At 35.1% G+C, this 72,089-nt stretch overlaps 5 protein-coding genes across 9 annotated transcripts in view; 3 read left to right on the top strand and 2 right to left on the bottom strand.

Moving 5' to 3' along the window:
- LOC109002101 (linoleate 13S-lipoxygenase 2-1, chloroplastic-like) overlaps positions 1–8,420 on the bottom strand; it is a 9,775-nt gene extending 1,355 nt beyond the window's left edge. Inside the window, exons 1-7 of the mRNA XM_018979703.2 lie at positions 7,985–8,420; positions 5,292–5,560; positions 2,810–3,047; positions 1,330–1,668; positions 1,151–1,236; positions 583–693; positions 140–441 (exon numbers count right to left, since the gene is read on the bottom strand). Of these exons, the coding sequence (XP_018835248.2) occupies positions 140–441; positions 583–693; positions 1,151–1,236; positions 1,330–1,668; positions 2,810–3,047; positions 5,292–5,560; positions 7,985–8,354 (1,715 nt within the window). The 5' untranslated portion in view covers positions 8,355–8,420. The remainder of the gene's footprint in view (positions 1–139; positions 442–582; positions 694–1,150; positions 1,237–1,329; positions 1,669–2,809; positions 3,048–5,291; positions 5,561–7,984) is intronic.
- Positions 8,421–25,698: 17,278 nt separating this feature from the next.
- LOC109002100 (uncharacterized protein YMR315W) lies at positions 25,699–31,860 on the top strand. The gene is made up of 12 exons (XM_018979702.2): positions 25,699–25,993; positions 26,810–26,950; positions 27,991–28,039; positions 28,252–28,269; positions 29,186–29,301; positions 29,375–29,488; positions 30,077–30,127; positions 30,369–30,457; positions 30,582–30,642; positions 30,720–30,797; positions 30,985–31,095; positions 31,500–31,860. The coding sequence occupies exons 1-12, from the start codon at positions 25,868–25,870 to the stop codon at positions 31,626–31,628; spliced, it is 1,083 nt and encodes a 360-aa protein (XP_018835247.2). The 5' UTR covers positions 25,699–25,867; the 3' UTR covers positions 31,629–31,860.
- An 8,601-nt stretch (positions 31,861–40,461) lies between these two features.
- LOC109002099 (FT-interacting protein 3-like) lies at positions 40,462–44,221 on the top strand. Of its 4 annotated transcripts, none has more exons than XM_018979700.2 (2): positions 40,462–40,642; positions 41,396–44,221. In XM_018979700.2, the coding sequence occupies exon 2, from the start codon at positions 41,481–41,483 to the stop codon at positions 43,806–43,808; it is 2,328 nt and encodes a 775-aa protein (XP_018835245.1). In that variant the 5' UTR covers positions 40,462–40,642; positions 41,396–41,480; the 3' UTR covers positions 43,809–44,221. The 4 variants fall into 4 exon arrangements, with proteins under 4 accessions (XP_018835245.1, XP_018835246.1, XP_035541337.1 ...); XM_018979701.2 differs by having other exon boundaries at positions 40,550–40,642; positions 41,383–44,221; XM_035685444.1 differs by having other exon boundaries at positions 40,550–40,642; positions 41,218–44,221.
- A 15,894-nt stretch (positions 44,222–60,115) lies between these two features.
- LOC109002097 lies at positions 60,116–63,195 on the top strand. Its single transcript, XM_018979697.2, has one exon. The coding sequence runs from the start codon at positions 60,414–60,416 to the stop codon at positions 62,994–62,996; it is 2,583 nt and encodes an 860-aa protein (XP_018835242.2). The 5' UTR covers positions 60,116–60,413; the 3' UTR covers positions 62,997–63,195.
- Positions 63,196–63,349: 154 nt separating this feature from the next.
- Positions 63,350–67,633, bottom strand: LOC109002098 (ETHYLENE INSENSITIVE 3-like 3 protein). 2 transcript variants are annotated; one of them, XR_001997966.2, is made up of 4 exons: positions 67,301–67,633; positions 64,766–66,834; positions 64,566–64,672; positions 63,350–64,117 (listed from the first exon to the last, which is right to left on the bottom strand). XR_001997966.2 is itself a non-coding variant. In XM_018979698.2 (3 exons), the coding sequence occupies exon 2, from the start codon at positions 66,583–66,585 to the stop codon at positions 64,801–64,803; it is 1,785 nt and encodes a 594-aa protein (XP_018835243.1). In that variant the 5' UTR covers positions 66,586–66,834; positions 67,301–67,633; the 3' UTR covers positions 64,254–64,672; positions 64,766–64,800. The 2 variants fall into 2 exon arrangements, 1 of the variants encoding a protein (XP_018835243.1); XM_018979698.2 differs by lacking the exon at positions 63,350–64,117 and having other exon boundaries at positions 64,254–64,672.
- Between the last annotated feature and the right edge of the window lie 4,456 nt (positions 67,634–72,089).

The following is a 72,089-nucleotide window of genomic DNA, read 5'->3' as shown; positions in this document are numbered from 1 at the left end:
ATAGCACTGTTTGTTGAGCAAAAATCACTCCAAAATATAAATTTTTATCAGCTTGATCCAAATTAACTGATCTTTTAGTGCTTGGATAGAATAAGCATGGCATATTTCTATACAAGCTTGGGTTAGGTGGAACATATACCAATGACTAACAAGTTGGTGATAACCGGAGTCATGGGCTAGGACATGAGCTTTGGCAAGCCTCCACATCCAGACACCTGTAGCATCCCAACAGGGTGCGAAAACTTCTCTCCATTGTGGCTTTCCATCCATCGGTGGCCGAGTTAGCTCAATGGCCAACGGCCTTAACGTGCCCTCGGGGGTAAGAAAGAAGAGCGTTCGTGATCCATACAAAGTTGTACCTTTAAGTTCTCTTACTTTGCTCACATAGGGTAAAAATAGATCATGGTAGTCTAGAATGTACAACTTCTTCTGATTTATGGCCTGCATGATTAATGTATATAATTACAACTAACACGATATATATATTTGAATGATAGATAATTATAAGAATTTAAGGGGTCATGATTTTGATGACCAAATATCATGTGCAAGTTATGTCTATGTTCTGGTACTGTTAATTACCTCCTTGACAGAACAAAAGCCTTTGATTTCTTGTTCAATCAATTCTGTAGTGATTGCTGATTCTTGAGGGCCATAGATCTTTGGGTCAAGCTTACTCTTCAAGGGCCATTCCTAAATCATGATTTTCATACAAGTTTAGTATACAGAAATAACTACACAGTACTTGTATATATCTTAATTGGGACTAAGAGAACTCCACACGAAGAGAATTCCATATCACATGTTTAATCATAATTAATTGTATTAAACGATAGACGTAATAGATGATATATCATCCTGTTAAACTATTTTCTTTATTTACTTTCAAATATAATGCTAAAATGTACACATTGTAAATGTGTGTATATGTTTATATCTATTATATAGAAAATATATAATATTATACTACATTATTATTGTAAATAATGTCATGATACCACAGTGTGAGATAAAAGTAGGACGAGCATTCTATAAAATCTAGCATAACTCGTATATATTAAATTAAAAGCTTTGATTTTTTTTAGAAAGAGTTATCTTAATTCTGACTTATTCATCAAGATCTTTCATTGTAAATGACTGCAATTCATACCGTGACCAACCGTATGCTATACGGGTTGAGACCTGCAAGAGTCTGCCTGGCAAATTCCTCATCCCTAAACCAAAAGAACTTGTCTCCTGCATGTGCCAAAGAAAAACAATTTGAAGAAAGATTGCATAGGATGATCAAAGGATCAAATTAACATAAGTTTTATGAGTCTGTTTTCTTACTATCCATTGTTTCTGGGGTCTCAAACCGCAACAAACCATCTTGGGTGTCACTAATAGCCTTGACAAGCCTGGGCAGGATGCTGGTTAGACTGCTTACCAATCCTTTGTTTTGTGCTTTATTTGGAGGAGGCAAGTTTACCCCTTCGTTGAAAAGCGAATCTATGGCCGTGAAGTAAGGGAACCCTAAATCACTGTCAATGATTGCGGTCTCTAGGGATGGTACCAATGCATGCAAAACAGAGTATACTGCCTTTGCGGAGAATGTTAGCTGCTTTACTTCTGAGAAGCACTCATCCCTTGGAACGTAGACGAAGCTACTTGTTTTCTCCGATAATGGATCTGGCAAAAATTAAGCAATTGTTCATAGGATAAAAAAAAAAAGAACGAAGTTTCATACTAAAAAAAATGAATGAATGAAGAGCTATAGTTGCTGTGATTATATTTATTACTCAGAAATTTTTATTTTTTATTTTAAATTTATCATCTTAAATATTGAGGCGACAAATTTATATTTAACTTTCTATATATTATTGTTCTGTTAGTTATATTTTACTTTATATACCTTGTAGTAAACTTAGGATAACGGAAAGTCTTGGAGACATGTCATGCTCGAGATGAATAAAAAGCTTATAACATTGTCATGCATGATATTTTATTTATTTCTTTATCATTCTATTTTCTTAATAACCAGCAAATTAATTAAAATGGAAAACCCTAGAGACATTTCATTTATACATTTGTTAAAACATATTGAACTATGAGTCCCTAATTAATTTACGTCAATCCCATCCACCTTTATTTTTCTTCCCTATTATATCTTGAATTAATTTGAATGATCGTGATCAGTCAAAACAACGAGCTATGTAGAGGACCTTGTATGCAACATAATTAATACAAGGAGAAACAGTGAGAATTCAGAATCATATATACTTCATGTCTCAACACCAACACTAGAAATGGAAAATAGATGAACAAGATTAGCAAAAGTTTCATTCTTGGTCATCAAGAAAATCCAAACATATATATAGTATAATTATGAAACTATATAATTAAAATCCAAAACTTTTATTTTTATATTTTTATATGGCCTTAATTTCTCATGTTCTATTTCAGAAACTATATAATTAAAAAATAAATAAACCCCTTAATTAATTACGCATAAATCATTACGTACGTACAAATTAATAGAAAACTACCAAAAAATATATAAAAATAATTAATCATATAAGTCTAGGTAGATCCAGAAATCATCTGTCAACTTATCCAACATATATAATTAATTAAATTACGGCCAAAAACTGCAATCCTTGCATGCATATATTATATGTATGTACGTACCAAAATTCTATGAAATTCATACATATCTATCTCACTTTTATTTTATTACGAGATGTCATTCATGTTCATCAACTTTTAATTTTTTTTCAAATAAATAATAAATTATCCCAGATTTATAAAAATAACGAACATGCATATATACCTTTCTCACTGCGAGGGCGTCCAGTTCTGCAACGCCTAGGATATGGATATTGCTTTCCCCCGAGTACCGGTCTTTTAAGATCATCACTACTATCAGGATTTCCAATATCGTTGTAAACATCATAATCGTAAACTCTCTCATAGCTCTTTCGTTCTCCTGTCCCATTTCCTCTCAAAATGACAAGCTCTTCTTCTCTTAGCCTCCTCAGCCCGTCTGGTGTCTCTGATGGCAAGTATGACTGCAGATCCAAATCAACACATATACATTAATATCGTCACGATCTTGAAGGAAAGAAGTTCTTATAAAAAAAAAGGCTCTAAAGAGACAATATTATATATTATTTATAAATTAAAATCGTAATAATGGTTAATTTTGAAAGCTCTCTGCATTGAAAACTATGATCGTCATGGTTTTTTTTATTAAGATATAATAAGGTTTAGGAATGTAAAATTTAAATGAGAAAAAGTTGAATTCCTGTAATGTTGATATTGTGTTTTTTTTTTAACATATATTTTTTAGGGTAGTGATAGGCTTACTACCTATTTACTACCCATCTACTACTTGTAGTGTTTTTATTTTTTTATCATTTTATTTTAAATATTTTTTTAACATCCTTAATCATTAAGAAAAAATTAAAAAAATATATAAATTTACTAATTATTACTTCCTTAACTATTAAGTAAAATAAAAAATTATAAAAAAAAATCAAATATAAAAAAAATAATAAATGAATAGTAAGAAGGTAGTTACCCTATCATTTTCCTCGTATTATTGTCCGGATTCCGTACAATTCTTTTTACTTTTTACCGAGGGTATCATCTGGTGCTACTATGCCGCTTAACCCGCTCCCTAGACCAAAATGACATTTTTATTTTTTTATTATTTTAAAAAAAAATTAAAAATATAAAAATGTATCAATATATTAATAATTATTTTTTCATTATTAAATAAAAATAAATTAAAAGAATAAAAATACATAAAATATCAAAATAAAAATAACATTTTTCATCGTCAACATCGAAAAATGTGACAGATCCTGGTTTTTCTGGAAATCGTCGCAAGCATACATTATAGCTTTACTAAAGTGTATTTATTTTTTTATTGTTTTATTTTAAATATTTTTTAACATTCTTAGGGTGTGTTTGGCAAGTGAGAGTATTTTGGCAAGTGAGAGTACCTCAAATATTCTCACTATTATTCTTTACTTTATTATTATTTTTTACTTACTTTTATACTATTCATTACTTTTTATTTACTTTTTACTACTATTTAATATTTTATTATTACTTTTTCATTACTTTTTCACTACTATTCACAAACATTCTCAACACTTCTTAATACTTCTCACTATTCAAATGTACCCTTAATTATTAAAAAAATTAAAAATATATATAATTTTATTAATAATTATTTCTTTAACTATTAAATAAAATAAAAAAATTAAATAAATAAAATAATAAAAAGTAATAATACGAGAAATTTTATTTACAGTCCTGAAGTGGGAACTGTATATGCAGGCACATGCTTAAATAAGAGAAAACATTATTTTAAAAGGAATAATTTTATAATTTTATAAAATTTTAAAATTAAAATAACGGCATGCACATACAATTCTCAAATAGAGACCGTACCTAACATTGCTCGATAACACCATCCATTTTTTAAAGTTATAATGAAAACATTGAAAAGATGAGGCTTGACTTTTAAACAGAAAATTAATTGCTACTTGTCAATTTTCAAATGCTTGTCGTACGGATCAGCAGAGCAAGCCAGCTTTTCTTTACACTTGTTGTCCCCACAATGACTAGTTAATTAGTTTGATAAAACAATTTAAGAAGAACTTTAATATTGTGTTTAGAAAATTTTTGGATGAAATGGATCTTATGCATATATATATTTATATATATGAATATTCTTTTTTTATACTATCTAATATAATAATTAATCTCAATTATATTGAATAAGTAATAATTTTACATAATATCATAACAGAAATTTTAGTTCAAACTGTGATTTTATATTATATCTCATTTAGTTAAATATTTTTTATATTAAGTTTACTCATTAAGAGAGTTTAACTCACACTTGAGGAGAATGTTAATTAAGACTATATTATAAATAATTAAATTTACATCTTTATATTAATTTAAATTTTTAATTAGATAAATAGTGATTTCACACATGCAACCATATAATTAAAGAAATTCCTACCATCATGAATTGAAAATACTACATATTACATTTCATTTTATTTTGTGTGCATATATATGAGTATTCATTTTATTTTATTTATTTATTTGTTGGTTAAAGTACTGTTGTTCTTTTGCCTGTTGTGTGTGTATATATATATATATATATATTTGTTGGAAGTATATATATTATATGTTTTGTATATATATATATATGTTCATGTTTAACTAATTTAATGTAGTAGTTAATTAATAAGGAGCTAGAGATCATGCTGAGGGAGCTGGCTGATCACCTTGTCTGCGAAGAAGACTCTCTTATGAGGATAGTCATGCTTTGAGTGAACCCATGAATTACAGGTCAAATTGACGGGGCCATTTGGGAAGCCATTAAGGATAATATCCTTGAGATACATCTCCTTGCGGTGCTCATTCTCCACAAAAATGGCCCCAACCTCTCCGAAATCTGCCGGAACTTCGAAAGCTGACTCATATTTCACCTCCCCATCAGCTTTGCTCGTCCGGTGTGCGTACCCTTTGATTGTCTCCTTCTCTAATCCCGTCTCTTCAAAATTAACAAATATATTAATACTACAATTAACAGTAATATATATTAATATTCCATAATATTAGTTTTTTAAACGAAATTCAACCATTAATATTATATACTGCAGTATATTAAAAAACAAATTATATACTGCATGCACATGACCCCATCACATGTATACATACATACATACATTAGATTCAAGTTGCACGGACCTGCATATATAGTCGATTTCAACTTGCACGGCATAACTTTTCTCCCTTTCAGTTTGTGGGGCCTCATGTGAATGGACCAGCTAGACTCTAGAGATGCTTTCTCATTAATGAGGTTTGAAGCCTAGCTAGCTGGCCTAATCTATCTATACACATTTAGTAATTGCACAAGCCTAGTTTCAATCACTGTCAACTTTGCCTTTCATATCTGAGCATTGCTATTCATAAACTCATACACCACACACTAAAATTTTTTTATTTTTTTAAAATTTTTTTAAAATCTTTTTAGGTTTTATTATTCTTAAAATAATTGAATTATTCTACTCATAATCCATATACCACACATTTAGTAAGAGAAAAAAATTATAAAAAGATTAGTGTGTGGTGTATGAGACTTAGGAATAGAATTTTTCTTCATATCTCTATTTCTCTCTATAGCTGCTAGCTAACTAGCTAGCTTGATATACCTACTTTATATTACATAATTTGAAAATTTACGAGCTTGATCAATGCGATATATATATATATATAAATGATATTTACGATTGTGAATGTGTAAGTATCGTATAATCATTTTAAAAATAAATAAATAAATATAAGATTCATATAAAAATAAATTAATTTTTTATAAATAAATTTTATTTTTTTTAAAAACGATTATATGATATTTATATATTTTATAATTATATATAATATTATTCATATATATATATATATGTATATATAGCTCGCCCTTATGATATCTATTGACTTACATAGAAATAGGCATACAGCAGTACATGACTTCCACACAATATTTAATGATCAGTATATATACAGTAGGATTCTGTCCCCTGAGAGGAAATCATATCAAGAATTGTACAATCAGACCCATATCATGTTGGCCTGAGATAATAACTAAATCAAGATATATAATATTATACCAAGATAATATATTCAAATAAAAATTAAAATATAATAAAGTTTGAAGGAAGGCTAGCTATATCTTTCTTATTTTGATTGGAATACAGAAGTATAGAATGTCTTCATATCGTCTCGTTTGAATTTAAAATTCATATTAATTCATCTTATTTCATCATTTTAATTTTTTTAAATTTTTACATAAAATATAATAAATAATTCAAATTTTATAAATCTTAAAATAAATTTTTTAAATTTTTACATAAAATATAATAAATAATTTAATTTTTATTCTATTATTCACAAATTATTTCAATTCGAATTCAAATCACTTCTAATTAAAATGATGAGGCAAAAACTGTTCCTCAGCTAGCAAAATATTCACAACAATGGCAGGTTTGGGACCTCAAATCAAATACAAAATTCTCATCTTATCTCATCTCATCATTACACCTTTTTTAAATCCTCATACAAAATATAATAAACAATTTAACTTTTTAAAATCTCAATACACTTTTTTCAAATCTCAAAACAATAATTATATTAAAACTTAATATTTTAAACTTCAAAACAAAATACAAAATTCTCATCTCACCCCCCAAACCTACCCAGACAACAAACCGAAAGATCAAGTTCTACTCATTTCCTTGCTTTCAAAAATCTTTTTTTTCATAAATCTTTTGGCATTTGCGGTGAATATAACTCGCAGAAAATATATTTTTGCCCGAAGTGATTATCTCCAACGACAATTAAAACTCACAAATAGACCATGGCAACAAAATGCGTTGCCGAAAATATTATTTTGTGAAAAATATTTAATTTGCCACAATTCACAACTAAATGCTATCATATTTTTCATGAGCTCAATAGCTTTTTTCCACCGACTTTTTTGCCTAAAAACATAGGTATTTCCGACCATTTGGACTTGTCGTGAGGAAATATATTTTCTGTGGCGAGTTATATTAATTCTACGAGGCCCCCATAAATAAAATTGGTTGGAAATGAGTTTCTCGCCCGGGAGTGTGGGTTTTTGCCACCAAAATCATTCGTGGAAAAATGAGGTATTAATATTATGCATGCGTAGAACTTGCAAAAATATGAGTTGAAAATTTATGGATAATGGATGCTTGAGAATAAATTATTGGGATGGAACCAAAGCTCCATTTCAAGCAGGAAAATCATGTATAAATTGAATAACGAACCAACTACAAATTAGAAAATAATAATAATTTTATACACAGTCGTTCTTCAAATTAACGTTTAATAATATATAAAAATTAAAGTGTTGGGGTCATGTAATTAATATCTTGAATTAATCATGAGCACTTACTAGGATCGAGCTGGGCGCTAACAAGCTCCAAAAGGAGTGTTTTACCAAGCAAGTCTGTTATATCATCTCGGTCTATAACAAGGCTGGAGAGTAAGCCACCAACAGTAAGTTTCACAGTTACAATGGCTTTAACAGAGGTTGCTTTCTCGGTAGAGGCCGTCGCTACGGCTTTAATATTATTGCCAGGCACGGAGGCGATTCGAACATTTTTGTTTTTCTTGTGGAATGAGGACATCGAAAATAATATTGGAAGGGAAGCAATACTATTGCCATTTCCATGGAGGAATGGCTTGTGCAAAAGGAAGCTCGGGGTTTGGGTGGAGGAGGAGGAGGAGAACTGCGACTGGAAACTTGGCTGTGGTTTCAACATGATTGTCTGCGCAACTTTGTGGCCTGTGGGAGAGATATTTGGCTTGTGGTTACTGTGAAGCAAGCTGTTTATCAATGCTTCGTATATATAAGAGTTGGGGGCATTTAATTATTGCTGCAATAATGTTTAATTTTTACAAAAAGTCGTTTCCACGTGAAAAGTACGGGAAAATGAGCTGGAATTATATGTTTCTTCCTACGAGATTCTGTAGTACTTGTATTATTGTAGTTAGAAAAAGAGTAATTACATATATCTAATAAGCCAAGGCAGCGAGAAAATTCGGATCACATTGTCAAATTAAAGAACATGGAGGAAAATAAACATTGAAAAAACGAGGATAGCAAGATGGTTTAGGGCGTTGCTCGTGCATTTAATGGTAAGAATGGAGTTGGGGCGGCATGGACCTCTTAATTAATCACATTAAAAGGAATGGTATACATCAGTTATTATCCACTCTCATACTCTACACTTATAATTTTTTTTATAAGGTATAGAAGTATTTTTGATAAGGTGTGAGGTGGTTAATAGTAACTGATGAGAAAAAATTTTCTTACATTGATTCTAACTTTTATACATGTCATGGAAAACGATATATATATATATATATATATATATATATATACATACATACTTTCTTCCCTTTAATTAGAGATTCTTAATTTCTTTGGATAACAATATTATTTTTTGTGATGAGTAATAAATTAAGCTGGGCATTGACATATGAACAAAAATGATATTATCAACTTCAAATTAGCCGTGGTTGAGACTTGAGAGAAATATGGCCATGATATTCTTACCTAATAATAATTGCTAGCTCTTGCTAATTTTTTTTTTTAAGAGAAACAGTTATCATTCATCTGGAAAATTTACATTCATGATCGGATACATTATGAGATGTTCTCATATTAAACATGATATCATAAAAATAAATAATGCATTTGGAGCTCCACCAATATACTATTTCTTTTTTAGGCTGGTCTGGTCTTCACTATTGATGTTACTTTCTACAAACAAACGTATAAGAGACAACATTTTCTACCTAAACAGAGACTCAACCTCACCCTTCATAGAAAGAGATGACTCAACCTCTACAAACAAACGTTCAAGAGAAAAACTTTTTTATTATTATTTTAATTAACAATAAAGAAACCAAAAAGGAAAGCAGTAAGATAGATGCAAAAATGACAGATTACAATTTGGACCAACTCCGATAAACTTTAGAATTTGTGACGGTCTGTGAAGACAACACACTTGTCTCTTTTCAGGCACAAAGGTAGATCTGAAAAGTCTGATGGTGGCAAGTCTAGTGATCTAATGCATGCTTCAAGAAAAACTGCTGGAAGGGATAGCGCGTGAGGACCACACGCATATATGGGCGGCACGTGAGAACCACGCACGTTGATTTTCACAAAACCACAACTTTCCTCCAAACGATTTTCGACCTATGAATCTACTTGTGTCGTGCGTGTCTCTCAAGAGTTGTCGAAAATCTGTAAATTTATATTTTTCAATCTTGAAGAAAGTAAAGTAAAATTAAATAAAAAAAATCTTGATAGATAATTTTTTACTTATAAATCTGTCTTGGGGGTCGTTGTATTCCCCGCGCGGTAGTAGAAGGAGAAATTCCTAGCCTTGGTACGGGGGAAGAAAATCCAAAAGACATTTTCAAGGTATCGGCCTTATCCAAAGAATATATATGTATGGAGACAAAATGAGGCTATCTTTTTTTTTCGTGGGGCGGGGAGCGGTTCTACGGACAAGATGGGTTTAGGCGATTGCGTGAGTGAAGTTAAGTTTAATTGGTAATTAATTATGTTAGAATATTACCATGATGCATGGTGATTTCACAAATTAGATGGACGTAGGCAGCCATGCATGCATGCTCGATTGACCAATTCAACTTTCGCAGCATGAAAAACATTTTTCCGACAGATTTTTGTTGGAGGAAAGAAAAGATTAATATGGTTAATTGTGATAAAATCTGAAAAACATGATGATCTTTTACTGAAAACGTTTTGTGTTATGAAAAGAATGAATTAAAAACATGATATTCGTACCTAATAATAATTGCTAGCTCTCGCTAATTTTTTTTTAAGGAAAATAATTATCATTCATTCATCTGAGAAACTTATATTAATCATGATCGGATACATTATGTGATGTCCTCAAATCAAATATGACATCATAAAAATAAATAATGCATTTGGAACTTCACCAGTATACTATTTCCTTTTGTAACTGGTCTGATCTTCATTATTGATGTTACTCTCTACAACAAACTTTCGAGAGAAGAACTCTTTTTTTATTTTAATTAACAATAAAGAAACCAAAAAAGAAAATAGTAAGATAGATACGAAAAATTACGGATTACAGTTTGGACCAACTCCGATAGACTTTAGAATCTGTAATGACCTGTAAAAACAACACATTTGTCTCTTTTCAAGCACAAAGGTAGATTTGAAAGGTCTAGTGGTGGCAAGTCTAATGATCTGATACTTGCTTCAAGAAAAACTACTAGAATGGGTAGCGCGTGAGGACCACACGCCTATGTGGGTGAAGCGTGAGATCTACGCGCATTGATTTTCATAAAATCATGACTTTCTTCCAAACAATTTTCGACCTATGAATCTACTTGTGTCGTGTGTCTCTCGAGAATTGTAAAAAATCTATAAATCTGTCTTTTTCAATTTTGAAAAAAGTAAAGTAAAACTAAGTAAAAGAAATCTTAATAAACAATGTGGGTGAACGGAGGAATGAGCGTTTTCCCATCCGGCAAAAATCTTGATTTTTTGAGAGAAGGGGGGCGGTTTGGTTACTCAACAAATACCAGCTCTTGAATGCTAATTTCGTTGTTTTCCCCACGCGGTAGTCAGAAGGAGAAATTTCTAACCTTGGTTAGGGGGAAGAAAATTCAAAAGACATTTTCAAAGTATCGGCTTATTCAAAGAATCCTTATCCAAAGAATATATGTATATGGAGACAAAATGAGGCTATCTTTTTTTTTCGTGGGGCGGGGAGCGGTTCTACGGACAAGATGGGTTTAGGCGATTGCGTGAGTGAAGTTAAGTTTAATAGGTAATTAATTATGTTAGAATATTACCATGCATGGTGATTTCACAAATTAGATGGACTTAGGCAGCCATGCATGCATGCATGCTCGATTGACCAATTCAACTTTCGTAGCATGAAAAACATTTTTCCGACAGATTTTTGTTGGAGGAAAGAAAAGATTAATATGGTTAATTGTGATAAAATATGAAAAACATTATGATATTTTACTGAAAACGTTTTGTGTTGTGAAAAGAATGAATGATTGCGGGTGAAAAATATGAAAAACATGATCTTATCATCTTCAAGTCAGTCGTGTGGTGTGGATCAATTGATTCAATATATATATATATAGTGCCAAACGTATTTTAATTAAGATGGGGACCATATGCGCGTCATGTTACCCTTGAGTTCGATCTCTCAACAGACTTGGACTTAACGCACGTTGTAGTACTGTTGATCAATAGGATGAAGGGAAAACTTATAATATGTAAACAATGTATGTCCCCACGCTGACGAATCCCATGAATTATTAATTATGACAAAATTATTAATTAATAACTATAAACAATATTGCTGATCATGAATTACTACGTATATGACATGTATCAATTGTGAAATAATCACTTATTCTACAAATTTGGACCAATAAAAAGAGATAGATTTAATTAGTTGTATTATATATATTCTGGCTCGTTTGTTTTCGCAAATGAGATGAGATGAGTTGAGATTAAAATTAAAAAATTAAATAAAGTATTGTTAGAATATATTTTTTAATATTATTTTTATTTTGAGATTTGAAAAAATTAAATTATTTATTTTATTTTATATTAAAAATTAAAAAATTTATAATGATAAAATGAAATGAGATAAATATTTTTTAAAAACAAGTTTAGTTCCATTGATATTGTGCATAACAAAGGTAGGAGCTGTAGCACTAGCGGAAGAGGCCATAGTGGTGGATTGATGAGGGCGTGAGCCAATCACTAGGAAAAAAGTACTGATTGGATGCCAGTTGCAGTGTTTCATTGAGTTTATATAAGGGTTACATGAATCTGATAAGTACAACAAAGGATAGAGTAGTTAGATCCCGAGATGTGCTTCGTTACAAACTATGATTTGAATGACAAGTTGAATGCAAGATGTGGATAAGAACAAAGAATAAACATGATAGGTTATATTCAAGCTAAGTTTCAGTCCCTAGATCATCGGGTAAGTGATTATCTATATTGATTAGAAATTTTGTCTGGACTCTTAAGTGTGGTTAACACCAATTGTCTACTTAATTCTTACTTAAGCTTGTCAGTAATTTTACATATAATCGTAAAGTGCGTAAATATCATGTAATCGTTTTGAAAAAGAATAGGATTTAAAATTAAAATTTTAATTTTTTTATATATATTCTATATTTTATTCATTTTTTCAAAGCAATTATAAAATAGTTGTATAATTTATAATTATAAATATCTTTTCTCTTACCTGAGATTGATGATCTTTCTCTCTTTTTTTAATTGGTGTAAAACACTTTTAACCAAATGCACTTGGGGGAAATTTAATTATCTTTAAGCATTAAATAATCTCTAAATAATTAAGATTAATATTATATACAATTTTAGGATTAGAAAATTTTATGCATTAATCTTTTTAAAAAAGAATGAAATTCACTATTAAAAAATTAAAATTTTTATATAGATCTCATATTTATTTATTTTTTTTAAAAGATTACATTTACTCATTCTAAAACTATAAATATCATGTATCCACCCGCACCCGTGAATGACAAAGACATAACATAGTATTTAGTTTAAAAAAGATGAAACTTAACGTCATTAAAAAAGAAAAGTATTCTTACATCAATCATGATCATCAACCGCTTCAAAAACTTAATGATCTACTATATCACATGTGAGACTGCATGTTTATAAAGAGAATACATTAGTATATAAATTGATGTAGTTTCGTTAGATGTAATTAATAAATAAAACTAATTTTATAATTTGAGAAATCATATCAAACATTATAATTTGCCAAATCGTACGTTGAATAGTCTTGGACGACGACGCATTGATTTGGTTAGCCGTCCCTAATTTGTTCTTTTATCTTCTTTTATCTTGTTTACACGTGGCGTGGTTTCTCCCACAGATAACACATCATGCATGCTTCGTTCTTGTACGTCTCGATCGGTTTGTCATCTGATTTGACATCTGACAAAGATGAATGTTAAAAGGAAAAAGAGAAAAGATACTCTTCCCACTCATAACTCATAGCTCCTACAGTTGTTTATTTTTAATTAATGATTAATTAAATTTTTTTAATCAAATATATCATTATTTTTTGATTTTTTAGAAAAAAACAATATTATATATATTCGTAAAATATGTAAATATTATATAATTTTTTTTAAAAAAAATATGATTAAGTATTAAAAAATCAAATTTTTTTATTAACTCATATTTATTTATTTTTTAAAAAAAATTATATGATATTTATGTACTCAATAATTATAAATATAATTTTAAAAAAAAACATTCATCAACTATTAACTGATTATAAAAAGCAAACTACTAAAGTGACAACCACGTCGATCCATCAACATGTTAAACATGGCCATATACATATACGTACATACATATATATATATATATATATATTCACAAAGGTGCGTTTGGAACTTAAACCACTCTCAACTCATCTCACCTCATCATTACAATTTTTTCAAATTTTAACACAAAATATAATAAATAATTTAACTTTTTAAAATTCTAAAATAATAATAATATTAAAAAATAATATTTTAACAATATTTTATCATCTCAATTCAACTCAATTTAACTCACTTCAATATCCAAAGACAACCTTAAGTAGGGTGGGTCAGGACCCCGCGTGACTCTTCTAACAATTTCAGCATTCTGCGATTCAAACAAAAGATGAAGTATTTTGTAATCTTGTGATTGATTTTTTTTTTTTTCCAAGAAAGGACTAGCAGTACTTCAAGTTCATGATGATGACGCGCTACCTTGCAGACCCCGGCCAGGCCGGATGTTGGATCTAGTTTGTTTCCTTATAATTATTACTCGCGAGCCACTATCGATAAAAGTAGTTTTAGTAGCTATGCAAACGTGACATGACAGTCTCGCTAATACATATGAGGTGGAGATAATTCAGCATTAGTGTTTTGCTACTATTTATCTCATAGATAGTTTTTTTATTTTTTTCATGAGGTGAAAGGTGTTTTAACGGTGTAAAATAATTTTTTTTTTCCCTCATAAAGTGAAAGGTGTTTTAACAGTGTAAAGTAATATTTTTTTTTTTTTTATAAAGTGAAAGGTGTTTTAATAGTGTAAAATACTAAATAGTTTTTTTTTTCCTTCATAAAGTGAAAGGTGTTTTAATAGTGTAAAGTAATAAATAATTTTTTTTTTTTTATAAAGTGAAAAGTGTTTTAATAGTATGAAGTAATAAATAGTGATTGATAAAAAAAATATTCTTCAACATTAATATCTTGTTACAATAATTTGGATGCTTTCGCTCGCAATACTAATTTAGACGGTTACATGCGAGTTTCGTATCTTTCCATTTTTAGTAATCTGAAATAAGAAAGATTGGTGGAGCTCGGAGTAGTGGAGAACGCCTCCAATGTCTAAGTTACAATAGAATATAAAGAGTATTTCAACTTTTCAGATAGTTTAAAAGTTACCTTAGCCGTATCTTTGTACTTTTATTTATATGAGTGGGCGTGTGATGTACGTCGAGGCTTGCCTTGTGGTTTAACCTTCTCTGATCTTAGATGGACTGTGGATTGTTAGAGCTTAAAATCATTCGTTATGCAGGAGAGGATTAATCTCTTGGGCAAGTATCATGGGTAGATATCATGATGGATGTTAGTTGTCCACTATATAATTTTCGTGGTTAATGACAGCTGGATTCATATTCTGTACTGGTGCATTTTGGCGATTACCCCTTTGATTTGTATTGCGCAGGCCTTTGATCTTTAGTTCGTGGGCCTTTACATCCTTATTGCTTTTCGCCGCTGAGCTTTCTCTCAAACCCTAAGCCCTTGTTGTTTGGTTATTCTTCTTCTAGTCATTCTTCATCGCCAATGCCTCCTTCTAATATTTCTCATTTTAGCCCCCGTGGTTCACGATCTTCACACCCTCAAGCGCCTCCAAACAAGACTGGGGGTGCCAGTTCGTATTGCACAAATGCTTTTGAAGGTCACCGTTGGTTTTCCATCACTTCACATGCAGACCTTGATTTTGTAAGGAACTCATATCTGACTCCGTCGTGTTAGAGGCACCTAGGCCCTGTCGTGGGCCTGTTGATTTGGAAGGGTTCACTGGATAGGTGACACTTTTCATGAGCATGTTTCTAATGGGGTTACGGCTCCCCTTTTGTCATTTGTTTGGGACATTTTGGATTATTTGGGTTTAGCCCCATCTCAACTCCACCCCAATGCGTGGAGTGTTCTTGTCATGCTACGTTGTGTGGCATTGGGTCTTGGAGCCTACTGGCGAGTAATACCTTGATCTTATAGCTCGAGAGTTTCTTTATACCCATGGTGTCCATAGTCTTGACAGGAATGTGTGCAATTTCTATTCGTAGACTAAGTGTAGGGTGGCCCGCGTAGAGACCCGCTATTCTCATGTCAAAGATTGGCACAAGAAGTTTTTCTTCGTGTCGAGCACAAGCTAGGAGTACCCTGCAGGAGAATCCAGTCACTAGGAAGTTTCCGTTTCGGCAGTGTGGGGCGTGGTTCCCGAAGACCACGAGTTCAATGTGGTACTTTCTACTCAAGAGAATGCCCGCCTTCAACAAATTTACTCTTAGGTTGGACAAAACTCTAAGACGGTTTATACCCACATTCTCCTTACTCGGGAGAACATTGATCAATTCTTGGTCATGCCCTGCCATTCTCACGTTGTATGATGTAACTTTTTTAGAGTTCTGTCCAAGCCTCGTGAGCAAAAAAAAGCTCATTCAATTCCACCGTAGTAGAAATAAAAGAAGCCTCACCTAAAAAGTGATTCAGTCCACGACGAGGATGAAACCTCCAGTGAATCAAGCGCTGAGGATGCTTTCATACCCTTGGGAGTTGCTATCCAGGGGGCATGCTTCATCAATTCCTAGCGAGATTGGATCGGTACATGAGGCCAAGCAACAACAGCACGTTCTATTGCTTTTAAGAGACGACAACCAGTGATGGGCACCAACATGGACCTAATCTCATTCCCGCGGGTTCATACCAACCAGTTTGATTGACCTCCTTTTATTCATGACTGTTTGGAGGAGGTTATGAGGCAGGCCAAAACTGTTTTGGCCATAATTTTGGAGGCTGAGTCTTCTAAATCAAGCGATCAAGAGCAGGTTAGTCAGCCCCTACCAACTCCAAATGGCTTAGTTGAGGCCCTCGATAGAAAGGAGATATCGACATAGTGTTACACTCTGCGTTTCTGGAGTCCGTGCCCGAGGGTTCAGTGGGTCCCCTTCCAGAGATAACCTTTGAGGCTATTGGGAACGTGGTTGAGACACATGAAGCTGGCAAGGAAGTGCTTCCTTGAGATGACCATGACTCTTCCACGCCATCTATCACTTCCACAACTTCTGGCGAGGAGACTCCTAACCTCCCATTCAATCCTCAGTGGTTTTCCCATGACGATCCCTTGAGCATGGAGCTCTATGGCAGTCGGGTTTCTATTCATTCCTCTCTTTTCAGTATTTCTCCTCTTGGTGGGGAAGTCCCTTTATCTGCCAATCCTACCCCGCCTTTTAGTGTTTCCCCTCTTAGTGGGAAAATTCCTTCGCCCACTTATAAAAAAAGAGCTTCAGACCAGGCTCTTCCTCTAGGCAACGATGAACCATTTGGAGAAAGGGAATCAACACTCCTGAGCAGCACCGACTTCGTGCCTCTATCGCCTGTGGCCTCACTACCCACCATTCCGAGTAGGAAGGCAATTCCAGACCTTTGTTTGCTAGTGGGGAGCTTAACTTTTTGGGGTTATCCAGTCCCTCTAGGTCTCATTCTTCGAGGCCTACCTCGTGAGCCAACAACCTTGTGGGAGGAGTCGGTTCAGGATACCGCATGCTGGCTAAGGGGATTTTTGTCTTCAGTAAGTTTCCTTACTTTAGTTGTTGTCTTAGCCATTTTTCTTTTCATAACACAAACTGGTTTTCTGCCCTAGAGGGTCGATCAACTCGTTGGCTGGATTGTTGATCGCCAACTTTATCTTTAGGATGAGGTTTTCTCTTTGCATGTCTATGCCGAAAAGGCCCACCTGATTATTTCCGAAGCGAATGCAGAAAGAGATGAGATGATGAATGTATGTTCTCATTGGGAATCTTACTCCCACATGTTAGAAGAGGACGTCACCAATCTTCTGGACGACATGGTTGGTCTACGCCAAGATCTGCAAAAGTTCGAGGAAGTGGTGTCGAGGTGCCACTTCGAGGCCATGTTTTTGGAGGAAGAACCTGGCATTAGGTGGGATAGGCTTCAACGCCTAGAGAAAGAGTTGGAGGAAACCAATTGAACCTGATATTAGTACAGCAGTTCAGCCAGAGAACTTTAGTCTGGACCTTTTTTTTACTATTGATTGCATTCATGGTGAGGTGGCTCGACTGGAGATTTGGTACGTGGCGGCCAACAAGGACCTCAGAATGATAACTAGCAGTTCCTTAAGCTAAGTTGTGTCATTGAGATTCATAGGAAGAAATCTATTGATTTCGAGTAAAAAACCGCCGTGTTGGAGGCTAAGTTGAGGGCTTCCAGAGAGGAGGTTGTTCGCCTTTCTCCTCAGCTTGCGGTGGCTAGGGATGTCTATGACCGAGTTTGAGGGTTAAACTATAAATATAGTATGCAAAGGTTGAGGAGCCACTTGTTAAAGAATCCTCATACGAATTTGAGGTCTTTGAAAGTGGACTCCATTCATCCTGGTCGGGCTGCCTTCCATTTTATTGACTCCATAGGCTAAGATATGATGCCCGAAGCTTTTCCTGCTTCAGCTCCGAACCTCTTATTTTTTATATTTTCCTTGTACTTGAACCATTTTTTGGACAATCATATTTCTTTTATGATAATGATTTTAAGAGCCCACGTGTACAGAACTTCTCACACTGCAATCAGGTTCTTGGAATCCTTTTCTTTTTTTTCACTATGGCAAGAAAGAAAAACCAGAACATATGCGTCTACAATTAACTTCTTTAACAGACACAATTAATTAGTCTATTATATTTACAAACATTTTCAGCTACTACTTTAATTTTTATGTATATTTGGGTTGATGCATGATCTACTTTGCTGTTTTATGTTCAACAAGCATTTGGTTGGCATGCTACAAGGAGCATATATCCCAAGGACTTCTTGAAATCTGCCCTAGCTGTCGTTTGCCATGCACATGCTTGTGTTGCTTTGGATCAGCAATGAAGCATTTCATTTTATAGATATCTTTTATTTTTGCTTGCAGTTTTTGGCCTTCTGTTGGTGATTTGGCTAAGCTGGAGTTGCCTGATCGACCACTTGTGTCTCATTAGAGATCTATTTGGTGACATTCCATTCGGCCAGATTTTCTCTGCTTTTGGGAAACTCATCAAAGCATTTGTCAAAATAATTGAATATAGAATATTCCTCGATCCTCGAGGCATGATAAAAAGAGTTTTTCTTATCGAAAGCAGATTCTTCCACCAATAGCTGGACGAATTAAATCCTATCCGTTTACCTATTAATTTCATCATGATATTGGCATGCAGTATATATATAGGAAAATACTATTCTCACGGAAGATTTCTATCGAAATCTTTTACCGAAAATTTTTTTAATTTTTTTTAAAATTTTTTTTTTTACTTAATGATTAAGTAAATGTTTTTAAATGAATATATGATTTTTTTTTATTTTTAAAAAATATCTAAATACTTTAAAAAAATGGTGAAAGAAAAAGTTAAAAAAATAAAAAAAAGAGTTTGAACTGTTCGGTAGAAAATTTCGGTGGACGTAGCAACGTCCATATATATATATATGGAAAATGCTACATGCCCCGCTGGGGGCTCCCGCTGGGAGCTCCCGCCGCTGGGCATGTAACATTTATTTTAGTTTTTTTAATATAAATATTATTAATAATTTTAAATATTTTAAAAAATAAAATAAAAATTATAATATTATTAAAAAATATTTTTTTAATCAAGAAATAGAATAAAAAATAATATTTATTTTACTTCGTGATTAAGGAAGTATTTTTTAATAATTTTTTTTTACTTTCTAATTAAGAAAATGTTTTTTAATGATATTTTAAATTTATTTTATTTTTTAAAAGTGTAAAAAAAATTTATATAAAAAATAAATTAAAAAAATACACATAAAAGAGTACATATTAAGCCCAACAGGAACCCCAACGAAGCTGTAGCATGTCCATTTTAAATATTTAAAAAAATCATAATATTATTAAAAATACTTTCTTAATCATAAAGTAAAATAAAAAATTATAAAAAAGTATTTTTTATTTTACTTCGTAATTAATAAAATATATATTTTTTTACTTTCTGATTAAAAAACTATTTTCTTAATAATATTTTAAATTTATTATTTTTTTAAAATATTAAAAAATATTAAAAAATCTATATAAAAAATTATTTAAATAAAAAATATATAAAATAATCTACCGCCCCCAGCGGGAGCGTAGCATCACCCATATATATATATATAATATATATGTATGCAGTGGTCCAACATACGACAGAAACGTGAAGAAAACGTTGAGGTCATGTTGTTACTCTTCAAATGGCAATATTATCTATATGAGGACCATCGATAAGAGTCATGACTGGTCACATCATAATAAATACATGATATATCGAATTTAAATAAAATTTTGGGCCATATAGGAAAAAATTGAAGATAGACCTTTCGATGTATATGCAAATTTTAGAAAATTTTGGAGAGTACATAAGGGTTCTAATTTTTTTATTTTTTTGGGGACCAATTTCTATATACATAAAATTTTGATAAAAACATAGGAGAAAAATTTGAATTATAACAGTTCTTGGGGGGGAATTTCTATATACATAAAATTTCGATAAAAACATACTTTGCCTAATATCACATATATACTTTGTCTATTGCCTATTCTATTCAAAATATATTCATACATTGGATTATCTATCTACTTTCTATATAATAATAAAATATCATTACTTTAATATTTTTTTATTTAATTTATTTTTGTCATATTTTACAGTTCTATCAATTATATGTTAATTAGTAATCATATTATAATTAAATTATTGTTTAAATACAAATATTTTTAATGGTCATTTAACGCTAATAACCGTAGATATTTGATTAAACTCACCTAAAATTCTATATAAATGTCTTAATTACCAATTAAATATCTACATTTTCCATCCAACTTTCTTCTTTTCAAATTTTTTTTATATCCAATAATTATATCTACAATTCTTGAAATTAGCAATCTTCTTCTTCAAATATATCCATGAATGAGCTAGAAATTATATATATATATATATATATATATATATATATATTCATTTTGATTATATTTCTGCAAATCCCTTTCAAAGTTTCATAAAGTATATACTTTTCTTCTTTTACAGGATTTCATAAAGTTGCTTGGACTTTGGATAAGTGATCTGTAGTAACAGCAATGAATTACAGGCGACCTACATATATAAATATACTATAAATAAATTAGTAAATTCTCCTTACACCACGTACACGTACGGGATTGCCCCTACCTACTCGCCTTTACTTATTATATTTATTAATGTTTCCTTAGCTTTTGGAATCCAATGAATAGGGACGTACGGGCGGGCGGCCATTCACACCGAAAAGTGTACTACTGTCCATCATCCACATTAATACTATTCCGCAAAAGTGAAAATTTTAATTTAAAGATTTTTACATGATCACATTATCTAAGTAGTATAATTTAATTTAAAAATAAAATTATTAACTAACTATATTATCTACTTTCTCGTCTCATTTTTCTTTTTCTTTTGCTATTTTCATGTAATATATAATTCTGAGATAATAAATTAAATATTGAATATTTTTTTTAATCCTACCTAATACATTTGGCCGTATCAAGTAATAAATTTAAGAAGAGAAAATTTTGGGACCGATGAGTTTAGAAGAATTTCTTATACCAGTTAAAAATTATGGAGTCGTGTCCACCCGAATCTCTCTCCCTCCCCCTCCCCCTTCGTATGCATGCAATCCTCATTTCTGAAAAGATACACAAGAAGAAAACGGATGATAAAAGTAAACAAACTAACGCCTTGTTCAATTTCTTGCTTGCACCATGGGACGATAAGTAATTCACAAATAAGGCATGGAATTATGAAAATTATTTCACAAATACAATCGAACCATTTGCTGTCCGGTTGCTCTATTGTTGGCTGGAGTATTTGTCTTTAGCCCACGAAGTTCTTAAGAACTGATATATATTCTGCAGAAGTGGAAAATGGAACTTGGTCTTCTAGTTTTCTGCATACATCCTGAAGCTTTCCATGTATAAGGCAACAGATACCAATTGTTTTGCATGGAAAACTTTCCATGTACTCTTCAATGCTCCTTACGGAAGATTATTACGGAAGATTCTACCTCATTACCCAATTTTCATCACTAAAAAATCATTAATTTCAGAGGCTATATATGCGAGTGTTGAAGTTCAGATAAGTTTAGAGAAGATGCAGAGAAGAAAACAAAGACTAGAAAATACCTAAGCTTTTTGGAGGCTAGCGTGAGTCGTGGTAGGCGCTGTCCCTTTTGTTTTGTTTGTTGTCGTTGTGGCCGTAGGGGTGTAAACTCAAACCGAAAAATCGGTCCGATCTGGAACCAATTTTTAAAATGTAAAAACCGGCTGGTCCAGTTTGGTTTCGGGATTTTTTGAACCGGACCGGACCGGTTGATTAAAAAAATAAAAAATAATATTTTTATATATAAGTTTTATATATAATATATAATTATAAATTTTTATATGAAATTTTTATATATAATTATATATATTCATATATGAAATAATTTCTTATTATAATTTATAAATTATTACATAAAATGTTAATATTAAATCACTAAAAGTTTATAACTAATACTAATATATAACTTATAACTATACCAATAGTCTAATATTAATACTATTATATAGTCTAATATATTAATAAAAGTATAAAACAATTTTTTTAAAATTAGTTTTTTTTATAAACAAATTTTTAATGATAAATTGTGAAACTTACATTTAAAAAAAATCGAAAAACCGGACCGGAAACCTGTAAAACCGGAAGTACTGGTTTAAGAAGGTAATCAATGCGTAATCAATTTTGAAAAATACAAAATCAATACATACCGATTTAGTTCTAGATTTTATCCAAAATCAGACCGGATCGATTACACCCCTAATTATGGGAGCAAGATCGGGCGGGAGAGAGATGAAGAGAAAGAGGATTTTTTTTAGAAAAGAAGCTTGTGTGAAGATGAATTGAGGCAAGGATGGGAGAGAGATTTTGAGTCGACGCGGCTCCATAATTTTTTTTTCCAAAAGTACCTACGTGGCATACTATCATTAATTGGTGTAAAAATCTCTTTTAAATCCATTCCACCCCAATTTTTTATCATTCAAGAAACCCCACAAAACTACTTCACCCCTTTGGTCAGCTGTCGACCCTTTTCCTAGTCCTTTTAATTCGCATCTCAATCAATATATAGCTCTAGTAGCCGCCATAGCCATTCGAGTTTATACTTTTGACTATTCTTTTTAGAGAGAAGACATTCATTCCATTAAAAGTGAATATTAGATTTATTTTATAACTAAAAGAATTATGTAATTTGATATATATATATATATACACATTAGATTTATTGTCATCATCATTATTTTAATTAGTGTTGACATATATCGTGTGCAGAAACGCTCAACAATTCTTATCAAAGATAAAAGAAGGCGTCTTATTGCAAACTTTAGTTCCCTTGGGTATATCAAATTCAAATGAGTGGCATTATCAATAAATATATTGATAAAATATCTGTATATATATATATAAAAAAAAAAAAAAAAGAAGAAGAAGAGGAGAGAAAATGAAGATGAATTTTTATGATAAAAATAAAAAAAAAACAAGATTCAAGGGATCATTAAAAAATGCATGTTTCTCAATGCGAAGGCAATCTAAATTTTATGGTTGCAAGTAATGAAAAGTATGGAGGAATAAAATATTGTATTTTTTTTTTTTTAAGAAGAGTACATTATTTAATTCTATTGATTGATCTTATTTGTAGCAGAAAAATAATATGATACTAATTGAAACTTCTTTTAAGTACAAACAATCTCTAGAGACCATTGGATTAGATAATTTTTACTGTAAATTATTTGTACAGTTGCGATTAACTTTTTACTGTAGACATGTACACTATCAGGATTAGTCAAGATTTTGTTCTTGAACACGGTGCCAATATATATATATATATATGTATATGTGTATTTATGTTATTCCAAAACCATTAGATTGGTTCAGTCTTAAAAAATTCCGAAGTGAGGTCATAGCTTTTCCTCTTAGTTTATATTTACTGCCACCCAAGATCCATGCATGAAGCTCACAGCTCGAGTTTGGTCCATTTCTCAAAACGAGCTCAAGAGGTAATTAAGCACAAAATTTGATTGATTTGCTCCTCAGCAGTTCTTATTTATAGCCTCCTTTTTCATTAAAAACTCAAGAGGGTTGTTCTAAAAAAAACCATATTATATGAAGCATTAAGAAATCATGTATCCAATTGCTCTTTTAATTTCTTTGTTTTTCCCTGTTTGGGTTCAAACTAAATCCATTTCTTATTAAAACGGTCAATATTTAAGATGGTAATAATTGATTCCCATATAGTGGGAAGGTTAAACAGAGACGATGCAGTAATAAGAATTTTCAGAGTGTAGCCACCAAAACTATTGGTACAACAGTATTCTTACTCTTCATTTTAAATTTTATCTTCTCCAATCTTTATGATGATATGATGATGATGTGTTACATTTTAAATGTCTTTTATCAATCATTTGGATGACCCCAACTTAAATTATGTTGCATTGCTAAATGTGACATAATAATAAGATAAAGAAGAATATTACTAATTATAGGTTGTGTAAGTGCCGCACACTTATTTTTAAAAAATTTATCATTAAAAATTAATTTTCAAATAAATTTCATATTTACTCAATTTTTTTTTTAAAAAAAAAAATTCGCAATGCTCGCTAAGAGTGCTACTATCATTTTACTGCATTTATTGTCAACGAAAATAATTATGTGCCGTTTAGATAGTGAGTTGAGATAAAAGTTAAAAGTTAAATAAAATATTATTATAATATTATTTTTTAATACAAAAAGCTCGCTAAGAGTGCTACTATCATTTTACTGCATTTATTGTCAACGAAAATAATTATGTGCCGTTTGGATAGTGAGTTGAGATAAAAGTTAAAAGTTAAATAAAATATTATTAGAATATTATTTTTTAATACAAAAATTATATATGCAGTCACTTTTGTGTACTATTTGTACAATCTGCTACTGTGATTAGTTGCATCACTTTTTTTAATAGAAAATAATTGTTTTGACCAATCACATTAATGAAGTGTACAAAGAGTATGCAAAAATGACTATATGTAATAGAACTCATTTTAATATTATTATTATTTTAGGATTTATAAAAATTAAATTATTTATTATATTTTATATAAGAATTTAAAAAAATTATAATGATGAGATAAAACACTTCTTATAAATCGGCCTTTGTCAAATTAACTTTTCAATGAATCCTTCTTCATAGTAAAATTAAATAGTTAGATAATAATGAAGTGGAAGAATGCTAAGTATAACTCTCAAATGTGCAAATCTTGTCTAAAGATTTTGTAAATGTGAGCTCATTAGCCTCGTTTGTTTTCACAACTATTCTCATTTCATTCTATCTTATATTATCTAATTATTATAGTTTTTTTAAATTCTTAATAAAAAATTTAATTTTTTTAAATCTTAAAATAATAATAATATTAAAAAAATATATTCTAATAATATTTTAGTTAATTCTTAACTTTTATCTCAACTCATCTCATTTATAAAAATAAACGAAAAAAAAAATGAAAATTTCACACATTTTTTTATACCGAAAATTATATTTTTATAAAAAATTTACGGGAGGTTTATGCATTTAAGATTTGTATATCTTTCTGGTGAAGCAATAGATATCTCTTCTATTTCACAAAAATAAATTAAAATTAAAATAAAATAACATTGCTAGCCTAGCTCCGCGAAGTACATCTACCACATCAGCCTCCATCCTCTAGTTATGCACACTGCGCATGGCACATATAACACAATTGCCATTTCCCAAACCTCAAGCTTTAACATTTATTTATTGTAGTACTTCAGGCAATTGAGGTTGAGGAACTGCAAGGAGGTTGAAGAACCCAATTACAAGAACCGCAGAAATGGAAAAGGGGGCAGCCCAGATAGCTATAATTGGAGCTGGGATCTTCGTGAGGACTCAGTACATTCCCAGACTCTCCGAGATCTCTCACCTCTTCAATCTCAAAGCCATTTGGAGCCGTTCTGAGGTGCTTTGCAATTTTCTGTTTCTTTGTCATTATGCTTTCTTTTATTTTATATATATATATATATATATATATATATATATGCTCCAGTTTAATTACATTCTGTAGTAAAAAGATCTATCTGATAAGGAAATCGTTTAGTGAATCGACACACAAGGTCTTATTGGGATCTGAATGTTCAAATTAAGATTTGTTCTTTGTGTTTCCTTGTCGTAGGACGCATTTATGAGTAGCTGGAAGTCTGGAAGCTTTCATTTTATTTTGTTTTTCCATATATCTTTATAAGGAAAAAAAAAAAAAAACTCTGTTTCAAGTTTCAACTGTGACTTTAATTCAAATTAATTTTATAGGCTAGCCTTTTCTTTTGTTAATCCTCAAGCTCAAAACTTAGCCAGATGCAGGGTTGGAACCAGAAATTTTATTTTGGGGCAAAGTGAATTTTTATAATCTTGAAAGTAAAAGAGGAACTTGGGGAGAACGAAGGCAACAATGTAATACCTATGTTTTGTTATGTGTGTGAGTCTCTCTCTCTCTGTTTTTTTTTTTTTTATAAGTAATCTCTCTGTTTTTTTTATGTATATAGGTTTGATGTTCTTGAGATTTTTTTTTTTTTCATTTATTGATAAACAAATGTTTTCAAGCTATCCCAATGTGAAACCTTCCTTTTTTTTTTTTCTTTTCTGTGGGTGTTTATTCTTTGTGTGTATAGGGTTAAAGGTCTTTCATTTTTGTGTTTTTTTATGTATAAACAAACAGGTTTTAAGGAAAAAGAGAGATTATTATGGAGTATTCTATGTTTTCTTGTATGTTCATACACAGGAATCGGCGAGAGGTGCTGTTGAGATAGCTCGCAAACATTTTCCAGAAGTGGAATGTAAGTGGGGTGACAATGGTCTTGATGAGATCATCCATGATCGTTCAATAATCGGGGTTGCGGTTGTTTTGGCTGGACAAACACAGGTATCTGATTCCTTATTTCTCGCTTTCATCTCTTCAAATGTGCTCATCAGTTTTCATTTAAGTTGCATCTTTGCTCTTGAGCAATAGTGTGACAAACTAAGGAAAGTTCAAACCACATTCGGGCTTATACCCTAAAAAGATTAGTCATTGTTATAATGAGAACTCCTTGGAATCATAATAAAGTGTGTATTCAGCGCAAAGTTCCAAGGCCAAAGGGCTTTGCTTACCAAAAGTGAAGCGAATTTACCATGGTGCACATTTTTGGTGCTTCTTGTGCGAGCTTAAAGCAGAGAGAAGCGTGCTTTTATAATTTTTTTTAAAAAAAATATTAAAATATCAGTTCAAGACAGTGTTGGTGAAAGCTAGGCATACTTAAGTGCAAATGCTGTCTAGGACCTAGGCACAAAACACAAGCGAAACTGCATACCTGATTGAATTCAAGCACACATTTTTAAGGATGATGTACGATAACAAAAAGTCCTTAAAATACAATAAAAAGGTTCAAAAAGCAAGATGGTAATATATTTGGCCTATTACCTAAATTATTAGAGTATTTAGCATCCTGAAAATCATTTAATGATTTTAATGATTTTGCATTATAACAAACAATAAAAGAGGTATGATAACATATTACCATCTTGCTTTTTAAACCCCCTTTTTATTGTATTTTACTGATTTTTGTTATCATATGTATTCCTTTAAAAATGTTCCCTTTACTTCAATCAGGCATGTGCTTACACTTTGTGCCCAAGCACAGAAGTGAGCCTAGCGCTTTTATCAACACTGGATTTGTATCAAGTAGACTTCATATCTATTAATGAATCGAAGTCAGTTGAATCAGGAAAAGGTCAACAAATCAACTTCTATATAGACATCAGAATCTGTCAAATTGATAAATCTGACTTCTTTTAGAGAAAATTCCACCACACTATGTTGCTTGTCCATGTTCAGTTATTTTATTGTCCAGTATGTGAAGGCCTGTGGCTTTAACCTTCATAATTATTGGTTAGATGTCTCTAACGTATGAACCAATCTTCCAGGTTGATTTTTCACTGAGGCTGCTCAAGGCAGGGAAGCATGTCCTTCAAGGTAGTTTATATTCCAAAATAACCTACAGCTGATGGCAGTATATAACCAGGAAAAAGAAAATTGGGCACTTCTGAAGCCAACTTATTGCATTCCAACTAACTGAATACATTATAATAATAAAAAAAATGCTGCTTTTCATTCTGTACTATGTACTAAAATTTACCTTTTGGACATGCCACATGTGCTGATTGGCTGACTTGTGGGATCTGAAGAGAAACCGGCCGCAGCTTGTAAGTATGATGCATTAACACATTACAATTATCCCTCTAATCAAATGATGCTGGGAGTTTGTGTATCTGCAGAAAATTCTTTAGTGAATGTCCCCTTATAGTTTATCTGTAACTTAAAGGCACTTTATGGAGTTCAATTTGTTCACTTGTGAACTCCGACAGTTGCTATAATGAAATTGTTTTAGATAGGTAGCAAGAAACAACAAACTTGAATGTGCAGAAAGGGACTAGAGTAAAAGTGTATCTGAGCCATATTCATGTGTCCAATGTTGCATATAAAGAATAAGTCTGACTTTCGATGTAATCAAGTGCAGAGTCCAGAAATGCCCTCGATTGAAGAATACCAAAATGAAGCTGACAAGTATGGTATCTCTTCTACATATCTTAAGGGCTTCCCCGCGTCTTATGTGACTGGCCAAAGTTGCAGCATCCTCAAACACGTTATTTTCTTCCTTCCTAAAGTTTAATGATTAAAAATTATAATAATTAATTCCCCAAAATTTCTTTTCACCCAAGGTGAAGGCGATGTGCCAATGCCACGTACATGTATCAATTATCAATATTCATTACTGAGTCAGCTTTAAGCAGTAGGGAACAATCCTATATTTTTATTTCAGCATCCAATCCTATGTCAGCTTTGGCGTCAAGACTCTTATTTAGCCCTTCGTTTTAATCTTCCAATACTTGATTGGCCACAAAGCAAACTTTATTTTAGTGAATTAATTTCTTATATAGATTTAATTAACTTTTTATTATTTAAGCCGGTATTCTTTGACTCAATTAACTTGAAATTCCTACACTTCTGGTGCCTTTTTTTTTCCCTTTGACTGAAATAATGTGGAAGCTTTCAATCTGATGTTAACAGAACTTGATCTCTACCATGTGTTTGTTAAATGTTAAGATTTTGATATTGCAGCTATAAGTGAGTTGGAAACTGCACTTTCAAGCTACGAATCTATTTGTGCCAATCTCCCTGGCCACCCAATTTGGGCCGTGGCAGAAAACTATCGATTTGAACCTGCTTTTGCTGAGGTACTTGTTTCTGTCATATTTGAAATGGTTCCTATTGCTCTGACTTGCTAGAAACTCATTGTTGCTTCTACAGTGCAACAAACTGATGGCTGACATTGGGGATATGATGAGTGTCCAAGTTATCATTGAAGGATCCATGAGTAGTTCAAATCCATACTTCTCAAGTTCTTGGAGGCGTAACTTCGCAGTACGTATTTCATAATAATCCTGAATAACAAACATCGCAAAAAAGCCCTTGCCATCAAACATATTCCTTGGATAAGAGAATACTAAATTTGCAACAAATTTTACTACAGGAGTTTTACAAACTGAGTTGACAGTGCAAGTGCTTGGTAACAAATCACCAATGTAATAAATATCGGTTTGACTTACCTTTTTTATTTGAGCTTCTGATTGGTGATACATCAGTTTGTAAAGGTTATGTTGTAAATCTTGTGGTACCTCTAGCATTACTCTTTTTACTATAAGTTAGTTGTCAATGTGATGAGCATTCAATATGTACCCCATACAGAGAGGTTCGTAACTATATCCTCTGATAACATTCAAGATCAAAAGATTGTCTGGCACCTTTACACCCAGTTGCAATGTCAAGTAACAAGAAGATTTCATTCTTCTCATTCTTTATATCATGTCTAAATTATTTACTTAATTAATTCATTCTGGATTCTCACAGATGCCATGCTTGATTGTTAGCATAGCAACGTTCCCTTTCCATACTATCAGGCTTGAACTAGTCCTTAAGTTATATTATGACAAGTTTATCTTTATATGGCAGGGGGGTTTCATCCTGGATATGGGAGTTCATTTCATTGCAGGATTGAGGATGGTAATCTCAGACTTTTCAAGTCCAATTAGATTGGATTGAGGAAAAAAAATGATAAAGAGCGTATAAAGTTTGGAAGTTAAGAACTTTCTCTACACCGTAACACTTTTGCTAAGTTGGTGGTTAGCATAAGATCTTACCACTTTGGAGGCTGTTTAGTATTAACATGGAATAAGTTTTTCTGGTAAACTATTTAAGCCATATTGTGATTATACATGTTATTTTCCCAATTTCATATGAACAGCTTGTAGGTTGTGAGATAGTCTCAGTTTCGGCCATGACTTCTCATGTGGATACAACCTTACCCCCACCAGATAACATATCCTCTCTATTGTAAGTTTCGATTGTGTGGAGTTTACTTTACAAGAATGTGAAGTCCTTTCTCTTTATTTTCCCATTTCTTTCCCAACATGATTGAAAGACTGAAGGTTGATTATTTGCACTTTCCTTGCCTTAGTCAACTTGAGAATGGATGTTCCGGAGTTTTTGTGATGGTTGTCTCCGCAAGAGTGCCCAAGGCATGTGGTAAATGATGGATTTACTTTATTATCTACGCATACACAGACTATTTAACTACTGTTTTGGCTGTGTTTAGATAGTCTGGCGCGTTGTTGGCTTAAAGGGAACGCTGCAAATTGAGCGTGGAAATCTAGATGGAAGACATGGCTACCTGGTATATTGAGAATCACTTTACTATTCATGTAATGGTACTCGTATAATTTATATGAAGCCTAGAGTTTTATTTTTTCATTGTATTTGAAAAAAAAAAAAAACTCATTTTTTTCTTGACTGGAAATTTGTCTTCCAGATTACTTGTAATAAAATGAAATCTCTCGATGACATATCATGATGCATCACAGGTTTCATTTTATGGTTCTGATGGGCAAAACAAAAGCTCCTTCTTTTCCTTCAGCGGAGTGACTGATGAATTAAAAGCTTTTATACACGACATATCACAGGCCACGGTTAAGGTATATGCATTTCTATTATATGCATAGTGATATTTGCATTTTGAGTATTGATTGCGAGGGTTTTCTCCTCTTGAGGGTGTGTAATACCGGTTCCTTCAAAGAAGATGAGTCTAATCATTTCAATGGCGTTCAATTTGCATATCTTCTGATTGTTTAACTTTGCTCGTCAGTGTGATGATGTAGCAGACTTCTGAATTATTCTATCTAGGCGGAATATTTGTGGCTTTGTTTTTCTGAATTCTATTGATTTTCTCATTTTACATCTTTCTTTCAATTATGAGGACTTTTCTGGAGAACTCAGCTGTTGGACAGCTTAATATGGCTTTCACAATATAATTTGATAATCTCTATAAAAAGATTGCCTGGCAGAGACTGATCCCTTAATCCTATATATTATGTTGCAGAGCGGCAGTGCCTATGAAGCTGAGCCCCGCCTGTCCTTTGTGGAAGGTGCCAGAGATGTTGCTGTTCTAGAGGCGATGCTTGAATCTGGAGCCAGGCAAGGGGCTAGTGTTCGGGTGAAGAAGTTTTAGCCTGCCGATGGGATATCTTCTTCACCAACATGATCGTGAGGACTAGATATATATTTGAATACTGAGATTCTTTGTGTTTTCACACTTCAATATAAACAAATCAACTTAAAATAAAAGAGTATGATATCCATGGTGGTAGTAGTAGTGTTCAAGGATTTAAGGGGCAATTGGCTCCTCTGTAACTTTGAATCAAATCAATAAAAACTGCTCAGATATTGAACTTTCGTGCTTATTCTTGAATCAATGAAGATAATAATTTTAAAAATAATATGAATAATGACAATGATATAAATCATAATAATTAGAATAAACATATCTAAACTTCTGAACCACCACAAATTTTCCCTAATAGCTTTTGTATTATCAAAACTGAGGAGAAATGTGGTGTGCAAACTGACCCCTAATGTTTTTTGCCATGACAGTCTCCCGCATGGGGCTATCCTTGAAAAATTGCTTTCCCATTAATCTACAAATTACTGAAAAGCCTCTATTAAATATTCTGACACTACCAATTACAGTACTGTATGGACCATTTTGATGATAAACTCTTCAAATGTAGCATTAATTTTGGTATGGAACTTCGTTGAAAGGAATATTGGTCTATATATGTATGTGTTAGAATATTATCATGAATATATTTTAAGTATTGTAATGTTCTAACATGTATGTATATATATATACACACACATTATATGTAAATCGGCAGTATCTAATCTCTTCGTATGAAGAGAGCATTTGCAAAAAGAATTAACCTGATCCAAATGCAAGAGTAATTACTAAGTGGTCTTGGAGTGAGTATAAATACGTAGCGTACTTCCCATTATAGAACAGGATGACATGTAATTCATAATGAGTACCTAATAATTTTTTAAAATTTAAATACCTCAAAAGCCTACTTATGTTGAGGTGAGAGCACGCACCTAATATAAGATGTAAATTTAGCGATGACGGTAGGTAGTATATATAATATAAAACTACAACTTTTTATACGACTTTAAAACTGTAAACATATTTCGAAAAGTTTAAAACAAAAATCATTTCAAAATATATATTGATGCAATTTTCCGAGACACTTGCAACGCTCCCAAACAACCTCAAACCCGAGAGAGCCTCGGGAGACCCAATGGGAGATGCCTTCCGTAAGGGGATTTTCCCTCCTGAAGATCCGAGTAACAAGTCCATAAGGGACTTTTGTGGGGGCCTCATCCGACCCAACAAACCTCCCCTAAAAGAAGTCATTGGGCCTCTACAGAATATTCGGCCCGTAAGCAAAACCAACCCATGAAGCAATCCTCATCCGAGAAAGACTAACGATAGGGATAGATGAGACTCGCCACCCTGACACACCCCAGTAACACCTTGCCCTCGAAAACCTGTATAGGCAGGTGGACTAGAGATGCAGAGGACCATCGATCTCCTAACATGGAGAGACTCGGCAATGATCACTCGTAGGCTAAAGTCTAGTCAGGGAGCTACGCAGCATTAATAGCGCCACTCTAGGAGCCACGTTGCATTAAACGATTCTGATCGAACAACAGTCGAAGTGACATGAGCCCCCTAAGGCAAGGTACGAGATGTCCCCACCCAAAAACCTCGAATAAAAGTTGACCCCCAAGTACGAAGAACTATCTTTAAGCTCTTGCACAAACTACGAAGGAGATATACTGATTTAAACATCGGAGACTCCTCGGCTGCCCCCCAGCTCCTCCTTTCTCTATTTTCTGGAGTGTGCAAGTATCAAAGCCTAGGCCTTACTAGAACCCGACCCAAATGTGTACAAAACACGACATTGACACCTTCGATGGTGTCAATGTCGTGTTTTATGCCACTAGGAGTGTATTTACAAGGACTAAGGTGTTCTTCATGGTGCTATCATCATAGACCATATCCTTTCAGAACTTATTGTCATAGACCCCACTCTTAAATAAACCATGTTGGTTGAGATTCCTTGTTGAGGACATCTCTAAGCACTAATGGTGCGTTTTGTTAAACCTTACCTTTAGTCACCTTACATCATGTGGATTCCTTGTGATCAGGACATTGGTCACGCATCATTCTTTTCTCACCCATCATGAGATTTATGCCCAACAATTACGGTGAGCAACATAGTCAAATTTTTCTAGAAATCTATCATGTGTCGACTCGGCATACCACAATCCCTAGTCTTAGACAATGGGCAGCAGTTTAGCTACAAAAATACAAAGACTAGTGCTCAGAATTAGGAATGAAAGTCAGGTATTTATCCCCCGACCATCCATAGAGAAACAGACAAGTAGAGGCGACGAATAAAACTGTGTTCCGCATGGCAAAGAAGAGGCTCAATGATTGAAATGGAACTTAGGTCAAAGAGCTCTTGGGAGTGTTGTGGGCATACAAAACCACCGTAAGAATTCCAACGGTAGAGACCCCATTCGCGATGACATATGGCAGGGAGGCAATGATGCCCATGGAAATTGGCGTACCAAGTCACCGAGTCCAACACTACTGTAAGGAAGCAAACAATAAGGGCTCAGAAGGGAACCTCGACTTGCTAGAAGAAAAGAGAGAAGAGCAAGAGGTAAGAGTTGTAGCCTACAGGAAGAGGATAGCAGAATACTTTACCAAGATAGTCAAATATGAGGGTCTTTGTGCTAAGGGAAGTTGGTACCACTTCTAGAAGACAGGGAGAGGGGAAGCTCAAGCTAAGTTGGAAAAGGCCATACGTCATCATACCAAGCAGCAGACTTGACTCCTACCACATGGAGGACATGAACAGGAAGAAGCTGTCATACCCATGGAACGCAAAGTAGCTAAGAAAATGTTTCGTTTAGAAAACAACACATAACTAAGTTGCAGGATAAACAAAGAAGTTTCCTAATTGACTACACAAACCAAGGAGCAAGTCTCTCACTCCCCTAACATGCCAAAGGTGAGCTAGCGATAACTGTTAACGCACACACATGCAACCAGGGTTAACAGTCGCACTAAAAATTGGTGACCAAGGCTAACGCGCACACATGTTACGGAGGTTAGCCTCCATCACCATAGTGATCAAGCAAGTCTCACGCTCCTCAGCTTGCAAAAGGTGACCTAGCGAGAACTGTTAATGCAAGCGCATGGGACCGAGGTTAACACTCACACCAAGAATTGGCAACAAAGGGTAACGCATGTGCATGCAATTGGAGTTAACCTCAGCCACCATAGCGATTGTTAACTGATATTACAACAACAACCCAGTACAAGAAAACAAGGGACAACCATATACAAAAAGGAAGAGGCAGCCTTAGAACTAAGTCCCTAGTCCACTATTAAGGGGAGGAGGAAGTAATTGGGCAAAGAAGGTGGCAGGCATCACGTCGCCTTGAGAGAATCCAGGATGGCTAGAACTGCTAGATCGAGAAGAACACTGCGCATGTCTAAAGTCTTCAAGTCTGCCCCGGGATTGATTAACATGAATTTTCTCAACGTCCAAAGACTAAGGTTGTACCTAATTCCCCAAGTGTAAACATTGTTGGCTTTGTAGAACTTCTCCTAGACCATGAGATCCTTCAACTCGCCCTGCACAATGTCAAGCTCCAAGCGGAGTTTCCCACTTGACTTCTTAGCCGCAACAACCCTCTCCGCATAGACGAAGCAATGGTCCTTCTCAACCTAAGTAGCTTCCACCGCCTCTTCTAATTCAGCTTGTAGCTCGCCGTTATGTTGGCGCTCAGCTGCCAACTCATCCTCCAGTAATGATATGGCTTGAGTGGCCTCCCACTCATGCTCCATAGTCTGATCCAGTCCACACTAGGTCTTCTCCAAAGAAGATCTCTCTAAGGCCAAAGCACATCGGAGCTCTAATATTACTACTTTTAGCTTGGTGATCTCAACCACCTGCACACGTGAGTGGCCGCCCAAGTTGGTGTAAGCTTCTTCCTATCGTTTCTTTTCCTCCACTGCCTCTAACACGGCTTGAAGAGCCCCTTCCATGAACGATTGGGAAGACTGCACGATCTCCTCCAAGTAGAGTGGATAGAGCATGGGCAAGCTAAAGTGCAACCCACCCCCCATCCACTTTCATTAAATTTATAATGAAACCCACCCTCCCACCTGGGATAGTGGACCGATTTTTTGTTTGTTGCCCTTGCGACCAACCGAATTTCGGGGGCTCACCGCCCAAGCCCAGTGAGCGAGACCTACATTGGTTCCCATCATGTCTTCTCACACTGTGGAAGTGGAAGAATTTGCAGGCGGTTAGGTTAGGGTTCTCATCCCCAACTGCTTTAAGGGCTTGCCTTCATAACAAGTAACAAGATAGTAAGATCCTCCAAGCGTTAAGTAAGAGATGGGCGAGAGCCATGGGCTAATCCAAAGTATCACGAATAGGCGACAGAAGAGAAGCCTTAGCCCCATCTAGAACATGTCGATGTAGAGCTCGACATGCTCAGCAGCCCCCTCAAAGTTGAATATGCCACTAAGAGAGTCAGGAAGGCTCAACCTCACTGCATCTGGAATATCGAACCATTCCCCCCACAAAGTTTATCTCTACTTGGGTGGTGGTTGCAGTCCATCAACTCCCTTCGAAAGTAGTAGAAAGAGAGAAGTTTATCTTTTCAAGGGTCATCTTGTGATTGATGTGAACTAGAAAGACGAGAAGTATTTATGGAAGTATTTTCTTACAGCCATCAAAATAGTGAGGTATGAAAAGCTTGAAGATGGAGAGAGAAATGAAAGGATGAGTAGTTGAGTGTAAAAGGAAGGAGTTCAAGGAAGAATGAGAGGTGAAGAAAGAAGAAGAGTGATGATTATGGGAAAATGAAACGGCAAGGAGTAGAAAAAGCCAAACCAAGAAGGAGACACCACAAGTTGGAAATAGGGAAGGCACGCTAAACAAAATCTTGGGTTTTGCGCATTATAATGCAATGGGTATAAAAGTTGTCAGATGAACAATCAGATCTTGCTCTACATGATATGATAGGGAAAAAGGCATCAGACAAACTATCGAACAGGTGAATGTGTCATGCTAAGTGGACACATGCACTAGGGAAAGGACACGTGCCCAGGAAAGAGTGTAGCGAGTACAAAAGGGTAAAATTTTAAAACAATAAATTTCAACCAAAATACGTGTGGCAAGAATTTGTGAGATAACTGTTGAGCGTAAATACCCACAGTGGGCAAGGAAAGAATAATGGGCAGCCAATGACCTAATCACGAGGGATCCACATGATGTAAGGCAATTAAAGTGTAAGGTTGAACAAAATACATTGTTGGGACTTAGGAACATACTTAGTGAGGAATATCAACCAATAGAGTTTATCAAAAATTGGGGGGTTTATGACAATAAGTAGTGATGACATACTCTCACTGGAAAGACATTATCAATTGCATAATTATGCTCCCGAAGGGAATGGAACCATGAAGAACACCCTAGTCCTTATAAATACGCCTCCAAGTATGTGTTACAAATACGAGTTTCATTAGTTTTAGAGTAACCCCTATCTCACTTAATTAACCATCGGAGGCATATCCCACTAGGTCCCTATTAAGTTTGTGGAGCCTAGTTTTGTTCTGTCCGATTTGATGACTTATCCTGACAAGATAAAAATACGTTATGGTTTTTTGTTGTATTTTCAATGAGGCTTGTGCCATGGAGTGCAGGCTTAGCCCAAGCCGAAGTGAATTTTTGGAACTGTTTGCGAAGTGCTAGGTAGAAAGTTCGCTCGACACTCGTTCGACAAGTCACTCGAGTAAAGCTCGAATAAAGAGTTCGCTTGACATGCGCTCAACACTCCGCTCGAGCGAAACTCAAACAGAGAGTTTGCTTGATGTGCGCTAGACACGTTGCTCGAGCAAATAACACAGAAAATTAAAATTAGGATTTCTGTCATATGACACTATAAATATGTACTTAATGAGAGTTTTGAGTGTTCTTAACAGTACAATTTCACCTCAAAGTGTGTTTTGTGATTTCCCAACATAATAAATACTCTACAACTCTGTGGATGTAGGCACGTTGCCGAATCACGTTAATTTTATGTCGTGTGATTGTTTATTAGTATTTACTTTTACTTCATTTGTCGTCATTGGTTTCATAACAATCCCCAAGGATTTCTCTCCGTTTGGGAGCGTTGCAAGCGTCCATGAAATTGCATCAAAGATATATATATATATATATATATGTTGTTTTTAATTAAATATCTCATATTATTCTTGCATATTGTACTGGTCTATTACTAGTTATATATATCAATTGTAACTTCGTCTGAATACTTTGGAGTAGTACAAATCTACATGACTTAAGACTTTGTTTATATATAGTCTCAACAATCAACATGCAGGAGCCTAGTGTACAATTTTCGCTATGAGACTAGCAAGCTAGGGCGTTCCAGTTCCACTGCCATACAAATGGCAGAGGAAAGACGCGGTTTCTCGGCTAATGTGTTGCGCATTGACATTGACGTACGAGGAACCATGTGTTTCTTCTAGGTGACCTAATTCTGACCCAACGCAAATCTCAAATTAAGGAACATACACAAGATGTTGTGACTTGTGAGCCCGTGCTTGATCAAGTAGTATCTGCCTCTGTAATTGGTCGGTTTTGGGATCGATTGTCTCGGTGTCGGTGGCTAGATCCCACCTTCTATCATATAATTCCATCCTTTGGTTGTCAGAATCCTGCCATTGACAACCGGAGGGGTTGATGCTCTCACCCCTTTGGTGATCTTTGTCAAGGGGGTTTCTTTTCATATTTTTCTTTTGTGGCTATCACATTAAAAAACCTCAAAAACTAATCTTAATGCATTCATGATTAGGCTATTCGTCAATGAACTTCATAAAACATTACCAGCAGTAGCTTAAAATGCTTACGGCCTGCGAAACATGTTAAGATATAAAATAAAGAGTAATTTTACATACAACATTAAAGTGTATAAACGTCGTATAATCGCTTTGAAAAAAAATAGGATCTACTATTAAAAAATTAATTTTTTTCATGTGGGTCCCATGTTTCATTAACTTTTTTCAAAACGATTATGCGGTAGTTGCACAATTCACAGTTGTATATATCTTTTCTCTAAAATAAATAATAAAATCTACATCTTCCCATCAACTTAAGCTTTTGGGATAAATAGTGATTATATATGGTATCAATGCAGAGGTCCTGAGTTCGAATCCTCACTCTACAATCGATCTCATTTAATTAAATATTCTTCATGTTGAGTCTACTCATTGAAGGGCTGACCCACATGAAGTGAGGGGGGAGTATTAAGATATAAAATAAATAATAAAATCTATATCTTTCCATCAGTTTAACATTTTGAAACAAGTGGTAATTACATATGTGAGATATCTTTTTGTTCTGAAATGTTTCAACTGTACAAGATATGAGAAACCGTTTTAAGTGACGCAAAATTGGGACTCATTCACTTTCCATGGGCAATGCAGTGCATGTACGTGCAAGTCTGGTGCATAGCTATCGACGAAAACAACTGTCAGGTCGAGGGGTGGATCATTAAGAATTGTCATGCTAAAGTGGAGTAAAATTAATCAGTACGAATAATGATATTGATAGAAGAAGTGATTAATGCAAGCCATATTTAATTAACACTTCTTTTTTAAGCCATTGAATTTGCATATATAAGCCATGGATGCTTCGTACCCTCAAGCTAAATGGTCGTAAGGTTGGTGGAGGAGATGAGGTTGAATTGGTCCAAAACCAACCACACCTAACACGAATTCTCTCATTATTTTTCTCAACAGTTATTGAAAGCAGACGGGCCTATGTGTTGCAATTTTCCCATCAAAGAATAAATACCATTAATCCAATATGTGCACAAGACGGTACCTGTTGTTTTCCATATTGGTCACCCTTGCATGTAGTACAATTCATATGAATACTGTATAAACTTGAGGGTATATGGTCCAGATGATGGATGGAGTACTTGACCACCTAATGATTTTGCTTCTACCTGCAGCTTGGAGTTTTTGCCCATGTCTGCACCACACCCAATAATTTTGTTTTTGTTTTTTATTGGGGGGTCGGGGAGTGGGTAGAAAATACCAATAACTGCACTGAAAGAATTGCTGCACCACAAGTCTCTTCTCTCATATGTATCACTTTCAGTCGCCTATCCCCAACCCAATCATGCTCCTTCTTTGGTTTGCTTGTAAACCATATTTGTTGGAAAATTGAAGGGAAACCAAATTATTATTAAAACTGTTCAAGTTGATTAAGACTCAAGTTTATAGGTTTTAAATATTGTTAAAAAATAAGGTTAGTTTTCATGGCTTTGTCACAAGAGTTTTCAACTTATCTAGAATAGATACTTTTGTCATTCTCTTTATAAATAATATCAACCTATTAGTGATCCATCATGCGTGAAGTTGAAGGAAAAGAAAACACAACTCCCAAATTCCACATCCAAAAACCCCATTTACCACCACCCCCCCCCCCCCCCCAAAAAAAAATATATGACTCGTACGTGTTCCTCGGTTTTCCAGTGCGAAAAGGGTTTGGAAAATAACCAAATGCCACTAAAATAGGGAGAAAATGTAAAGAAATTTATAGACCTAATTCATTTTATAAAATCGATTCTACAAAAGATGATTGTTCATTCCTTATAAATATATCCAAGAACTTGTCTACAAACAATATGAGATTATTCCTCAACACCCTCACTCACGTGCAAGTTAGTATTTTTTCTAATCCTTGTCACAAGATAAGTAATGTGGGACTCCATTCGTCCTGTAGCAGGCTCTAATTCTATGAAGAAATTTATGGACTTAACTCATCTCATAAAATCAGTTCTATAAGAAATGATTACTCATTTTTTATAAATATATTTAAGACTTTGTCCACAGGTAATATGAGATTATTCTCGCTGGTACGTGTCGCTCTCTCTCTCTCTATAATTACAAAGATTCAATGCGTCCACGTTCTATATTAGTCCAGTTTACAGCTTCCTTGGCTTCACTTTTCATTTTTCTTTGTATCAAAAAGTTTTAGATTTTCCATTGGTACACATTGAAGAACTCCGTCTCCAACTGTGCCACAGGTTAGTGTCTAACTGTTATGTGAGTTCGAGTGTGTCTGCATGTATGAACAGAGGTACTCTGCATTTCTTTGACTTATTCATCAGTGCATGTAATAGATATTTTTGAAGTTGGTTTGAGTAGTTGTTGAAAAGCTTTGTTTCTCTCAAAGTAAGTAGTAGTTGTTGAAGCTAATGGGCATTTTTACATGTATTTTGAGATTTCTTGTACAAGTTGGTCTTGCTCATGCTGGTTTTTTGCACTAGATCTGCTAGTTGTCGAATAATAGTCCTCGCCCCAGCTTACTATAGCAACTGTAGCGATTTCTTTTCTCCTACTCTTTGTAAATGCAAACCTGGAAATGGGCATCTGTTGTAATACCCTATTTCTACTTAAAACCCCGCTTCGGCTGAGCCTAATGTTCCAATACTAAGCAGCCTCGACCTTTTTTTTTTTTTTTTTCCTTTTTGGGATTCCAAAAGTTCAAACTTCAAGGGAAAAGAAGCATTAAATATCAACCTTCTTTAGGGCCCTCCTGCAACCGAATGGAGGAATGTGTAGAAATAGTGACTTATGACCTCTTGCTTTGATTTTGCAGGTGGGTTCCCCTTCCTGGTTTAAATCTTTCACTTAAGCACTCTTTGTGTTACTCTATTACTCTGTTTTGTGCTATAATTGATTTGGTCGTCCTTCCATTCCTCTTCGATCCTCATATCTCTCATATGGTATCTCATTTCTGCGAATCCTTAAATTGCTTTGAAAGTTTGGTTTCGTAGGACTACCTTCTGTATCTCTGTGTTTTCGATCTACACTCGAGTCTTTTTGCATCTTTCCCTTGGTTCTTCAGTGTGAACTAGAAAGATGCAGAAGCCTCCGCAACCTCAAGACTTTGCTCTTAAGGAGACCTCACCCAATATTGGTGCTGGTGCAATCACTGGTGATAAGCTTTCTTGCGCCTATGACCTTGTTGAGCAAATGCAGTACCTTTATGTCCGTGTTGTCAAAGCCAAGGAATTACCTGGAAAAGATGTTACTGGTAGTTGTGATCCCTATGTTGAAGTGAAGCTTGGAAATTACAAGGGAGTTACGAAACATTTTGAAAAGAAGTCCAACCCTGAATGGAATCAGGTTTTTGCCTTCTCAAAAGAGCGTCTTCAAGCTTCAGTTTTGGAAGTGGTGGTAAAAGATAAGGATGTTGTGCTTGATGATTTAATCGGCAGGGTTATGTTTGAACTCAATGACATCCCAAAACGTATTCCACCAGATAGCCCGTTGGCACCTCAATGGTATAGACTTGAGGACCGGAAGGGGGATAAGATAACCAAGGGAGAGCTGATGCTGGCTGTTTGGATGGGAACTCAAGCTGATGAGGCGTTTCCGGATGCATGGCATTCAGATGCCGCAGCTGTTGGCCCTGAGGGTGTTGCGAACATTCGATCGAAGGTATATCTTTCCCCAAAGCTTTGGTATGTAAGAGTCAATGTGATTGAAGCTCAGGACTTGGTACCTGGTGATAAAAGTAGGTACCCTGAAGTTTTTGTCAAGGTTGTCCTTGGAAAGCAGATCATGAGGACAAGAACATCTCCAAGCAAAACTATAAATCCTGTGTGGAACGAGGATTTGCTGTTTGTTGTTGCTGAACCATTTGAGGAACCCTTGATTCTGACTGTGGAAGATAGGGTGGCACCAAACAAAGATGAAATCTTGGGAAAGTGCATGATTCGTTTACAGAATGTGCAGAGGAGGTTAGATCATAAGCCTGTAAACACTAGGTGGTTTAATCTTGAGAAGCATGTGGTTGTAGAAGGGGAGCAGAAGAAAGAGATTAAATTTGCCAGTAGGATTCATACGAGGATCTGCTTGGATGGTGGGTACCATGTTTTGGATGAATCTACACACTATAGTAGTGATCTGAGGCCAACAGCAAAGCAATTGTGGAGGCCCAGCATTGGGATCTTTGAATTGGGGATTATAAGTGCTCATGGTTTGATGCCAATGAAGACGAAAGATGGTCGAGGAGCCACAGATGCTTATTGTGTAGCCAAGTATGGGCAGAAATGGGTCCGAACAAGGACAATTTTGGAAAGCTTATCTCCAAAGTGGAACGAACAATACATTTGGGAGGTTTTCGACCCATGTACTGTCATTACAATAGGGGTTTTCGACAATGGTCATACACATGGGGGAGATAAAGCTGGTGGGGGGAAGGATTCTAGAATTGGGAAGGTGAGAATTCGGCTATCAACCCTTCAATCTGATAGGGTTTACACGCACTCATATCCCCTTCTAGCCCTACATTCTTCAGGGGTGAAGAAGGCAGGTGAAGTTCAGTTGGCAGTGAGATTTACATGCTCATCTTTGATTAACATGTTGCATATGTATTCACACCCACTGTTGCCAAAAATGCACTACATTCATCCCTTGTCTGTAATTCAGCTTGATAGCTTGAGGCACCAGGCTATGCAAATTGTCTCCACAAGGCTGAGCCGTGCAGAACCACCATTGAGGAAAGAGGTGGTGGAATATATGCTAGATGTGGATTCACATATGTGGAGTATGAGGAGGAGCAAAGCAAACTTCTTCAGAATAATGGGAGTTCTTAGTGGGTTGATTGCAGTTGGAAAATGGTTTGATTCCATCTGCCACTGGAAGAACCCTCTTACCACCATTTTAATTCACATCCTTTTCATTATATTGGTCCTTTATCCAGAGCTTATACTTCCTACTGTCTTTCTGTACCTTTTCCTGATTGGAATTTGGAACTTCCGGCGCAGACCGCAACACCCTCCTCACATGGACACCCGGCTGTCCCATGCTGATGCTGTTCACCCAGATGAGCTAGATGAAGAGTTTGATACATTCCCTACTTCCCGGTCATCAGATATTGTTAGGATGAGATATGACAGGCTGAGAAGTATTGGAGGAAGAGTTCAGACCGTGGTTGGAGACCTAGCTACTCAAGGGGAAAGGTTTCAGTCTCTAATAAGTTGGAGAGACCCAAGAGCGACCACGCTGTTTGTCATCTTCTGTCTCATTGCTGCCATTGTTCTCTACGTTACTCCATTCCAAGTTGTGGCTCTGCTAACAGGAATTTATGTGTTAAGGCATCCCAGGTTCCGCAACAAGCTTCCTTCAGTTCCACTCAACTTCTTTAGAAGGCTGCCTGCAAGATCGGACAGCATGTTATAAGCAAGCACACATGTCCTCCATAGCCATTAATATCTCCTCTCCATCATTGTTTCCCCATATGTCAAAGTTATGCAGACGTTGCAGCAGCAAGAGCTACAACCAGTGGATCTTTCCTCCATGAATTTTAGTTGGTTGTGCATATGCCATATATATATATATATGTTCCTTATATAACATGTATTTTCATTCAAAATTTGCATATTGGGTTTAGTGAGTGTTGATTTATAGGTTTAAATTGGAATGTGATCCATGTAGAATAATCGGCTCATATGCATGCCAGTGTCACTTCATGTAGTTCTCAATTTGATCTAACCGCGGGTAGATTTTTTGGTGTATAAATAATAGGCATACCAAGTTTAGATTCGAATTTGATCGATATTGAGAATCTGTTCAAAAAGGTGCAGAATTATTTAGGGAAAGACTTTTCAATCTTCTATCAGATCCAAAAATGAATCATGTAGTTCTCTCTTCAGTTGGAAATAAAATGCAACGCCAGCCCAACACCAAATTCAAGCCCAAGCCCGGGAACTATTAATTTATTGAGATTAATATTTATGGAAGCTTAATTGAAATTTAACGAGTAATTTTGAATAGTCAACGGACCAAAAAATTTGTTTTTGTGGAATACGAATTTTTATTAGACTTGATAATTAAGTTAAAACCATTTAATATTTACGGACAAAGTGAGTCATTTTTAATTGTTAATAAGCTTAACTATTATTTTTGAAGCTTGTTAAGATTTAGTAGATTATTTTTGGCATGATATTAATGGGCTAGTATTATAAGAAGCCCAAAGAACCAGAACTCATGCGGAAGGTCAAGGCTTAGGCCCAAATGTGATGCCAAGTGCCAACCCATGTACAAACCGTGCACACAGACTTTCCTCTTGAGCAGCACTGCACATTTCGAAAAAATGTCCCGAATAATTATCCGAAAAGCACATTTTACTTTTTTATTTTTTTTTATTTTCATTTTTTTATGTATTTTTTTAATCATCATAAATATTTTTAAAAAAATAAAAAAATTCACAATATCATTAAAAAAATATTTCCTTAATCACTAAAAAAAAAATTCATTCTGGACACTTTTTGGATTCCAAATTCGAGACTCAAAGCATTTCTCTTTCCTCTTTCACTAGATTTTTAGCTACATATAAATATGAATTGTGTAGCACGAGAGAAGCTACCGACAAGGCCAAATGGCCTTTTGTTTAAAAAACAATTTTCATACATTTTCTTATATCTTTAAATATTTTTCTTAAGAAAAATTTATAACAACATTAACAAATAACTTCATTAATCATTAAGTAAAAAAATTCGTAGACTTTTGATAGACTAAGCATTATCCTATAAATATACACATAAAGGCTCGTAGTCACGCACAGCCCCACAGAGATTTCCTCCTACCTAGTACAGTAATCACACACAATCCTCATCTTCCTCCACTAGTCCCTAGAGTTGTTGCAACCTTAAATTATTTTTTCTCTATGAAATTCCTCCTCCGCGTGGCTGCCACCTCCTACCCTCAGCCCCTATAGAACGGAACAATAGCCTCCCTAGAGGGCAAGTCGCTACATCGCGAGACGACCACCAAAGGAGCTCTGTTTTTCCCTTCTGTAAGCATGAATGTAACACCCCACCTAATTACCTATTCGAATTAACCCTTAATCTCTCTTAGAATGAGCTTATAATACTTTTGGGCTTTATAATTCTTTTTAAGATTTATTATTATTAATATTATTTTTAAGGGAGCTAGCTAGATTTGTTTTACCCATTAAACTATGGCATTAGTATCATTAGTAGTTAAGCTTAAGGGTTAAGTATGAATGATTTAGTAAGCAAGCCCATTAGTACTTCACTTAAGGCCCTTAAACCCTTAGAATGTTATAGTTAAGACAAGAAGTCTTGAACTAAGCCTTATAAGAGTTTAATTCTTTGTGGGCTAGAAAGGTTTGGCTCAAGTGCGAGGAAGTCATAACGCCTTTTGGGCCTAACATGGTGTTAGCATTGACCCATGACCCATTTATGATAAGGCAAGCATTTCAAGCCCTATCTTTGCAGATGTTGAGGTCTCTCATTATCTCTTAAAATCTGGAACCAAGGCCTCCCATCAACTCACACACTTAAAGCCCATGAACCATGCAACTTCTTCTGATGGCCTTTTTAAGTCTAACAAGGCCCAAAGCCTTGTCTTGCATTTTCACACTTCTATTTGAAGCCGACATACACTATACCATTAGATTCCCTCGAGCCCAAATAGTACCCCAAGCCCAAAATTAAGTTTTGAACTTAGATTAATAGCATTAATCAATTTACACATGATTAGTAATCTTTAAACCATATTTTGAACTTAATTTTCTTCTTAATCTTTTTAACCATTTTGATCTAAAATTTTCTTGTTTTATTATTCAATTGCATCATTCTTAGATCATATTATGACTCTAGATAAATCTCCACACATGTCATTAAGGGTAAGGACATGTCAAAACCCTAAAACTCACACCAATCGACACACGTGTGCCCTTGTGTGCAATGGAATGAACCATAGCCCATAGCCCAAGCTTTTTGTGCCTTTTTCTCAAGGGCATTATTTTCTTTTAGCACCTCAAGATACCCTTCTCAATGCAAACTTAGTGGTGGACAAAATTGGATCCTACAAACAAACCAAAAACCCAATGCACCTAAACACTTGTTGGGTGGAAACCGAATGCCTTGCACTTTGGTTTGATTTTCTGCTCTCAAATAAACCACACCCTCACTCCATCTCCATCACAATCCAATCCCTAAGAGACCCTCAGGTTTATTATAGAAATTTGACCAAAATTTTCTCCATAAGAAAATACACAAAACCAATGGCATCAAACCACCACCACTCGATAACACCCTTCCCTTCACCTCTTCACTTTGGGCTGCCACTTCATCATCACTTAGCAGCAAATCTTCCACCTTCCACCACCTAGAAAAGCCTTCCAAGAGTGACTCATGACCTATATAAAATGGCCATGAAGAGAGGACAAGAGGGTGAGTCAAGAAAATTATCAAAATTGTCCAAGGAATTCAGCCTTGAACCTGAGGGCTACTATGCTTCACGTCATAAGTCTTTTTTCTTTCTCCTTTTTCCTTCTAATGATGTACCACGGCAACACCTGCATCCTCTCCTTGCATGAAAGCATCTGAAAATGAAGAAAATCATTTTATTTGGGTCACTATTCACCTGCACAAGGTGATGCAACCAAGCTGTAAATTCAAACCCCCTTCACCACCTCCTACTTCACCCAATCACCATGGACTAAAGCCAAAGTCCCCTCCCATCTTGAAGCCTATAAAAACCCCCTTCACTCCATCATTTCTCCACATTTCATCTCCAAGCTTCCTCTTATGATCTTGAGAGCTTTCCCTCCCTTAGTGAGTCATAGAGATAAACCAAGCGAGGACTTGAGTGTTCTAGAGAGTTTTTTAGAGTTCTTGTGTTGGGAGCTTTAGAGTGCCATGGAAACTATAAGTTTTCATGCCCTAAATCTTAGTTTGCATGTTATGTTTTGTTTTTAAATGTTGAAATGATTTTTGGTTGAGTTTAGAAAATATTACTATGCTTAAGTCAAAACTAAGTTCAGATGTTTTGATAACATGTTTTTGTTCTAGATTCTGAAACTAAAAATGTTTTTGTTCTGCATTTTAAATTCTATAAATGCTCATGTTTACATACTACTATATGTTCTCTGCTTACTAAATTGTTGATAACTTACCCATTATTTTCACCATATTTTTCAAATAATTTAAATGTTTCAGTTAAGGATCAAGATTAAGGAGCTTAGACGAGATTAGTTAAGTACAATGAATTAAGCACAAAAGGATGCCATGGTTATTTTAGAATTTTATTTAGTAAATTTGCTTTGTTTTGATGATATGGTATGCTGAGAGGTTGACGTTTATATTAAAATTTTGTGGTGTTCCTAGTTAATTATTTAGAGTAGTTGAGTTAAAACAGTGTGATCTACATGTAATTGAGAAATTGGAGTCTATATATGTACTGTGATATATGATTTTAAATGAAAAATATTAACACTCCGAACCATCCGGGACCTGAAGTAAGGAATAAAAGAAAAATAAGGTCAATAGTTCTTTGAAGAGAGTTGTTGCTCCTATATCATCCACATCATCCACTCCAACTACAACTAAATCTAAGTCTATTAAATAAAAAGAATATGTTTGATTACAATTATAATTTCTATTTAAGAGTTTTAGTTTTCGTAACATATTTCTTTTGGTTTTCCCAAAGTAGTCTTGTTTTGTTTTTATTTGTTTAGGTGACATATTTTATGGAGAAATATCTGGTTTACACACAAATTTTAGACAAAAAAAAAAATTTACATATTGAAATCAATTAATTTGATCCATCATATTGTGAAACTCTTTTTATTATAAAATAGACTTGATATATCATATTAAGTCACATCAACGTATAAACTTTTGTATATAAAATTTGTATGTAGATCTAATACTTCTCTAAATTTTTCCCGCCTTCAAGCTTTCTTTTTGTGTGATAATTCCAAAAACTTAACGAGGCTACACCAAGAATAAAACAAGATGCCAAAATGGTTATATCCTTTGCACATTTGGGCGCAAATTCTTGTTAGGCCACCATCACTTCCCATAAATCATAAGCAAAACCTACTGAAAATATCTATTGAATTTTTGTACCGGATTATATTTTTATTTATTTTTATTTAATAATTAAGGAAGTATTTTTTTAATGAATTTATGAATATTTTTTATTTTTAAAACTGTTTAAAGGGTTCTAAAAATATTTTTAAAAAATTTACGCTAATCGGTAGAAAACTATAGTAGACTAATCTGTGGTCCTAGTACCACTCAAATCATAATATCATTGGCACTTTCAAAAGATCATTAACTTTGTCAAAGCCAAAAGGGAAATATGATCTCTCACCGTTCAAAAGCTCATATTGCTTTCTTAATCATTAATGAGCGTAATACGAACTTCTGATCAAGATTGTCTTTAATAAGGAGATTACATGATACATGTGTCAAGTTAATGGAATGCATCCAAACTCTACCTCTTTTGAACATGAGAAACTCTACTTACAACCTCCCCCGCATAACCCTATGCAACTGGCACACCTTTCTATGAAAAAATTTATTTTTTTAATATTTCGGTCTTGTCTTCTTATCATTTCATTCCCTCTCTGTTTCTCTATCAATTTTTTTTGCCTTCTTCTTCCTCCCTTTCCCTTTTCATGAAAAAACTCTACCTGTTTCCTTCCGTTAAAAAAAGAGAGAAGCAAAGATGGAAAAACCAGAAAACTGGATGCATTTTAACTAATTGTAGCCTCTTACTTTGATTCTGCTTGCAAGGTCTGTTAAGGATTCTATGTGAAAATAATCCTATAAAAAAAAAAAAGGGTTCTACATGAAAATAGGAAATTCCACCCTTAAGGTTCATCTCTATACAGTAGTTACGCCAGTTAGAGAAGATGCAGAGGCCCAACTTTCCTGATGTGAAAAGACAGTAAACCCTTCCATTAGCAATGAGCATGCGCTAGATACCATGTTATAAAGCTTGCAATGACTTGTGAAAAAACTAAAACAAAGCTCATGCAATTAAAGAAATTGACCGGCATGCATAGGTGATATTCTTGTATATGTCCACAAAAGGACCAAAAAAATCGAGGTTCTGTATGGTCAAACCGATAAGGGTTTTAGATCTTAACCCAAACAGCATTAACTGAGATTTGCTATAATAAACTGACATTTTTTGTTTCTCTTTTAGAGATATTACTTTTAGCTGTTTTGGTTTGTGTTGTATTGTAAATGAGAAAATACCAAGCTCGTCAATCAGTTACTTTGTGATAAAAACTTATGTTATCTTTGGATTGCCCCCATAGACACCATTACTTACACTCATGCTTAGTCCTTTCTGCACTTCTTCATAGTTGTTGTGTTCTGCTTCCAGATTTCAACGCGAGATGATTGGTTGGCATGTTGACTTATGAGGTGTTATTGATTGGTTCACACAACGATTCAAAACATTTCTACCTTTTTCTTGAAGTTGCAGCAATCAACAGCTCTGTGTGAGAGGAGTTGCTGCCTACTAAGACCTGTTGTACCCATCCTGGTTTTCCTTGCGGAGATTTTTTTGTAGGTTTACAAACTTCAAAAGAATCTAGAAGAAATGTGAATCCCCTTCTGTATACTGTGTGACACTTTGACATACACATAAGTACCTAATTTGTCCTGACTGTTCTCATTGCATGAAATAAGAAGTTGCCGACTGTGCAAATATATATCCTGAGTTGATTTGTTGGACTGTTGGGTCTTTTGCTTTGATTGGTATACATATTATTGCTCAAGCAGTTGTTAGTTCGACTTCCAGAACTTTTATCTTTGGTGTATATGCTGTTGTTTCTTCAATACTAGTTATCTGAACCCATTCATTTACCAGAGGGTTTGAATCATAAGTTGGGTCTATTGTGCCTAAAAAAATGTTTTGGTTTTGTGACAAGTTGGATTACCAAGAGTGCAGAAACTTCTGGATTCCCTCCCAACATTAGCCATGGTAGAGGCTGGGAAGACTAGATGAGAAGCTTTTCAAGAGGCTGAGAGGTATGGAAAAGCTAAAAAAAAAGTAGTGGAGACTATGCGCAGGGCTCAACTCTCAGAAAGCTCAAGTGCTGAAAATGTAGAAGGAGGAACAAGAAGGTAAAAAAATTGATTGAGAAACAGAGAGGAAACGAAATGATAAGAAGATGAGATAAAAATGTTAAAAAAATAAAATTTTTCATAAAAAGGGGCACCGGTTGCATTGGTTACGCAAGGGCCGGTTGTACATAGCAGAATTGTTTGAACATATGAGATGGTGATTCATACAGTGGCCAAAAATTGAAAAAAATTAAAATTTATTATTAAAAAATTAATTAATTTTTTATATGTGAATCTCGTATTGAAAAGTAATATTAGATACAGTCATAAATTGTGTAAGCGTCAGTGCATCACACACTCATTTTAAAAATAGAGTGAGATTCATCATTAAAAGTTTAATTTTTATATATATCTCATATTTATTTTTTTTTTTAAATTATTTCTTTTTTAAATACTGATTTAATTCATGATATCATTGACAACAAAAAAAAAAAAATATATTATTTTCCATCTCAGGATGATGGTCCGGGCGAGAAAATCGAAAGCATAACGAATCCAAGATCCTAAATCAAGACTTTGCCAAATCTAGATTTAAAAAAAAATAAAAACTTTGGCAAATCTAATGTACTGTTTGGTAGTGACTGTTGGAGGCACATTTTTGGTTCTTGCGACACCCAAAATGTGTTTTATGGATTGTTTGTTTCTTAAGATTTTTCTATCGTAATAATATCAAAAATTTTATATGTAGTTATTTTTACATATTTTTTATATACTATATTAAAATATATATATATATATATAACGTTGTTATATTATTGGTATAATGTCGTTCTCATTATGACAATTATTAAAAGACTAGAAAAAAGTTTGAAACTCTTCAATATTATTTACTGGGTAGGCCTGGAAACAATTTTTTTTCCTGCATTTTCTTTCCTTCACACCTAAATATCCAAAAAACAAAAAAAAAAATTACGACGTTTCAATAAAAGCTTAAAATTATGCCGATGACTTGTAAGGATGTCAGAGAAATACCATCGATCTTTATACTTTAACCAACTCATTAAAAAATAAAAATAAAGTCTTAGGAATTAAGTTGTTCTAATACGTACTATATATGATGAGTAAGGTTATATATAATAGTAGAATGTATAAATATTATATAATTATTTTGAAAAAGATTGTGATCTATTATTAAAGAAATCAAAAATTTTATGTGCATTTATTTTTATGTACTCTTTGCATACTTCATTAATGTGATTGACTGCATTATTTTTTTTAATATAAAATTATTTTTTTCAATCATATCAATAAAATACATAAATAATACATAAAAATGATTGTATGAATATGTAGTAAAATTTTAAAAAAATTAATTTCTTTTATATAAATTCTATATTTACTTATTTTTTATTAAAAAAATTATATAACATTTACCTATTTCATCATTACATATATCATTTCTCATGTATAAATGTTGATCTCATTTCTTCAAAACGTACGAAACTAACTCATGAGCATATTGACACTTGGCAACACATGGTTATTGAAAATAACATAATTTTGTTTGATATGGAATATCATTTTCAATCAAAAGTTGTAATATTTTTTTATAAATAATTTAAATTGAATATAATATTGGCAAGTACTAGACCACAAGCCACCCTTATTAAATTTCCTCCAAGTGTCTTACGTACGTTCATAGTTCCTGCTCCCATAATTGATTCTCGCATGGCTTATTGACAAACTCTCTTTTATTTGGTATATATATGCTTTATTAATTTTTGGTTTTTTTTTTTTAATGAAAAAAATCATGATTTTGTGGCAAATCCAACATGACTTTATGTGTCTATTTCATGGATTAAGATTTGATATAAGACTTTTTTAAAGTTCGAATTAAAAGAAACGTTAAAAATATTTTGATCAGAAAGTTAAGAAGACCCTCTAATGAATTAAACTTCAAAATAATATTTCAATCTTATAAAATTAAGGGAAAAGGAAAGTACTAATTGTCAAAGCATAAACAATCTCTAAACCCCAACATAATCCCTCTTTGCACATGACGGCATGCATGCAAGAAGATCCAACGTACTACTTGCTGCAAATTATAATGCCACAAATTAGCATGCAGTACGACTTTTTAACAAATTAAATTCCATACTAATTAATTTAGCTAGAATGTCATTTTCGTGAGAGATGTCATGTTTTTCCCACTATATGAAATTAAATACAAAAAAATGGAGAATTAAAATTAGACCAATAAATTTGGTCAAACATAAATATATAAAAAAAGTCTTCTTGCAAGCGAGTTCACCCACTAATTTGCTCACCAATAATGACATATAATGTATCTATTTAACGAAAAGGTGCGAACCGAAGACGGAAATGATTTTCGTGAGACAAATGATATTTTTCTTCTCTCAAAATTTTTCTTCTTTTATTTTTCTTTTTAATAAAAAAAAAAACTATGTAAAAGTCGGTACGCGATTTGGTATGCAAACTCGCTTATACCTAGCAAGGCTCATTTTGTTATATATTTGACTTATTTACAAGTTTTTATATTACTCTGGCATGCATGCATCTATTCAATTTCATCACTCAAATTGTGTATAGAGATCAGAGATCATATAATATATTGTTAGTTTTATATGTATAGATATATTCAAATTAGCCAAACTATTTTCTACACATTTTTTTTTCCTTTCATTAGGGAGAATGATTTCATGACCTTGAGTTCTCCGGCATACTTCCTTGACATTATTATTCTAAAGTACAGCTCCAAATGCTACAAACAAAAACAAAACAAAAACCAGCACAAACATTGATGTGAGTTTGTTATGTCCGCCATAAAACAATATTCCTACCACCATTGCTCCCCTCGCCATGGTAATTGGCAGATCCATGTGCCTAAAAGCATAATTCTTTTTTTTTCGTTTTCTTGTTCTTGTTGATCGACAAGTCTCTTTCTCTTTTGGGAATATACACTTTATACACACACACAGAGACACATATATGTAGTATCTGCTGGAAACCGAAGTTGTCGGTACAATGACAGAGATATCCAGGAGAAGGAATCAAAAAGCATATTTGGAATATTGCATTGGGAATTCCCGGAGTCACCAAGGAAGTAGGCCGAGGTTAGTGTTTTATGCGGATAAGGAACAGTGAAGTTGTCGTGTAGCAGCTGTTTAAATATGGAATGAGCTCAGCAGCGTCTAGCTCAGTACGTGGAGGAGCGAGTACCTCTCTGACGCCCCCTCACTTTTCTCTTTTGCCATTTGGCATCGAATTCTGTCACACTTTTGCCCATTTCAGCTCACAGGTTAGTCTTCTCATTGCTTCTTGTGTATGTCGTGTGTCTATATGTGTGTGTGCATATATACAGAGAGAAAGAGAGAGAGAGAATGTGTTAGTAGTTTTTGTTGGTAGGTGGGTGGAAATCATTTTATTTCATATATATGATCTTTGGTCAAGGACTCAAGAGAGAGTACTGCCAGGGAAGAAAAGAACATATTCCTAGAGAGTGGAAAATGAGCCATGATGTTTGCAGGCCAGGTGAGAACGTAATGCGCTTGTGATCATAAATGGGTATATGCCAATTGTGTGCCATTGCTTTGATCATGTATAGTTCATATCTGGGTTTCAAATCTCTGATGACAAAGGCACTACAGCGAGGGATACCATATAGCATATCGAATTGGAAGAGCCAGCTTTGAAAGGAGTGGATTTCTACATTCGTTTCATCTGTGAGGTATCGTTGTGTTATGTTCTTAAGTGGAATATTAGTTCTTGAATAATTTATTTCAAAGCTTAGTTCTTCCTCTTGGTCTCTAACAGTTGAACCATTTCCTCCAACCCTCTCTGGACATACTTTTGAGAGGCGACATCTGCTCCTCCTCTTATTTTCTGACTCTGCAATGAACCATTGACAACTTTTAAGTTTTGATCTAAGAAAAAGGCTAAGGCTTGAGTATCTACATGATTCGAGCTACAAAGAACTTTTCTACATTATCTGTCTTTCAGATTTTTTTGCTTCATGCGTGCATGTGTCTATGAATTGATTGGTGATATAAGAAGAAAATTTTACTCGGTAAAGGTTATGTACGAATAGCCTATCTGCATCGTTGGTAATGAAGAGATTATCTTTAATGGGTGACTTCCCCCTATGTCTGCTGCTAAATAATTAGGAGCTTGGGTTTACTTCTATCTAATGTATGTGTCTGCTTTTGTTGTTCTTCTTGTCCTGAATAAACTTTTCAGTTTTTAATATTCATTAACAGAAAAGAATGCATGTAAGAGCTTGCCTTTGTAATCTTAAACTTGATTTTGGTTTGGAATATTGAGTTCAAGGCCTTAATTACCAAAAGATACCCTTGACTGAATTTAGAACCAAGTGGAACTTGAATTCACTTTGTTACTGATCTCAGAAGGTGCTTCTAGAGGAAATCTTCAACTACAGAGAAGATGGACCCAAAAAATCCTATAGAAGATCAATTCTTCAAGATGCATCCATGCCATCCTCCGGAAACAAGAATTGGGATTATAGGTGCTGGTCCAAGTGGCTTATCAGCAGCTTATGCCCTGGCCAAACTCGGCTACAATAACGTGACCGTGTTAGAGAAGCACCACACTGTTGGTGGCCTGTGTGAATCAGTCAAAATTGAAGGTACAAACTAATCTTCTAAACATAGCCTATTATGCATACCAAGACTATATTTTTTTAAATATAGAATTCTTACAGGAAAGATATATGATCTGGGTGGTCAAGTTCTTGCTGCAAATAGCTCCCCTGTCATTTTTCACTTAGCAAAAGAGACGGGATCTGAACTAGAGGAAATGGACTCCCACAAGCTTGCCCTGATTGACAGTTCTACAGGGGAGTTTAAAGATATTAAAGTTGCAGATGATTATTTATCTGTGATCTCATTGACATTGGAACTTCAGGTCAGTGTCCATCGTTTGCACAACAATTACTTCTCGATTCTACAATTTGGCAATCATCAATTGTCCATTTTTTATGCTAATAGGAAAAGGCAAAGGATTCGGGACGGATTGGGGTCCATGCTGTAAGTGAATTTGCTTCAGACTTAACCCCTGCATATCTTGAGGATCATGGATTCAAATCTGTTCCTAAATCTGTTGCTTATGGATACACTGCTTCTGGGTATGGCTTCGTTCAAGACATGCCTTATGCCTACATTCATGAGTTTACCCGTACTTCCATGGCTGGGAAGATTCGGCGATTTAGAGATGGATATACAAGTCTCTGGGAGAAGATCAGTGAGTCTCTTCCAATAGAAGTTCTCTGCAACACTGAAGTACTGCAAATCAGACGCGACTCCATTGGTGTCACAGTTAATGCTATAAGTTGTGGGGAAGCCAAAAGTATGGAGTTCGATAAGATCATCATCTCTGGTTCTTTTCCTTTAAAGAATGGAAGAATTTACAAATCCCCAATCTCAAATGCTACAGGTCAGTAGATATATTGCTCTTCATTCTTTTTCCTCTTTTTCTTGGGGTGGGAGAAATGCCTAATTATGTTTTCTTATGGCAGAACATGAAACAGAAGTAATAGACATGGGTGATCTTGAAAAGGAGTTACTCAGTAAAGTACAAACAATTGACTACTACACCACTGTTTTGAAGATAAAAGGGCTAGAACATATGCCCCTTGGGTTTTATTACTTTGGTGAATATATGGATGATCCTACAACAATTGGCAATCCAGTCGCAATGCAGAGATTCTATGCTGAAACTAATATTTTTTTGTTTTGGTCCTATGGCAACTCCGCTAATATTATGGGGCTGACTGTCACTGAGCTTGCAATCAATGCAGTTAAAACCATGGGGGGAGAAGTAGAAGAGGTGGTTCTACAAAGGAGATTTAAATACTTTCCTCATGTTTGCAGCCAAGGTATGAGAATGAAGAGTTTTTTTGTACCCGCCCCTCCCAATTGAGGAAGCATTTCTAAAATTTAAATACGAAATTCAAATGCAGATATGAAGGATGGGTTTTATGACAAACTGGAGTCTGAACTTCAGGGGCGAAGGAACACATACTATGTAGGTGGGCTCATGGCATTTGAGCTTACGGAGAGAAATTCTTCATATGCAATGGCTTTAGTTTGCAAGCATTTTGCAAATAACAATTCCATGCCAATGTTCCCTTATGTTAAGGTAGTGTGACATTCTATCATTCAAATTGATCAATGTAAAAATAAGCAACACTATGATTCACAAATTATTTTTTTTTCCCTTACAGAGTTTATTTCCCTTGAGAGAAAAATCATGGAAAAGGAGCCCCAACGAATTAGAAGAATTTCCAGGAGTGGAGTTTCCTGATTTGTCTTCCCTTGACGACTATTTGAAGCATTGGGGAACTCATGGAGTCACTCAAAACAAAACCCTCTATACTTGGATTAATGAGGAAGGCGCGGCTGTGTGCCAAAGGACTTACCGAGAACTTCATGCCAACGCTTCTTGGATTTCCCAGAAGCTCTTGACAAGTCGAAAACCAATTATCAAGCCTGGTGACAGAGTTCTCCTAGTCCATGTCCCAGGTCTGGACTTCATTGAAGCCTTCTTTGGATGCCTAAGAGCAAAAATCATACCAGTCCCAGTTCTTCCCCCAGACCCTATGCAAAGAGGTGGGCAAGCACTTTTGAAGATTGAAAACATTGCTAAATCATGTGGTGCAGTGGCGATTCTATCAACCGCTGGTTATCACTCAGCAGTTCAGGCAGGTGCTGTGAAGAATTTGATCTCCTTGATAGGAAAGAATGGAAAATGCTCAGCTCGCTGGCCAAATCTTCCATGGTTGCATACAGATTCTTGGGTTAAAACCTCCAAGAACCTGGTTTCAGAATATCTAGCCGATCTATCTGAATCTCAGCCAAGTGATATATGTTTTCTACAATTCACTTCTGGTTCAACTGGGGATGCCAAAGGAGTCATGATAACTCATGGTGGGCTCATTCATAATGTGAAGTTAATGCGACGGAGATATAAGAGCACCTCAAAGACTATACTAGTAAGTTGGCTTCCCCAATACCATGACATGGGATTGATTGGAGGAATATTTACAGCTCTTGTTAGCGGTGGGTCTGCAATTCTATTTTCACCATTAACATTTATCAAGAACCCACTCCTATGGCTTCAAACCATGAGCAAGTATCATGCCACACACAGTGCCGGCCCAAATTTTGCTTTTGAACTAATGATCCGTAGACTAGAGTCAGACAAAGATAAGGCTAGAAAATATGACCTTTCTTCTATGGTTTTTCTCATGATTGCTGCTGAACCAGTTAGGCAAAAAACTCTGAAAAGGTTTGTTGAAATTACTCATCCTTTTGGCCTCTCTGAAGAAATAATGGCTCCGGGGTATGGCTTGGCAGAAAATTGTGTTTTTGTCAGCTGTGCATTTGGAGAAGGGAAGCCTATTTTAGTGGATTGGCAAGGAAGAGTGTGTTGCGGGTATGTGGATCCAAATAATATAGATGTCGACATCAGAATAGTCAATCCTGACACTGGTGAGGAAATCAAAGAAGGTGGGAAGGAAGGAGAGATCTGGATCAGTAGTCCAAGCGCAGGAATTGGATATTGGGGTAGGAAAGAACTGAGCCATAAAACTTTTGAAAATGAGCTTCAAGCTCATCCTGCACGTAAATATACAAGAACTGGAGACTTAGGACGTATAATTGATAGAAAGTTGTTCATCACTGGAAGAATCAAGGATCTTATCATTGTAGCTGGAAGAAACATTTACTCAGCAGATGTAGAGAAAACAGTTGAGAGCTCATCTGACCTTCTACGCCCAGGTTGTTGTGCTGTCATTGGCGTTCCTGAGGAAATCCTATCGGCAAAAGGGATTTCAGTTCCAGACGGCTCTGATGAGGTTGGTTTGGTTGTGGTCGCAGAGGTTAAGGATGGTAAACCTGTTGGTAAGGACGTCATTGAACAGATTCAAACTCGAGTTGCAGAGGAGCATGGGATCAGCGTTGCTTCAGTCAAGCTGATCAAGCCCAGAACAATTAGTAAAACTACCTCTGGAAAGATAAAAAGGTTTGAATGTCTCAATCAGTTTGCTGATGGCACTCTAAACATAGTACCAGAACCATTATTGCTAAAAAAGACGTTGATGCGATCCTTCACTACAGGAACGTGTAGGGAGGGGAAAACACCACGGCCTGGGCTGGTAAGAAGTTCTCCTCTAGAAAGCTCTCCTAAACTGAGTAATAAGGAAATTGTGGAGTTCCTGAGAGGTTTAGTCTCTGAGCAAACTGGTATTGCAATCCAAAACATCTCTTGCACCGAGAACCTGGTGTCGTACGGAATTGATTCAGTTGGTGTGGTCAGAGCTGCTCAAAAACTTTCAGACTTTCTAGGGGTACCAGTTGGGGCTGTAGATATCTTCACTGCAACCTGCATTTCTGACTTGGCAAGCTTTTCAATAAATCTTCTCACAAAATCTCAGCCTCAAGTCATGAGCTCTCCATCTCATCATACTCCAGAAATCGAGATTGAGTCTACTGAGTTTGCGGTGGAAGTATCAAAAACTCGGCAACTGGGTATATGGTTGTTCCAACTTCTAGCTCTTATATACGTTTCTGGTCTGCTGATCTTTCCTGCTTATTTATCCATATCTGCCTTTATAAATTTCATCTCAGCAATCGATATTGCACTTGATGGGATTCTTGGGTTGGATTATTTGATTTCCATGGCTTTGGCTCCTCTAGCTTGGATCTTTTGCATATTTTCAACTTGTATTTGTATTGCCTTATTTGGGAGTCCTTTCTTAAGACCAAACTACGCGTTGACCCCTGAAATCTCTATCTGGTCAGTAGATTTTGTCAAGTGGTGGGCATTATACAAGGCCCAAGAAATCTCTTCCAAAGTTCTAGCCGTTCATCTCAGAGGAACAGTGTTTCTCAAATATTGGTTTGAGATGCTTGGAGCGAGAATTGGATCATCGGTTATGCTTGATACTATTGACATCACAGACCCATCTTTGGTTTCTATCGGAGATGGAGTTGTGATTGCAGAAGGTGCCTTGGTTCAAAGTCATGAGGTAAAGAATGGAGTCGTGAGCTTCCTACCAATTAGAATTGGTCGAAGTTCTTCTATTGGTCCTTATGCTGTTATTCAGAAAGGAAGTTTTTTGGGAGAAGAGGCAGAGGTATCACCATTGCAAAAAGTTGAAGGAGGCAAGCCTTTATTTAAATCAGCTACGGTCAACAATGTTCAAAAGGTAAGTGCTATTTTTTATCCCCTTTCCTGGCATTAGCATCAAACATGACAAATATTAATCAACTATTATGGATAACTCAAAAAGGCTGATGGCATATACCATCTATGTTAACCCGTTTTATCCCACAAGAGAAATATAATCATCCACTCCATGCATAACACTTAAACATTGTCTTCATATTTTGGTCTCTTCATTTGAGTATTAGTTAGCTACATGTTTCCTTATTCATAATTCTTTTCTAATTCAATTCTCTTGCCAGTAAAATTCTCCTACATAGCAATAATTGTATAAGGAACGAAGATCTTTATTTCTATATTTAGTTTTTCCTTCAATGATCATACTTCCAGAAAGTAAAGAATCCATAGAAATAACCCACTAAGCAAAATAGAAGATTGTCCAATTCACCATTTTGGTCCATCTTAGGTGAAGAAAATAAAATGCTAAGCAACAGAGGTAGTTCATACGTCATTCTTCTAGTTCTCATTTTACAATGCCCTTAAACAGTTTCACAAGTTCGACCTCTTGATAAATCTTAAGTTTGTGTCTACCTTAAATATATTGCTATCTCAAGACTCGGCATGTTTACAAATGTTTATCTTTTACTATGTCATACCTTTACATTTACAACCTAGATATGGAATCACATTTTCATGCAAATAAAAGATGATCTCAACAAATGTTTTTTCGACATGATTTCAGGGTAGAATGCCACTAGATACCAGTCAGACTCAAATTGAGGTCATTTACCAATTCATTGGTATCTATATAGTGGGTTTACTCAGTTCTCTCTCAGCAGCTATCTTCTACTTCATCTACATTTGGCTATCGCAAAAGCCACATTCTCTTCAACACTTCACATTTTTTTGCATATCTGGAAGCTTCCACTGGATCCCATTCACCATCATTGCATATACCATAGCGTTTTCCCAAGTCCCTTCAAACTCAAGTAACTTTGCTGTCTCATTTACCTCCGCTTACATGGCTCATGGTGTGATACTCAGTTTCTTCACATGTGCTTTAACTCGGTTTCTCAATAGCAAACAAGAAACAAAGCAGTCCCACTTGAAAGCATGGCTTCGTCATCGAATTACCATTGCCTGCCACCTTAGATTTACGAAGCTCCTCTCTGGAACAGAAGCATTCTGCATGTACTTGCGCTTTTTGGGTGCAAAAATAGGCAATCATTGTTCTATTAGGGCCATCAACCCAGTTTCAGACCCGCAACTGATTTCAATAGGCACAGGTGTCCATCTTGGTGACTTCAGTCGGGTCATTGCTGGCTTTTACTCCTCCAGCGGGTTCACTCATGGGAAGATTGAGGTGCAAGATAACTCCGTTATTGGGAGTCAAAGCCTGATCCTCCCAGGTTCAATTGTTCAAAATGATGTTATTCTTGGTGCACTTTCAATTGCTCCAATGAATACACTACTCCAAAAGGGTGGTGTCTACATTGGATCTCAAACTCCAATCATGATTAAGAATAATGTGCATGGTTTAGATGAAAGGATAGAAGAGATGGACATGAAATACAAGAAAATAGTTGGTAACCTGGCTGCTAATTTGGCTGCCACAACTCTGAAGGTTAAAACAAGATACTTCCATCGAATTGGTGTGGGTGGGAAGGGATTCTTGAAATTCTACGACAACATTAAAGGTTTACCAAATCACAAGATCTTCTGCCCCGGAAAAAGCTACCCTGTTATCGTTCGACATAGCAATAGTTTAAGTGCTGATGATGATGCCAGGATTGATGCACGCGGTGCAGCAGTGCGAATACTTCCAGATAAATTAGGCATTGATGCCCCACTCCTTGACCTAACATTAAAAACAGGCAAGGCATTTTATGCTCGCACAATAGCTGATTTTGCAACATGGCTAGTTTGTGGGCTTGCTGCCAGGGAGGAGCATGTTAAGAGAGTCCCGCATGTGCGTGATGCAGTCTGGAATTCCCTCCGCCAAGCTGATTCATTTGCAGAGCTACATTACTACTCAAATATCTGCAGGCTCTTCCGGTTCACAGATGGACAAGAAATGTATGTAAAATTCAAGATTCGGCCTTACGATGTAACTATCGATGAAGACTCTGGTAAGGTGGATCCTATTGGAATTCTCCCTCCTGAAACTGGTGCAATTCCTAGAGATGAAAATGACACTCGTCCTTTACTTTTCCTCGCTGAAGATTTCCAGTGCCGTGTGAGTTCGCCTAATGGGGTCCGTTACATTTTCCAACTACAAGTCCGGCCGGTTCCACAAGATGAAGCCACTCGTGACATTGCACTTGACTGCACCACACCATGGGATGAGGTCGCATTCCCATATATTGATGTTGGGGAGATTCATATTGATCAAAATCTCTCCAGGAAGGAGTCAGAAGAGCTGGAGTTCAACCCATTTATCAGATGCCATGAGGTGGATGTCATCAGGGCCTCATCATGCTCCCAAAGTGCTTCAATTGACCATGGTCGTTCACTGATCTATGAAATTTGTCAGCATTTGCGCAACGGTGAACCTCTTCCAGAGTCTTGGAGGATCTTCCTAGAACAATCTGATGTCAAAGTAGACCTCTCTGGTTGTCCAATGGCAGCAGCAATGGAGAAGAAAGAAACAAAAACAATAACCCTTGCCAGGACTTGGTATCAAACTTTGTGGGCTATTTTTGGTCAACCATTACTACAGATAGGTCTTCCTTATTTCATGATGGGGATGGTAATCGTTGCTCCTCTGAGCTGGGTTATGAACTTGAAGGATGCCAAGAAAGTCCCACTGCATTGGTTGCTTCCTTTCTTTTGGGTATCTTCAGGGCTTTTGGCTGGATTAGCGTGTGTTGTTGCAAAATGGGTTCTCGTGGGAAAGAAGAAAGAAGGTGAAACAATACTGATTTGGAGTAAACGAGTCTTTATGGACACCATATGGCAAGCCTTCAGAACTTTAGTCGGCGATTATTTCATGGAAATGACAAGTGGTTCTATCTTGTTTTCCCTATGGATGAAGTTCATGGGTTCACATATTGATTTAGACCAAGGCACTTATGTTGATAGCATGGGAGCTCTGCTGAATCCAGAAATGGTGGAGATTCAGGGAGGTGGATGCGTGGGAAAAGAAGCTTTATTATTTGGACATATATATGAAGGTGAAGGAGGGAAAGTAAAGTTTGGGAAAATCAAGATTGGAGAAGGTGGATTTGTAGGGAGTAGATCTGTTACCATGCCTGGGGTGATGGTGGAGAATGGGGGCAGCCTTCCCGCTCTCTCCCTTGCCATGAAAGAAGAAATTATTAAGTCAAGGTGAAGGGCCTGTTGCTCGTGAGTATCATCTTGAATGAAACAATAACTAGCAGTCCTTTCGTGCTTATAACATATAGATGTCTGGTTGGTCCTTTCAATAAAATACCAACATTACAGAGATTATTAGACTAGATATGGAAACTCTCTCTCTCTCTCTCTCTCTCTCTAGCTCCTTCTCTGCAGTTGGACTGCGGGACAAAATAACTACATTTGATAAAAAAATGTATAAGAAAAGTATTATTTTTGACATTTTGTATTCACTTTTTTTTCTTTATCAGGAAAGAGACTACTTCTATAGACATGGATTTATTCTCAAAGATCATATAAAACTAGTCCTAAAGCAGTACAATGTGCATGAATAGTTAAATTATACCAAACATTGTTTATAGTATATCTCAGCCTTAGACTCACATTGTCAATTGGATAAAAAATAACTTCAAAATAAATATTGGGGGCGTGTAAGAATTCCAAACTCTCAACTCCATTTCGCTTTCATTCGTTTGGTTCCATTTCCATTCAGCTGCTGCTTGATTTTGCCACTATCAGCTGCCTAAAAGTCTCCAGCAAGTGATTTGGCCACTTGTATGATCAAGGGATTGCTATGGTTAGAAGATTATGACTCTTTGAAATGTCCTCGGGTGAATATTCCTCAAATTGGAACTGGCCTTATATGACACAAGAATAATTAAATATTCCTCCAACTGGAACTGCCCTTATATTTGTCATATAAGGCCAGTTAGACATGAATGCAATGTAGGCATGCATAGCAAGTCTCAACTTTGTCATTTATCTCAAAATAGAGGCAGCCTTCAATTTCCTTTGCCTCATTACCTCTGCAACGCCTTCATTACTATTGTAGTCTCCTGACTGGTGGAAGTGAGGAAGAGTGTGGGGAGGAAGACTAATATTTACAGCTTGGACTCACTGCCAAACATGACTGACCCAGAACTTGGGGTCATTGCCATAATTAAGTCTATAGATTCGAGTCTTCGACCAAGGGTGCATACCCCACTTAGAGAGGGTTTTTTTTTTGGGGGTGGGGATACACCTTAGTTATTTGGTCTAAACAGATAGATGCAACCTCCAGATAGTGGCATAGTCCTTGAAAACCATGGGTCACGTCCCCTACCCTCCAAACAAAAAAAATCAGTTATGCCTTGTCCTTTTTTTTTTTTTTTTTCCCTTTAGTAAAGCAATAAAAACAGATGACAAGCAAGAAAGGGCCAGAACCAATACATAAAAGACAGTTTATGCCTTTCAATGAATAATGAATTAGATCACTCCAAAAAAGCAATCTCACTTTGTACATTAAATAAATTGCCAAATGGAGTCGCTCAAGTAACTGAAGGGTCAAGAATAAATCAAAAGTAATAACAAAGATTCATAGCATGAAAGAAAACGAGGGGCATATCATGACTTCCCCAATTTAGCCAGTCCAACAAATTGAATTATTTACAAGAACCCCACAACTGCCATTCCGATTGAGAAATAAGTGAGGCAAAATATTAAAGCAAAAGATCATGCTTCTAATCATTTCAATTTCAAATGTTGAGTCATGCACATAAGTTCTTACCCTCATCCAATGCACAAATGAAAACACCAAAACTGAAAGCATGTCCAATGAGTCGGCAGGAAGATCTTAAGCTAGGTCAGCAATGGATGCTGCAATTTTTGCAATCCCTGGACAGAAATAACATCAAAACAAGTGTTAACGCAAAATTCTTAAAAAAGAGTAATAAATTCAGAAGCACTTTAGCAATAAAGATCACTTACAATCTAAGCTCTGAAGTATCAGCTGCACTAATTTTTTATGCACCAAAGTATTGGATCAAGTCCTCATCAGGTAAAAAGTCATCAAATTGACTCAAGCTATCAAATCCAAGATGGAAGGGGCTGTTCAATTCTCCAAAATCTAATGGCAGGCTATCGATTCCAGAACCATACTGTGAATCAACAGGTCGATGTTGCTCATTTGTAAATGTGTCTTTTACATAGTAGCGCAGGTCTCCTCCAGGAATCTCATTTGCACTTCTATCCAGCATTGGTATGACTCCAACTTCCTCCGGCCTAATTTGAGGTTCATTCATTACAATCTGAGACTGCTGCCAGTCATTATAAAAGTTGCTAGCATCATCATGATGCATCTCAGTATTTTGCACCACAGGATGAAGCAACGGCCTCCCGTCCACATACATGCTCTGTGTGGAAATTACATTGTCAGAAGGTAGATCAGAGAAACGATTACATTCAGATGCAGGTAGCTGGAGCTGGTCACCAGTATCTTTCTCCAGGGGCCTCAAAGCACTAACTGTACCATTTTCTTCTCTACCTCCATGGATCTGGAATTCAACTAACTGCCCGTTGGCGTCGTTTACATCAGGCACAGTGATTCTTGGCTCAGCATGTAGATGTTCATTGTGAGTCGTTGCAGGCAATTGATCAGAAGGGTTAGATCTGACACGAGCTCTTTTTCTCCTTGGTTGCTTTTCCCCCGGATCTTTATCCTGCACAGGAGGAGTGCTATTCCGTAGATTTTCTGAAGTTTCTACATCTGCCGGTTGATTCCGCCGATCATCTTTAGATGAAACAGAACCTACACCATCGTCAACACCATCTACATCATAGTCACTTTCACTACTAATTGCAGCTTGCTTATTTTCACCACGGCCACGTCGTGGCATATCAGTTACACTAGATGCCCCATTATCACTACTAGGTTGCCGAATTAGAGCTTCCTCTCTGCTTAAAACTCCCAACCAGATTGCACTCTCTTTTGCTGTCATCTTATCCTGTAAGCACTTTGACTGGCGGACATGCCTCCGTATCTTTGAAATATCAGGTGACATATGCTTTATCACAGCTGTTAATACTCCAACTTTCCACATCTTCTTCAAATCATGTGGCTTCTTATAAGGAGGACTTTGACCATGGGACAGCCCTAAACTTGCCCACCAATCTTCATTCCCAGTTGGCCACCAAGGCGGTGGAAGTCCCCTTTCTAGCGGGAACCTCCTTTGAGGGGGGTCACAATGTTGCATCAAAGAAGACAAAAGTGACCCCAGAGTTGCATCTTGCAGATCTTGGAGACTGCTTTGAGAGTTCCCGGTTCGAATATTATCTGCCTCCCCCATGGCAAGACACTCGGCTTCGTACTTGGCTATGGCTGCTGGCCCATTCTTATCAAACTTCACTTTCTCTTTCCACCAAGCTCTGATGTTATCAGAAGCACCACTCACTGGCTTACCCTTCTCAGGAATGATACCATACACAAATCCACGAGCTTTGCACACTTCCATCAGCTTCAGCATGTATTTTAGAATCCCATCTTGTGCTCTAGACATTTTCTTCCTCCGAGCCTGATCAGAGGTCTGCTTGGGCTTCTGCTTGTCTGCAGCTTGTTGCGCTACGAGCTTCTGTCTTTCCTTAATCCTTTTGAGTCTGATACGGTCTTTCCACATTCGTCTCTCCAATTCTTCTGCTTCAATCTCTTCATCACTCACATCTTTCTCCGCAATGTTTTCACACCTAATGTCATCAACTTCTAGATCCGAACTGTCACCCAATGGGTCATCAACCATCATAAGGTGATCCATTGAATCAACTTACAATAACCCCCGCTTGGTCACCAAGAAAAAATTATTGAAAGATAACAAAACCAGATTTTCAATCTTACGACGTCTGTCGTTTTAGTCCTTGGTATATGAAACCCACCCCCTCTTCGTCTAAAACAAACAGGTGCATCAAGCTCGCCGTAAGTAAGAGCCCAAGGTTCAATATTATTGGATATTAAAATCAACCCGCAATTAATACCCAATTTTGACTTCTCTATTCGTACCGTTTCTCTGCAACCAAACAGGCATAAATATTGTTAAAATTCAAACAACACCCAGATATTCTGGAAAATAATACAAAATCAAAAACCCATCTTTCTGATTATCTCAAACAGCCACCAACTTTCGTCCGGGAAAAAAAATAAAATAAAACAGCTACTACCTGTTAAAAAATCCTAAAAGGGCTTCAGAATATAACAAATGAAATCAATACACAAAAACCCAAAATCCTATACTTGGTTGTTGAAAAACCCCTCCACTCAAGTTTTCCAAAACTTGAATCTTTCTAATAGAGAAATACAATAATTCCATGGAACCTCAAATTCTACAAAATTACACCCGCGAAATCCCAAAATAGAACCGTATGATATTCGACCACTAAAATAGTTCAGTGGGAAAAAATATAATAGACATGAAACCCATGCTATTGAATTTCTGGGTGTTGGGGAAAAAAAAAAAAAAGATGAATGTTTCTTACCAAATCTCAGCCCCAATCTCTTCAACTTCAATCATAATCTTTTGGAGGAAAATCCCAGATTTGAATGTGAAATTTGCAAAACCCTTAAAAGTTGGCCTTTGGTCGAGACGACAATATAAAAAGAGAGGAAGATAACGGATGATCCCTAAAAGGATGTGAATTATGGACAGAGAAAATAGCTGAACATTGAATGAGAAAATCACAACTTTAGAGAGAGAGAGAGAGATGGTAGGCGGCCTATGGTGTCACAAAGGGATAAAACCACCTCAGAGGCAGCCATTCTCGAGACGTAATCTCCTGCATCGTCTTTGCGTAAATGCCAAATGGCCTCTGTAGTTCTCTTGATTTCTTAAAAAAAATACAAAAAGCAGGGAGAAAAAATATATATACGGCCTGTTGGATTGAAAAGTTAAGGGCTCGTTTGGTTTGATAATTACTTTATCTAATCCCATTTTATATAATTTTTTTTAATTATTTAAATTTTAAAATAAAATTATATTAAAAAATTATATTTTAATAATATTTTATTTAATTTTTAACTTTTATCTCATTTATTTGTACTTGTATAACTATTAAATGTACAGTCAGAGTGAAAATAGAGCCACTAAATTAAAGTTGTTTTGGTAACTAATTCAATTTTAAAATCCCATCTAATTCTAGAAAATGTTAGCAATTTTCTAGGAAGAGACTGATATATTTCCATACCATTTTCCTTAATTTTCCCAAATGTAATCCAACGACTCTTTCCTTGACTTAGGCCAAGGGGAAGATGCATTATTCACATTGATAGGGTTCAAGTAATCAATTTGTTCCTCTTTCATTGACTGGTGCTAAGGGATGAATTCTCGAATATAATATACGTACATGAGATTCCTATGTTTACTGATGTCTCCACCACCATTGTTGGTATCTCCATAGAAACATTGATATCATGTAAGAATAAACATGGTTGGTATCTCCATATAATATCCTGTAATTAGAACTTGGGATACTTTGACTTTAATTAGTAGTTATTTTTGGGGTTTAACTTTCAATAATTCTCACGTGGAAGAATAATAGACATATAAAATAAACTCTACGTCAATTTTTGCAAAAACAAATATTATATTATCATAAATATTATGAGATTCATTTTATATATCTATATTTCTCTTATTTGAAACTTTTACTTGATTTATGGATAAGAACTTAAAAGAAAACCTTAATTCGACAAAGGCTTATGTATGTGTTGTAGGTACGTAATTGCATGGCATGCCCATGTTTGTACGTACTAGATCATCCAAAGAATAAATCTTCACAACTTTTTCACACTTCATATTCTATATTTTTTTAAATTTTTTTTTATTAAATATTTATTATATGAATAATGAATATAAAATTGAAATAATTTAAAAATAATAAACTCAAAAAAAATTTAAAAATTTAAAAAAAATATAGAATATAAAGTGTGATGAAGATTATGTAGCAAAACTCATCAACCAAAATGCTAAAGAAGGATGCATGAGCCTATATTATATATCATACAACCGCTCACACAGAAGCAGAAGCGTTTCTCATTACCATTTAAAAATGACGGCAGTCACGTTTTTTCAAAAAAGGTCCATATTCGATGAATGAGACCGGCCTTACTCCTGTTCCCATTCTTTGAACAGTCTCTGATAGCGTACGCAACATTATATATTATTATAAAAAATATATATATATATATAATTAACATAGATATATTCATTCATGTTACTTTATTTTCCCTCGAGGCTAAATTACCTGTAATTTAGACATTAATTGTGCAATTTCAAGGTATGGAAAAAAAATTAATATTATTTTCTAAGTTAAGACGAGGCATATTTAGTATTAGCAATTATTCCCCATGTATTAATGATGACTTAATGATGAATTTACTATTTTTTAAATATAAATTAAATGATTAAATTTATTATTATAATAATTTAGGATTGATTTGGATTCATAAATGAGATGAGAAAATTTTAGATAAAAGTTGAAAGTTAAAAAAAATATTGTTAAAATATTATTTTTTAATATTATTATTATTTTAAGATTTGAAAAAGTTGAATTATTTATTATATTTTGTGTATAAATTTTAAAAAATTATAATGATGAGATAAGATAAAATAAAATAAAATATTTTCCAAATCTAAACTGGCCTTAACGTGGTATCACAATTCATGAGGTTTTTTTCTTTTTCTTTTTCTTTTTTCCTATTTTTTCTGAGGTAGAGAGGTTTACTTAACACCTTTTCGACTAGTGGCTGTAAATATAAGTACGAGTTGGCCTAAGAAGAAGAAGAAGATTTCGAAGGTCCGCCATGTTTAATTAAGACACGGACCTTCGATCATGGCGGAAGCAGTTTGTAAATAAGGTTTAGAAATCCAAGTTTTAAATACATTTCTTTTCAATCCGACATATTAGAAACTGTGAAACCTTGAGTACTGTTATAAAAATATTACAGTAATGATATCTCTAATTAATAAGGAATTCCTTTTTTCCTTGAGTGTAAAAACTTTCAACTTCACTCTAAAAACTTCATCACTACGAAATTAGCCTGAGGCCCTCACTTATGTTCCTGTTTTATTTTGTTTGTGTTTTATGTCTGTTTCTCCTTCTACACAAAACCCCTGCTACACAACCCTTGTTTTGACCCCCTTGTTTCGAACCAACCCACAAGGACGAAGCCGCAAGGAAGGCCTAGTGGTGCTCGTGCAATGGATGGCTGAAGGAAGGTGGAGGAAGGATGAGGGACGGTGGAGGGTGCTCATGTTTTCGCAATGGGTGCGATTCGTGGTGCTCGCGATTCGTGGGTGTGATTCACGCCTCTTTAGGGCGCTTGTTGGGGGGGGGGGGGGGGGGGGGGGGATGAGGGATGGCAGTAGTGGTGGCGTAAGGTGCTCGTGCGGGTGGGCGGATGGTCGAGGGACGGTGCTTCTCGCGAGCTCATGGTGAAGGTGAACGGCATGAGGGTGCTCACGTTTCGTGATGGGTGTGATTTTTGGTGGGTGCGATTTGTGGTGGGTGCTCGCGAATGGTGGCAATGGTGGATGGTGGTAGCAGATGGTGGGAGTGGTGGCGCTGGTGCTCAGTCGGTGCGTAAGTGGGGCAAATGCAGTAGGGGCAACAAAAAAGAAATGAAGAATAAGAAAAAAGGAGGGGGCGGCAGGATTAGTTAGAGATGAAACTATAGGACAGTGCTTTTTCTATATCCCAAGTGTTTTTTTATATTTTCTATGTATTTGGAGTTTGGTGTGGTTTGGTTCTCTCTCCTCCTTTTGGAGGATGTGGGTTTTTGTAGTGTTTTCTTAATATTTGTAATTTTGTTTAATAATAAAATAAATAAGTTATTGGACTTATGTCTATAGCATGAGAACCCCTCCTCTTTTAGAAGATGGGATGGATGGATATCCCTTCTCTTGGATGGGGTGATTGGATACATCTCCTCTTTTGGAGGATGAGGTGGTTTAGATACCCCAACTCTTTGGAGGTAGGAGATGATTTTATCTCTATTTACTAGAGAGATGGATACTCTCTTATGAGAATTTTTAGAAGTTAAGACAATGTCCGTCGTAAAGAAATTTATATGCGGGGAGGCATATAACAGATGTGTAGTTTGACTTATATTCAGAATTTTTTCTATATTGACAAGTCACAATTGTAACTTTTTTCATTAACGAAACGAAATCTATTTCTTTTTAAAAATAAATAAGGAATTAATGCTTTAGTCAACTGAAAAATATGCATGATAATGCGTGAGGGCTGTACGTACGTACGTTGTGCTCTGCATGCATCCGCCCATTATAAATTAAGAAGAAGATTGAGATATATTTGGAGGTTTGTTGCCATACCTCAACTATAATTTGATCTAACACTACCAAATGAATCACGAGCAGAAAAATCACAAAAAAAATGAATTAAAAAAAAAGGAATTGGGAATTTACCTCATGAATGGTTTGTCCTATATATAGTTTCTTAGCTCAAAGACCAAGGAAATAGTTGCATGCATGCCCTTGAGACGGTTGTTGGAGCATTCATTGGGCTGTGGATTGCTTTGGAACATGCAATATTGCTGCTTCCGATTGCATTGATCAGGGTGTGGCTAGATCTAGAGAAGCGCTACTGACTAATTCTCGCGTGCTTAATCTTGTGCTAATTAATTTCACGTTCCATATTTTCGGATAGGTAAAATATATTAAATAAAACGGAGTCACGTAAAAATATGTATAGTTTATTTGCATGAGATGATCATATTATATACATCGTGTATTCCAAACAAAACTCTTTTAATGCTATTTTGCAATTTTCTTACACAACTCTAAATACATTAATATTATTAGTATTTAAATTTTGTTTGATTTTGATGAGTTAATTGAATTTTTTTTTTTACCAAAAAAAAAAGCATGATTATCAGCTTGTGCATGTATATATGTACGATACTTAATTAATTTATATATATATCGTCTTGTCAAGTTTATATTTTCTTTTGCATGTGTTTCGTGGACATCCACTCACATGTAGATAATATTTATCCCTTTTTTAACTATCATTATCTAAGGGGTGTCAGTGGTATTGTTACTGTAGTATAAATCCCAGTTTTTTTTTTTTTTTTTCCTAAACATGCAAGCTCGATATAGTATAGAGGGTAGGGATATTCCAACAAACACCATTTCTTTACTAGTGCAACACTGTTAAGAAAAAAGAAATCGACACAGGAACCAAACAAATATTTCCTACGGTTTTTATACAATCTGAGAAGTGGATTGTAGTCTCATGACCGATGGGC

This window comes from Juglans regia, chromosome 14 (genome assembly GCF_001411555.2).
Source record: "Juglans regia cultivar Chandler chromosome 14, Walnut 2.0, whole genome shotgun sequence".
NCBI classification, from domain to species: Eukaryota; Viridiplantae; Streptophyta; class Magnoliopsida; order Fagales; family Juglandaceae; genus Juglans; species Juglans regia.
The sequence above is the reverse complement of the archived record's forward strand: the minus strand, read 5'-3'. Positions and strand labels throughout refer to the sequence as shown.

What these genes read in the sequence shown, in the direction of transcription:
- LOC109002100 (XM_018979702.2), top strand. Translation starts at nt 25,868, where the DNA reads ATGGAAAAGGGGGCAGCCCAGATAGCTATAATTGGAGCTGGGATCTTC. An exon ending in CTTGGAGGCGTAACTTCGCA is followed by an intron (nt 29,489 to 30,076) that starts GTACGTATTTCA and finishes TTTATATGGCAG; the next exon opens with GGGGGTTTCATCCTGGATAT. An exon ending in TATCACAGGCCACGGTTAAG is followed by an intron (nt 31,096 to 31,499) that starts GTATATGCATTT and finishes ATTATGTTGCAG; the next exon opens with AGCGGCAGTGCCTATGAAGC.
- LOC109002098 (XM_018979698.2), bottom strand. Translation starts at nt 66,585, where the DNA reads ATGGATCACCTTATGATGGTTGATGACCCATTGGGTGACAGTTCGGAT.
- LOC109002099 (XM_018979700.2), top strand. Translation starts at nt 41,481, where the DNA reads ATGCAGAAGCCTCCGCAACCTCAAGACTTTGCTCTTAAGGAGACCTCA.
- LOC109002097 (XM_018979697.2), top strand. Translation starts at nt 60,414, where the DNA reads ATGCCACTAGATACCAGTCAGACTCAAATTGAGGTCATTTACCAATTC.